This window comes from Apteryx mantelli, chromosome 34 (genome assembly GCF_036417845.1).
Source record: "Apteryx mantelli isolate bAptMan1 chromosome 34, bAptMan1.hap1, whole genome shotgun sequence".
Taxonomy (NCBI): Eukaryota; Metazoa; Chordata; class Aves; order Apterygiformes; family Apterygidae; genus Apteryx; species Apteryx mantelli.
In genome coordinates, this window is record NC_090011.1 from 1,124,108 (window position 1) to 1,193,960 (window position 69,853).

Consider the following 69,853-nt stretch of genomic DNA (forward strand, 5'->3'; position numbering starts at 1 on the left):
GAAAGAGCAGATGGAAGTGAGAAAACCTAGGAATGAGAGAACGGAGGAAAGGAGGACGATAGGAATATGGACATTTCTGTGAAGAAAAGTCAGCCCGTGTGAGCTCTCTTAGGCTCGGGTGGGTCTTTTGTTTCTCCGTGTGACCCAAACTGCCAAAGGCTTTCCCAAGGCAGGGCTTGGTGTCAGCACAGACTTCTTAGATGGAGGCTGTTGTCTTCTCAGGGGATACAAAAGCTTGGCAGAGCGCTCCCTTCAGTGCTTCACACAATCCACACACCAGCACTTTGTAACCGCCCTTCTGCTTTCTTTTGCAGGGCAAATTCAAGGACAGCTAGGTGAGTGCTCACTGGCGTGTGAGAGAGGTTCTTGTTGCTAGAGGGAAAAATGGGGAATGAGGCGCACTCTGCGTCTGTGGCTCTAGCCTTTGGCTCTGCCATGCAGGAAGAGAGCCGGCTGCTTGCCTCCAAACACGTCTCTTGCCCTCCTGCCCTCTGCTGCCATGGCAGCCCTGGCAAGGTGGACGGAGCAGGCAGCAGTGGCTGGAAGCCATAAGAGCTGCCATTCTTCAGAAGGCTCTCTCACCAAAACACTGACACCTCTCTCTCTCTCTCCTTTTCATTCCCTTTGCCTTTTACAGACCGATTGCAGAAAGAACATGGTAAGTGACCTTTGCTTTCTGGTACTTCTTTGGCAACCGTGACCTGCTGAGACCTCCTTGGGGCACCTGCTCATCTCAGGAAAGCCGCCTGGCCTCCTCCAGTTGTGCAGGGACACATGGTGTTGTGATAATCAAGGCCCTGTAGAAAGGGAAGGCCAGGACGTCAAAGGATCTCTTTGGGCCCAAGGCTGAGAGGTTGCTCCTGGAGTCCCCGGGGTGCAGAACGCGGACTGGGAAGAGAGCTGCAATGAGGGGAAGGGAGAAGTCAGCAAAGGCCTGTGTGGGGAGCCGTGGCGGGCTCTGAGGCGCAGTGGCCTGTCTTTGCTAAGTGCCTTTTCCCTTCCTTTTGTAGCTCAGGTGAAAGAAGAAAAAGGTAAGTGGTCTGCGCCGCCTGGGACATGGGCCTTGGGGAGAGGTCGCATGGCGAGAGGGAGGTGCTGGCGTCCAAAGCCGCGGGGCTTCTTGGGGCAGGCAAGGAGCCCCTTGTTGTGAGCAGGAGTGGAGCTGCTGCCCCTGTGCAGGCTGCCCAGTGGAGGTCTTCCTCTTTAGCTGGGTCCTGCCTGGCAGGCTTGCCTGAGGAACAGGAGCATGTGGGAGGGAGGCAGAGAGGGACGGAAGGCAGACCTGGAATGAGGGGTGAGTGAAGGAAGGAGCAGTTTGAGGAGAGGAGGAAGCTATTAGCTGGGAGGAGGGATGAAGTCACGAAGGAAGAAATGAAGAATAGGAAAGAGAGGGAAGGTTATGGAGTTTTGAAGGAGGGAAGAGAAGATGGAAGGCAGAAACATAGAATTGAGAGAATGTGGGAAGTGAGGAATATGTCAATATTCACTTTCCTGTCAGGAAAAGTCAGCTCGTGTGAGCTCTCTTTGGCTCAGGTGGGTCTCTGCATTGGTGTCCTTTGCTTGGCTGCGTGACGCCAGCTGACAAGAGGTTTCACAGTGTAGGGCTTTGTGTCAGCACAGTCCTGGACTAGTTGATGGAGGCTGTCATCTTTCTAGACGAATAAAAAGCTCTGCCAGTGCTTCATGCGATCCGTCTAGAAACAGTTTGTTTCCACACTTCTTTGCTTTGCAGGGCAACTTCATGGATGGATAGATGAGTGGGAACCAAGAGTGGGAATGTGGAGAAACAGGAGTGCTAAAAAGGCTTTGTAGTTAATTAGATGCAAGGATCTCTTTGAGTGTTTGGATGAGTGGTCAATACTGAGTCCTCAAGACTCATCAAAATGGGAGTGGGAACTTGATTTGCTACAATGTGGTTATTGGTCTGGAAGGCCATTTTGATTGCACCGTTTTTGACAGCCTGAGAGTCTCTCTCCAGAAACAGTCTTTTCTCCCCTTTTCTCTGGCTGCTCTCTGTCCTGCCAGGGACAACATCCTCTCTCCTCCTCCTCCTCCTTTTCAGGGGTCATGTGTGTGTGAAAGGTTTCTCAAAGAGCAATCTCCCAAGTGACCCAAAGGATTTCCCTCTCTGGAGGATGACAGGGGCTTTTGAGGTGTTGTCTGATCTGCAGAACCAAAACGTTTCTGCAGAAGAGCCTGCTCTTCTGATCGGCAGCATGGGTTATGCATTAGGTCGCTGGAGACAAGGCCTCCTTCTCACATCCACTTATTGCCTCCTTTATTCATTTTCCTACAGAGTTTTTGAAAATACAGCGTCACAAAGGTAAGAGAGAAACAAAGAGGCTGATTCCCAGCTCTCAGGGCCTGGACGTATATTTGGAAGTGTATTTGTCCTACACAGAGAACAATTCAGAGGACAACATCTTTGCAGAAAGAACTGTTTCTTGAGCTTTCCCTTCTTCACGTGCTGCCCAAGACCCTCCACAAGCCTGGCATTTCAAGCAGCTGGCATTTCAAGCAGCATTATGTCTTCTCAGAAGAAAAGGGCAGGTTTTAGGAAGAATGAGAGGCTCATTTCAGGGAGGTCAGCTGGAACATTTCTACTGGATCTGCTGCTGAAGCATTCCTTGCTGAGCAGTGCACAGCTGAGGATGGGCAGGGATCAGCAGCTGGCACTCTGCTGTCTGCAAAGGCTGATTCAAGAAGTATCCCAGCAGCCCCCCTGGCCTGCTTAGGCCATGCAGGGTTGGCCAGCCTGACTTATCCCCAAACTCAGGCAAACAGCTGATGTGATTCTGGTTTTGCCCAAAGAGGTTATGTGTGCAGAGGCACGGTTCTTTTGCTCAGCTCACCTCTGCAGAGTCTCAGTGATGAAGGAAAAGTTTGGTAATCCCCTTACATTCCTTCTTGGTACTACTTGCATTTCCAACAGAGTGTCTCTGAGTTGACGTGCGTTTGATGCCTGCTGGCTGCTCTCTCAGCACAACATAGATGAGAGCAAGGCACATGAGAGATCTGGGAGGGCAATGGTTGGAGGTATCCTGTGACAGGAGGCCAACTAGGGAGCATGGAAGAGGAGGCAGAGGGAGGGCAAGGGAAGAGGCATATGGGGACACAGGGTCGAAAGTTTCAGAAAAGCAGCCCTCATGGTTTTTGATACTGAAGGAATGAGTTGGTCTTTGCAGTGGATGTCTCCCTGGACGCTGACACAGCTCATCCAAGGCTGGAGGTGTCTCAAGATGGGAAGAGTGTGAAAGATACTGGCACTGCCAGAAGTGTGCCCAGGACAGAGAAGAGATTTGACTCCCACACTTTCCTTTTGGCAAAGGAAGGCTACACATCTGGGAAATGCTATTGGGAAGTGGATGTTGGAAAGAGAAGAAACTGGGATGTGGGCATTGCGCGGGAGCCTGTGACTCGCAAAGGGACACTGACTCTGTCCCCAGAGAAGGGCTTCTGGGTCATAGGGTTAGCAGATGGGAAAGATTATTGGGCCCGCACAGAGCCTTGGACCCGTTTGGTTGTGAGTGGGAAACCCAGAAAGATTGGGATCTTCCTGGATGTCTCAGCCAAGAAGCTGTCATTCTTTAATGTCAGCAAGAAAACAGCCGTGTACACTTTCACCCTTGGTGGAGACAGCAGCCAGGGAGGGAAGTTCTTTCCCTTCTTCTCAACAGGGTCCACTTCTGCAAAGCCTGACACTGAGCCACTGAAAATAGTCCTGGGGTTTGAGGAGGACCATGATGATGAGTAAATGGATTACTGATAGGGAGATGCAGGAGGAGACTGCACTCCTGTCAAACAGCCCCAAAGTTTGTGCCACTTGTCTAATGCTCTCCTTTTTGATTCAGCACTCAGCACTGAACCTGGACACTGACTCTACAAAGTGAACCACTTAGTGGGCTGTGAGGGGGAAACCAAGCAAGACTGCAGGGCATTTGTGCACATCCACAAGAACACTGTCATTTGGCAAAGGCCACGCAAAGTCTCCCTCACACAGTTTTCCAAAGAGTCTCTGGCAGAATGAGATTGTCTTTCCCTCCCTCTCCATTGGGGGTGACTGCTGCCAGAACACCAGGTCCCAGTGTGCTGGCAGTATGGCAATCATCAGAGGAGGCACCGGACACATGGTCAAACTCCTGGCAGAAAAAGCTGGCAGAGTGAGATCCATTTCATTAACCTCTTATTTTATAGTGAAAGGCAGCTGTAGCCCAACATGCTCTCTAGTAAGCTCTGGTTGGCATGATAAAGCAACAGAGACATCAGACCAAGTATGAAACTCTGTTCTCCTTTCTGATTTTGCTAATGCTGATTGTCAAAAATCCAGCTGTAATAATTATACTAAGTGCATTCCATGTAACCAGGATTATAAACAGCAATGGATGTGGGAATTTTGTTGTTGTTTTTCTTTGACAACTTCTCAGTGTCCTTTAATTCTGAAGCAACTGAAGCACTCGGAATCAGCCGTAGCTGTCATACAGATGAGGAAGCCAAGCAGGGGCCAGCTGCTCTCATCCCCGTGATCCAGAGTGCAGGATGTAGTGGAGCTGGGTTCCCATCCACTTACCACATCCAGCCGAGGAAAACTTTATGGGTTGTATTTACAAGCCTTACAGAGACATCTGCAAGACCAGATCAGCAGTCTTTTTCTGGAGTCATCTTCCCAAGAGAGCATCAAGGGGATGTTAAGGGATAGAAGCCTTTCTCCTTGAAAACTCCATGACTAAATCAACAAAGGCAGATCATGAAGCTGAGTTTTGAAGGAAATAGCAAATTGCAGAGCGTTAAGTCATGTAACCTGCTGAATTTTAGAAGGCTGGGCATATATTTTTTAATCCATTTCCCTTCCTTGGCTTTCCAGGACACAGGCATGCAGGGCATGGCAGCCTCTGCAGGGCATTCAGCAGCTTCCACACCCTCCCTGGTAACACCCCTGAAGGTCTTGGCAGCAGGGCTTCACCCTCTCTTGACCCTTGCATATAAGAGTGGTAGTCAGGGCCCTATCCAAGGTGTCCCTGAGGCTGCGGGGTACAGGGTCAAGAATATCTTGGGGCGTTCCCTCTGCACTGGTGTGGAAGCCAACTGTCCCATACACACTGCTCTGCTGGTGGTCCCTGCAGAACTGTCTCCTCCCTTTCCTGCCTCAGTCATGCTTTGTCCCTACAGAGGAGCACAGAGCATATGGCAGGACGCCCTGCCCACTACACCGCCTCTACCCCCTAAACGTGAGCAGCATGCCCTGGAGTTTACTCACTACCTGTCCCCACCTCTACCACTGGAAACTCCTGTCCCTCAGGCTTGCTCCCAGGGTGGGTGAAATTTCAGTGTCAACCTTGGTCTTTTTTTTAAAGGCAACATGAATCTTGGAAGGAAAAGAACGCCACTTTGCGCACATGATTTCCTTCAGTGCTGCACCTTGGTCTCTCCGTAAGTCCACAAAAGTTTTCTTTGCTCTACTGGAGATATTGTTAAGGAAGTACTGAAGGTGCGGATGCTGCAAAGGAGTCTCTTGTTGCTCCAACCTCTGGAAGAGCTAGGCTTTTAAGTGGCCTTTCCCCATCTTTCGTCCTTTCTCTCCTACAGCCTTTGTCTGCCCTTTGGAGGTGGGCACCCCCCATGGAGTGGGAAGCAGAGAGGAGGCACGTACCTATGTCAGGGTTCCTGCTAGCAGCAGGCTTTCTGCCTCCTTTCCTGGGTCCAGTGGGTTACTCCCTGTAGGTCTGGGAAGGAGAGACCCCTGATTGTAAAAGGACACACCATCGCTTCTGCTTCCTTCCCCCAAAGAAGACAAAGTGAGACAGAATCCCACCAGCACATTACCTGGTATTGTTCTTCGTCCTTCCATTTTCTCCCAAGTTGGAAACCTGGTTAAATTTCCTTTTACACCAGCAGACAACTCCCCTCTTACATGTTTCCTCTCTTATCACCCACCTGCCTGGGAGGCAGTTGGTTGAGGTTTACAACACCTGCTTTCACACCCAGCCTCAGCTCCCCTCATCTCTAGAATGGACTGAGGACTCTGTGATCTTTGTGCAGGAAGCAGCCTGCCCGCAGTGTATTAACACTGTGTATTAGTCTCATTAACTAGAAAGTGCTGTAAAACTGAAGAACATTTTGCACTCTGAAGGGATGAAGGTTACCTAAATCTGAAGCTCACCATCAACTCCTGAAGATCCAGCCTCCAAAAGTGAGTCTAAATGGCACTTGTTTCAATTATTGTTCCTTGCATTTTTTTTGCTTGGGAATAGCAAAGAAAGAAAGAAACAAACAAACAATATTGCTGTGGTGCCACTTGCAGTAGTAGTCCACCTGGAGCACACTGGGGACATGTCTATGTATTACATCAGGTTTCTGTGTACACTTATTGTATCGAATTGAGGTATTTCTCATGGGGATTAAGCATTGTCCAGGTTCATTCACTGTAACTCTTATGAAGCATTTTCAGTAGGACTGCTAGTTAATTCTCCCCCACACACATCTTGTGTACTCTAGAACTACCTCCTTTCTTCTGCAAGATTCAAAATTGTTCTGCCTGTACAAGAAGCTTCGATACATGAATGTCTCTCCGCATACTGTAACATGTTTCTGCAGTTGTAAAATGTGCTTTGGGAGTTAAGAATTTGCATTCCTACCTGCTTTCTTTTTTCTTTTTTCTTTTGTAAGTGTGACGTTAGACACCTATGTTCAAATACATTACCTTTGTCCATGCTAGTGCCTTTAGCTGAAAGGTCCTCTCAAATCGCCTCTGAGATAAATTCACTTTGTTAAAATTGTCAGGTACAACCCTGAGGACTTCAGAAGGCTTCTAAACTGTTTGAAATACATTCCCCTATAGTGTTGCTGCAGCTGACGGGCTAAAATCTGAAATATCAAACTCTTCTTGTCAGTGGTGAATGCTTAAAGCAGGAGAGGCAAAAAAACCAAATAGGTTCAGCCACCAAAATCAAAGCACAGGTGCTGTGCCAATGATCAGTTGGTTGTGGGGTTCTATAGCATTTTGGGGGAAATAAGGTTTATATGAGGGCAGTCTTTTCCCCCGCAGCACCATACATCTGCATGCATGGCCACATGTCCCCTCATAGCTCTATGTGATCTTAAGCCACTGTAAGCCTTAAGCATTTAAAGCTATATCCTAACAAGAGTTCAGTGCGACTTAGGGTCTAAGTCCACATTTACAGACCATGAGCAATCCTTCATGCAGATCCTAAGGAAGCCTGTGGGCACTCAAACACTTTAGGCACATTATTTTTTAAATGTTAGAGCTCCCAGATCACTCAAAGATATGTCTCTGGATGCACGCAGAGTCAGAACTACAAGCTCCTTGGAATTTTAAGGTTAAAAAAAAAAAAAAGCCATGTGTCTCCGTGAGCTATTGGTGTAGGTAGGTTCATGCAGTGCTTTATAGGCTTTCAGCATGAAATGTTCCCAGTACCTCAGGCACACGTTGTTTATCATGCAATGCCCTAATTCCCTGTGTATTCAGCAAGCAGATAGAAACACATACATTCCTCCTATTCATATTTCTCTTTTCCTTTTTCAGCCTCACAGAAGAGCATGGCTTTCAAACGTAAGTCTATGACCATTTCACAAGGAGGGGGAAGAGGATGGGGAGGAAGAAGAAAAGCAGAGGTAATAGCCAGAAAAGCCATTGCAGTGACAGAAAAAGGGATGACTCAGAACCCATTCACCAGCTGAAAAGAAACAAATGCTTTAGCATGATTTCACTGCAAACAGAGAGAGAGTGATTTTTAGCCTGGGTCCTTTCATATGGGATGCCACAATGAGACTTGTAGAAGCATGCTGTCTGCTAGAATGCTTCTCTGCCTCTCTGTATGCCTGCCTCTCTACCCTTCCAAGTGTTCCTTGTAAAACTGATGGGAGTAGTCACCTGGAAGGAAGAGGAGGACTGTATTCGTGCCTGGATGTGGGAAAAGGCTGAAGTGTGACCTTGGCTTTGCGTCTTCTGGCATCAGACCGTTCCAGAGACATTCAGGCTTTATTAATTCTGCTGCTAAGGGACACATGCTTTTGGCTAACTGTCTGTTTCACTTGTGCTGCCTCTCCTTCATCTCCTTTTCTTTCTCGTCCTGCTTTCTTTGCATCAGCTTAACAACAGCTCTTTGCCTCTTCCTGTTGATTGCTTGAGGGTCAGCTCTTCAGGTTCTTCTAACTTTTAATGTCAGCAAGCCACCAGTGTTAGCTCATGTCCAGAGGGATATGAGAGTGTCAGGGAAGATGGGAGACAACAGCATGCAAAACACCTCACAGAATCACAGAATCACAGAATGGTTGAGGTTGGAAGGGATCTCTGCAGATCATCTAGTCCGACCCCCCTGCTCAAGCAGGCTCACCTAGAGCACATTGCACAGGATCGCGTCCAGGAGGGTTTTGAAAATCTCCAGAGAAGGAGACTCCACAACCACTCTGGGCAACCTGTGCCAGTGCTCTGTCACCCTCACAGTGAAGAAGTTTTTTCGCATATTCGGGTGGAACTGTCTGTGTTACAGTTTGTGCCCATTGCCTCGTGTCCTGTCACTGGGCACCACTCAAAAGAGTCTGGTCCCATCCTCTTTACACCCTTCCTTCTGATATTTGTATACATTGATAAGATCTCCTCTCAGCCTTCTCTTCTCTAGGCTAAACAGGCCCAGCTCTCTCAGTCTTTCTTCATAAGAGAGATGCTCCAGTCCCCTCATCATCTTTGGAGCCCTCCGCTGGACTTTCTCCAGTAGTGCCACATCCTTCTTGTACTGGGGAGCCCAGAACTGGGTCCAGTACTCCAGATGCAGCCTCACCTGGGCTGAGGGTAGGGGCACAATCACCTCCCTTGACCTGCTGGCAACACTCTTCCTCATGCACCCCAGGCCTCCATTGGCCTTCTTGGCCACAAGGGCACATTGCTGGCTCATGGTTAACTTGGTGTCCACCAGCTTTCCCAGGTCCTTCTCCGCAGAGTTGCTTTCCAGCAGGTCAGCCCCTGTAAGGGAAAATGCGGAAGAATGTCGAGGAGATAGGCGATGGAAGCTAGCCAGACTGTTCCGTGGGAAAAGGAGCATCAACAGGGCATGTTGACCCATAGCCATGTAGCTGGGCCTATGCCAGTGTGATGCTGCACCTGGGCTTTGACTTGAGATTAGTGATGAGCTCAATGTGCTTACTGTGCATGTGTATAGTACACAAAAACCACGTATAGTGCCCCCCCCCCGCCATTTCTCGCCATGGACCGATGCTTAGCCGTGCCAGGGACTCTCCCGCTCCTTTATTGCCTCGATCGGGAAATCGCTGGGGAACTCCCACTCAGATGCAGAGGTAATAAACGCTCAGTATCGACCTTAGTATGCCTTGTGTTTGTGTATCTGTTCCTGCCAGGAGTCCAGGCGTCGCCCCTGCCAGACCCTTGCAGCCCCCAACCTGTACTGATGCATGGGGTTATTCCTCCCTAGGTGCAGGACCCTGCACTTGCCTTTGTTGAACTTCAGGAGGTTCCTCTCCGCCCACCACTCCAGCCTGTCCAGGTCTCTCTGAATGGCAGCACAGCCTTCTAGCGTATCAGCCACTCCTCCCAGTTTGGTATCATCAGCAACCTTGCTGAGAGTGTGCTCTGTCCCTTCATCCAGGACATTGATGAAGAAGTTGAACAAGACTGGACCCAGGACTGACCCCTGGGGGACACTGCTAGCTACAGGCCTCTAACTAGACTCTGCACCGATGATCACAACCCTCTGAGCTCTGCCATTCAGCCAGTTCTCAATCCACCTCACTGTCCACTCATCTAACCCACACTTCCTGAGCTTCCCTATGAGGATGTTATGGGAGGCAGCGTCAAAAGCTTTGCTGAAGTCAAGGTAGACAACATCCACTGCTCTCCCCTCATCTACCCAGCCAGGCATTCCATCATAGGAGGCTATCAGGTTGGTTAGGCATGATTTCCCAACGATGAAGCCATGCTGACTACTCCTGATCACTTTCTTGTCCTCCACATGCTTGGAGAAGCTCCATCACCTTTGCAGGGATGGAGGGGAGGCTGACTGGCCTGTAGTTCCCTGGGTCCTCCTTCTTGCCCTTTTTGAAGACTGGCGTGACATTGGCTTTCTTCCAGTCTTCAGGCACCTCTCCTGTTCTCCATGACCTTTCAAAGATGATGGAGAGTGGCCCAGCAAGAACATCTGCCAGCTCCCTCAGCACTCGTGGGTGCATCCCATTGGGGCCCATGGATTTGTGGGTGTCAAGTTTGCTTAAATGATCTCTAACCCGATCCTCCTCAACCAAGGGAAAGTCTTTCTTTCTCCAGACTCTCTCTCTTGCCTCCAGCATCTGGGATTCCTGAGGACTGGCCTGAGCAGTAAAGACTGAAGCAAAGAAGGCATTCAGTAACTCTGCCTTCTCTGCATCCTTCGTCACCAGGGCACCCACCCCATTCAGCAAAGGGCCCACATTCTCTCTAGTCTTCCTTTTGCTACTGATGGATTTGAAAAACACCTTCTTGTTGTCCTTGACATCTCTCGCCAGATTTAATTCCAAACGGGCCTTAGCCTTCCTTCTCGCATCCCTGCATACTCTCACAATGTTCCTATATTCCTCCCAAGTGAAGGAAGAAGGTGAGGAGAGGAGGAAGCGATAAGCAGGGCAAGAAGGAGGGAAGGAAGCCATTAAGGCTGAGTGGAAGAGAAGGGAAGGGTGGATGTGTGGCAGGGCATGAGGGCATGAGGAAGGACTTGCAGAAGGCAGTCTAGAGGGAGGGAGGGACGGAAGGGTGAAAGGAAGGAAGGCAGGAAGGAAGGGCTGCCAAAAGGCTTTGGGTGGCTTGAGGGAAGGCAGGAGCAGAGGCTAGAAGGGGTGAAGAGGGGAACGGGAGAAGGGAGACATGTAGTGTGGGAGGAGGAAGGAAGGAAGGAAGGAAGGAAGGAAGGAAGGATTTAAAGAAGGTTTTGGCTGGATTGAGGGAAGGCAGGAGAAGAGGATAGATGGGGTCATGACGGGAATGACAGAGAGGAGAAACTGAGAGCAGGAGCACTCTGAATCCTGCTCCTGTGAGCACCACTGAGCTTGTGTGGGCTCTCTGCCTCAGGTAGGGCATGCACAGCGATGGCCTTTGTTTCGGTGTGTGAGCCCAGGTGCCAGGGGTCTTCCCAGGGCAGGGCTGCACAGCAGCACAGTGCTGGACTCGTTGCCAAAGGCTGCCGCCTTCTCCCGAGAAACGTAACCCTCGCAGGGTACTCGCCCAGCACTTTGTGCAATCCCTCCCCCAGCAGGTTGTAACAGTCCTTCTGCTTTCTTTTGCAGGGCGACTGCATGGAAAGCTAGGTGAGTGCTTCCTGGCGTGTGAGAGAGGATCCTTGTTGCTGGAGGGGAAGGTGGGAATGGGGAGCGCTGTGTGTCTGTGGGGCCAGCCATTTGGCCTGCCAGCCACGAAGGAAGCCTGTCCCTTGCCCTCCTGTCCTCCGCTGCTGCGATGGCCCTTGTGGGCTGGAGTGAGCAGGAAGCAGGGAAGGAGGAGGGAAGGAAGTGTATGAGGTGGACTCGCAGGGCAAGGAAGGTCTGAAGGTTGGAAGTGCAGAAGGGTGGGATGCAAGGAAGTTGATAAGGTGATGGTTGAATGGAAGGGAGGATGGCAGGAAGGTAGGAAGGGAGGAAGGAAGGAAGGATGCCAGATGGAGGGGTGGGGGGGACACCCTGGAGGCCCTATGGGGGGCAGGTATGGAGGGAGCAAGGGGCAGAAGAGGCCACTTTCCCTTTCATTTTGCTTCCATGGTTTTGTCTGTGGCGGGGGGCCCTGATGCCGGGGTCCGCCATCCGTCGGGTGGGGGTGGGGGTCCAGGGCGAGGGCACTCTGCCAGGATGTGGGGCTGCTGAGGGGGTTCCTGGCTTGGCCCCTGCTCCCTCCCCCTTTGTGTCCCCCCCAGGAGCTGAGAGCATCTCCAGCATCATGCAGATTGGGGGCCGCCCTGCTGCGGGGGTGAGTGCAGACTGGGCCCCCCGCCCTGCCCCCTGAGCCTGGGAGCTGAGAACGGATTGGCCACCCCCCTGCTCCAGGGGGGTGAGGGCGGATCGGGGCCTCCCTCAACCTGCTCCGTGGGGCGGGTGTAGATTGGCCCCCCCGACCCCTCGCCGGCACCCGCAGGTTCATCCGTTCCCTGCTGGAGGGGGCCCCTGGGGCTTGGCGCTGGAGGCGGTGGAGGCGGCCCTGCAGCCGGAGAAGTCAGTGAACCAGGCGCTGCTGGACTTGCACTGCCTGGCGGTGGAGAAGGGGGACCCCCATGTGAGTGACCCCAGGCCCCAGTGGACCTGCCCCGGGCTCCCAGCCCTCCCAGTCCCTGTCCCATCATGGTATCTCCTCCCTCTTCTGAGGTCCCCATCCCACCATGAGGTCCCTGTCTTGTCCCACAGGTCCCTATCGTGTTGTGTTGTCTCCTCCCTGTCCTGTTGTGAGGTCCCTGTCCTGCCGTGGGGGCTCTTCTGGGGAGGCTGCTCGGGCTCCCCCGCCCTGTCCCCATCCCTTCCTGCCTCCCCGGCTCGCTGACCCCCACCCCGGTGTCCTGCAGCTCTGCGACTTCCTCGAGTCCCACTACCTGGACTAGCAGGTCAAGGCCATCAAGGCGCTGGGAGACCATGCCACCAACCTGCGGCGCCTGGTGGTGGGCACTGGGGGGCCAGCAGGAGCCGCAGGAGGGCTCAGTGAGCACCTCTTTGACCTCCTGAGACTGAAGGAGCGCAGCTGAGCCCCGGCCGCAGACCCGCAACCCCCTGCCCTGTCCAAGAGGGCCAGCCTGCCGTGGCCGCGCGCCCCGGCATGACTGCAATAAAGGGTCCGTTCTGCCCCTCGCCATCTGCCTGCTGCTGCGCAGGGCCGGGGCTGGGTGCTGCCGCCAGGGAGGGCCCAGGTATCTGGCATGGGGCAGGGGCAGCGTGGGAGGTCTGGGGCTGGGGTGGGGTGTCCGGGGAGGCCTGGCCCCCCCATGCAGTGACTCAGCACAAGGCTGTGTGTGTGGGGGGGACTGTGACTCAGCAATCCACAACCCTGACACAGCAAAAATGCGCCTGAGGTGGGGGGGGCAGGCTGAGGGGGTCCCAGGTGGACTGAGACCTGCAGCCACCGGGGGGGCGGGGGGCAGCGCCGGCTGGGGCGGCTGCGAGGGCGACCTAGCACAGATGTCTGCGTGTCTGTGTGTCTGTCTGCCGTGTGTTCGTGTGGGGGTGTCGGTGTCCCTCCATCATGTGGGGGGGGGGGGGCTGTCTGCTTGTGCCCACTGCTGCCCTCACTCGATTGACTGCCCGTACTGCAACCCCCGGATCACGCATGCGCACGGCTGCCTGCCACCATCCAGGCATACACCAGCACAACAGCCGGCGGATCGCGCATGCGCACTGAAGCCCGTCCGGTCACCGCCGCCCTCACCTGATTAGCTATGAGTACTGCAGTCGCTGCTATCACGCATGCGCACTACTGTCCGCACGGCTCATTGCTGCCCTCACCTGATCACGCAACGGTACTGCAGACTGTCGCTTAACGCATGGGCACAGCGGGCGGCTGTGCTCAGTACCGCCTCCATCGGCTCACTCACCCAAACTGCAGCCGGCCGGCTCACGCATGCGCAAATCACTCTGTGGTGCTCACTTCTGCCCTCCTCTGCGCACACGCCGGTACTGCAGCTGCCCGACACGCATGCACAGTGCTGGCAGCCGATGAGCTCACCACGGCCGGCGCGCGCATGCGCACTACTGTGTCTGAGGAGGGTGGCGGGCTGTGCTCGGCAGCTCTCTCCGCTGCTCAGACTGCAGGTGCAGCCCGTGTTTGCGCAGTGCTGCTGGGTGATGTTGCGGGGATGAGGCCGTGGTGCTCGCACGAAGTCGCCCTGCTCACTGATTCCCTGCTGGGCATGGACAGAGCAGCCCCGGTGCGCTTGCCGCGGCGAGCATGGTGGGCTGCAGCACCGGGCGGCGGCAGCGATCCCGGCTGCAGTACCGGGATCTGAGCCCTGCCAGACCTGGGGAGCCATTTCCGGCCCCCTCCGTCACCCCCCAGCTCCTCGGAACCCCAGCGCATGCGTGGTGCTAGGGCTCCATCCCCTGCTCCCCCACCCATTCCTTTGGCAGACAGCACATGCGCGCTGCCGACACAGCCCCGCCCCTTGGCGTCCGGCGCATGCGCTGTGCCCAGAGCAGCATGGTGGCGGCTGGGCGTGGTCCCGCGCAGGGTGGCAGCTAGGCCCAGAGACACGGTTGTGCATGTCAGGCTTCTTCCTGGGGGTAAGCGTCCCAATACAGAAGGAGCCTAGGCGAAGTATCAAAAAGGTGATAGGTTTGAAACAGAGGGAGCAAATGAAGTGCTCTCACTCTTCTGTGTAGTTGAAGATTGACAGAACTGTGGCTTAAGCGCGTGTGTATGAAGGTTTGAGGGAGAATACTGAACAACAGAAATAATTGTTTTATGGAAGATGGTATAGGTAAGTGTCAGGGGATGCTCCCACCTGTCTAATAACGAAAGTTTAACCACTGCATTTAATTTTTCCATAAGTTTACCCTGTAGTGCATGATGGTAAGTGATATATTAGGATCTTTCCTTTAAGGAAAATAAACAAACAAATAGAACATGGTAAAGAGAGAAATATGACGCATAAATTTAACAGCTTCTCATTTCAAACAACATGCAAAATTCTTCTGTTTGTTATAGAGATGGAACCAATGACAGCAAATGCTGACAGATAACAGAAGATCAGTAAACAGATTTTTTTGTGAATAGTACCTAAGGGACAGGATGAAACATGGAAGCAAAACTGCAATTTAGTGGGCTCTTGATATCACCAGAAACCAGAGGAGGAGGTGTTCCGGCCTGGATAACTAAGGTAACTGTTGCTAACAGATGTTTGTTAATTCTGTCTCCTAGCGGCAGTGCTGAGGACTAAGTAACCCATTCCTGCCCTGTGGATATCGTTAACTATATGTGGCTTAGCTTTGCTTTGTTTGTTTCTGGTTTTTTGTTATCATATATGCATACGTGAAAAGGGAACGATGTAATACTTACCAAATTAATTGCCATGGCTGAAGTACAAAAGGCCAGAAAAATGTGAAGAAGCTGAAGTAGTAAAACCAAATGAACACAACTGAAAGCCGTTTCTATATCCAAACAAGAGAAACCTCATTTTTCCTTGTGAGGAAGGATCGCTCTTAACAGTGATCAGGATAATAGATCACCAACATATAACATGTGTAACGTATACCATATGTGTAACAAAAAGTACATTGCATACATATATTTGTACATATATGATTGTATATATGAAGCAGTATATTATATGAGCTACAAGACACCAAGTTATTGTCTTAAGTGAATGATTGTCAAGTGACGAGAGTTACAGAAGACAAAATGAGGGAGAGAAGTAGCTGAAATGTAAAATTAAGAGCTCAGTTTCAGTAAAGCTCAATTAGTGCAGAACAAAAGTTCTCCAGCTATGAGAAAAACTGTTTAGCAGTGATCTGGGCTGTAACAGTGTTTGAGGCTTTCATCTTTGATTGCGTGGTTGCAATCCAATCTGCTCAAACCCCTCTAAAGTTTGGGGGTTGACCTGCTGGAAAGCAGCTCTGCGGAGAAGGACCTGGGAGTGCTGGTGGACACCAAGTTAAGCCTGAGGCAGCAATGTGCCCTTGTGGCTAAGAAGGCCAATGGTATGCTGGGGTGCATCAGGAAGAGTGTTGCCAGCAGGTCGAGGGAGGTGATCCTCCCCCTCTACTCAGCCCTGGTGAGGCCACATCTGGAGTAGTGTGTCCAGTTCTGGGCTTCCCAGTAGAAGAGAGACATGGAGCTGCTGGAGCAAGTCCAGCGAAGGGCTCCAAAGATGATTAGGGTACTGGAGCATCTCTCTTATGAGGAAAGACTGAGAGAGCTGGGCCTGTTTAGCCTAGAGAAGAGAAGGCTGAGAGGAGATCTTAATGTGTACAAGTATCTGAAGGGAGAGTGTCAAGAGGATGGGACCAGACTCTTTTCAGTGGTGCCGAGCGACAGGACGCGAGGCAACGGGCACAAACTGAAACACAGGAAGTTCCATGTGAACATGAGAAAAAGCTTCTTCACTGTGAGGGTGACAGAGCACTGGCACAGGTTGCCCAGAGAGGTTGTGGAGTCTCCTTCTCTGGAGATTTTCAAAACCCTCCTGGACGCGATCCTGTGCAACATGCTCTAGGTGACCCTGCTTGATCAGGGGGGTTGGACTAGATGATCTGCAGAGGTCCTTTCCAACCTCAACCATTCTGTGATTCTGTAAAGTAGCTAATTTCAGGGAAATGAGTAGGCAGCAGTCACCTATCCAGGTGGCACAGTGAGCACTAATATTAATGAACAGCGGGCCAATAACGTGGATGCTAAAAGCTCCATAAAGATAAATCTCCAGCAACTACTTAGTCTAACGTCCCTCTCACAGCAAGCCTGAATGTCATTATAGCCTGCAGAATGGGAGGAGGGGTGCTTGTGGCTTGCGTGTTCTCACTTACCTTGCTTGTGTTATTAGGTCAGCTTTTATGTTGATTACTGACTTTGGTTTCTTATGCTTTTCTGCAGAGCTTTGATTTTTGCTTTGCTTTGTGTTTTTGCAGGGTGATGGATTTTCACTATGCCTCCATCAACAAGTGCTGGCTGACAAAGTTATAATGTCACAACGGAGACTCCTGAGCTGGGACCGTGGAGCTGAGATACGCGGCCTGCCAGAAGCACGTCACTTGGGAGCAGTTGCGGCCCTGCACAGCATGCTTTTGTTTCCCCATTCTTTTAACAAGATTATCTCTGTTCTTCAGCTGTTTCTTCTGAGGGGGGAGTTGCTGCAGGAATTGCTGGGGAGGCCCTGACAGTGGGACGTGAAAAAGACACCTTTGACTATGTCCAGCAGAAGAGATGTAAGGCTAAGGATTAGAGTAAATAACTGCTTGTCTAGGTTTGTTACCTAGCGACACATTGTCAAAATTTTTTATGACCAATCATACCTGATCAAGTGCCTATTCTATCCGTGAATATTAGTGCAAAAATGTGTACATTACCGATCCTTTAAAGCAAGTCCATGGCACTCGCGTAGCATGTGTTGTGAAGACTAAATCCCATAATAACGCATTTTGACGTTGTTCTCTTATATGAAAGCACTTAGAGCAGATTAAAACATTTATCGTACTCTTTTGTTTATTGAATGGACCAGTATAGTAAGAAAAACCTGCAGTGAAGGAGACATAGTAGCCAGCTTCCTTAGAGAAGGTGTCTTGTCCTGTACTTTAGGGCTTACTGTATATTTTGAGAGATAGTAGTGAATGACAGGTTTCCTTTTAACCCCTGGGGAGCAGAAAATTCTGACTTGAAGGCAAAATGTTTCTTGCAGTTGGGTTAGAAGAAGCTGGCTACCAGTCAAAAGTAATGACAATTCTGTGGAGTCACTGGAAGTTTTTAAAAGACAGTATTTAACTTTTATAGAAGGCTGTGCACTTTCATTACTAATACCTATAGTAATTAAGACAGGTAAGTGATACATAGGTGATCAAGCCATTAGTCTTTTTCACATAGTAATAGCCTTTAGGCTGTGATCACTGTTATAAAGTCCAGCTATTTTAAAAATGGAACAGCCTTTTTAGCTTGTTTCCTGTAGTACCACAAGAGGTGATCAGAATACTAATGTTTTCATGCTTTAACGTGGTAGACGTACTCTGTGCAAACATCTCTTAAAGTTTAATAATGAAAACTGAGCAGTCTGTCAAGAAAATAGTGCAGCTTTCTTTTGGCTAGTTATTTTGTTTAACAACCAATAAAGGCAAGAGGTTGAAAGTCCTGAAAAAGACCATTGCTTGTTTAATGGTTGCAAATTGTCCTATTAAGTAGTGTTTTTTTTTTTTTTTTTTTTAACGCAGCTTGTGCATATGTTTTGTCTGTAGAGTATTTTGCAATGTTCAAATGAAAGCTTTGGTACTAAAGCCTCTAGTAGAAACGGCTTGAGTGTGAAATAGAATCTGCAGCAGGCACTGTAAATGACGGTAGATCAGATTAGGCAGTGGCAGTGAAATACCTCCAAAGGCCAGTGCTGAAGCTCAGGTTCCTCTTTGTAGCACCACTTTAGAGTAGTAAAATGGAGGGGACAGTAAGTCAAAATAACAAGCATAAGTGCAGAGAGAAGTCAACATAATAGTGAAAAATGAGAATAAACTTAAGGATAAGGGGTTTGGTACTGTCAAAGGCAAAGAGGATTGCAAAGCATCTTTTCTTTCTACATCTTCCTACCAATTTTTTCTACATACAGTGTGTGGGGCAGAAGACATATACTTTGCCTGCTCTGTTCACCTGTCCATACTTACCTCTGTCTTCCATGAAATCTCCATTACCTTCGCTGGCAATTTTCTCCTTTCAGTGAAGAGTTAAAAGTATCTCATCTTCTCTATCAATATTACCAGGCTGCTGTTTCTTTTTTTCCTTTCTTAATGAAAAAAAAACCTCATGGATAAATTCCTAGGATGTTACTGTACTGATCTCCCTGTTGGCTTACATCAGTGATTTAAAGAGAAACTTGTAGCTTAACAAATGTGAAGCTTTCAAACTTCCACCCAAGATCTTGGCTCTCAAAATCACTATTGAGCTAGTCCTAGAGCATACTCCCAGTAAAGGTTTGTAACTTGAACTAACCAGTGAGTTGAAATGGCATAACATAACTAAATTAAGGACTGCACTTTCAAAATTATTATTACCAGGGCTTTCTTTCTGTAAAAGGTGTTGCTGATTTTTTTCCCATGCTAATACTTACCAGTGAGCCTGTAAAAATGACACAGTATGAAATGTAAGCACCTTTTTCCATTTTCTACTGAACAATACTGTTTCAGTTAAAAATCTATGCTGATACAATATTTAAACACAGCTTCTTCTATCCCAGGACATGCATTCTCTGGAGTCTGGCAGCTATAGAAGCGTAGAAATTTTGGCTGCTAGGGATTTGAACTACAATTTTCCTGATAGTTTTTAACAGGCTCTTAAAAGCCTCTGTTAATAGAGTTTCTGTAGGCATACATCTGTTCCAGGATTTAAGTATCATTATGCTGAGAAAATTCCCCTATGGCCATGACTTCTCACATTCATTTAAACATGGAGAACAGCATATTCACTTTCCTTTCTGAAGATGACTTTTCTGTACTTACTTTTATCAAAAGTATTCCTCAGTCCTCTCTAACCTCCCCCCCCCACCAAAAAAAAAACAAAAAACAACCCACCCTCATGATTTCCTCAGCCTTTCTGTTCAGGGTTTTTTGTTTGTTTGTTTTTGTTTTTTCCCCCTCATATCTCCAATTACTGGATAAGTTCAAGGGCTCTCAGAGAGAGGTATACCCATCTAAAAACAGCAATAATGCAACTCCAGCAGGCAGGTTCATTTCCGTCAGTGCAACCCATTAAATCCATATGAATTAATTGAAATTTCATAGTAAATGCACTGTTTTTTATTTATGGATTTAGCAAAAGTATGATTTCTTACCTGAATAGTAAGAACCATAAGACTTCTATATGGAATATGGTTGTGGTGAACCTTTGTCCTCATATCTTTATTGCCACTGAAGTTTGTGACTGTATATTCAGGATCTAATAGGGCTAGAGAGGCTTGAACAATCTGATCAGGGGAAAAAGTACGTGTCAAGGTCTATGCTGCAAGACCAAAATAACTGCTCATTTCCCACTTCATCTCTCTCTATATTCCTCGGTAGAACAATGTAGGGATATTCCTCCTTATCCTCTTGTGCAAAGTGTTTCTCTGTTCAACCAGTATTCAGCCAGCAAACACAAAGATAAGACTTAAAAGCATGTAATGAACAACTTGATAGGGTATTTTTCGTCTATCACACACATGAGTGTTCCCCTCTATTTGCAAGCATATCTGGATATTGATAACATTTTTTTCATATTTTTCTTTTTATGTTCAGTTGAAGACCAGCAAAAAAATTCAGTCAAGCTTTCCTCTAAGTTCTGCACTTCAGCTCGTCTGACTCCTGGCTGTTCTGTCAGCAAGCATTTAGTGCACTCGGGAAACTGCGGCCTCTCTTTCCCACATCCTGATTTTACCGAAGTTTCTTGAAATAGAGATGCCCCAGATCCTCTTTGTTTGCCCTTACAATACAATGCTTTGTGTCTTTTGTTCTTTTGTCCAGCTTCCCTTTTTTCAATCATGGCACTACAAAAGCTATTGTTGACTGAAAATCACAGCCCAAGTGTCCATTAGGAGCTTTGCCAGATTTGTTCATATTCCTTTAAACAAAGGTGCCATTCTGGAAATGAAGATGATGAAGACACATCCCATCCTGTGCCCATCCCTCCCATCCTACTAACTTTTGGGGCCAATTCTGTCAATTTTATCCAAATGTGGTGGAGCAGTGGAGTTTCTCAAAGCTATCAAGTTTCTGTAAGGTCTGTGAGAACAGTTACTTTGTTGTCTAGGGAAATTCAAGGATTTGTGCTGTACCAAGGGAATTAGACTCAGTGGGTAAGACTACAGTCATAATCTATTCCTCTGTAGTAACTACGTAGCTGGAGCTCTTGAGCTAGCTGGAAATGCTGTCTGGGAAAACAAAAACAAGAACAGAAAGGAAAGACTAGAAACCTCCATTGGCACATTTCATAGGAAGATAAGGGACAAAAGAGCGTCCTTTCATTCAAGGCTGGGTTTTTCTCAACACCCAGTCCAAGAAAAGTAAGACCCACAGAGCCAAGGGTAAGACAAACTATAGCATGATCAGGCTCAGATTTGGACCCGCTCTCAAACTTCCTCCAAGAATAACTTATAAAAAATTATCTTTACTGCAGATATGCAGTAAATCTCAAAGAAGATTTCTGAGGGAGCATGAGACAATTTTGCATATGTTGATTTAGGCATTCTTTCCAGAGGCAGAACTGGAGAATGCACAGAGGCACTTGCCTGAAAATGATCCTGATGAGTGATGGAGCCCAAAATGAGATCAAGAAAGCAAAATGAGATCAAGACAGCTTATGAAAAAAGGTGTGGGTCTGGGAAGGTGGGAAGGGTCACTTGTGGAAACAAGTGTTCTATGTGTGAAGTACTAGATGAAAGGAAACAGTGGATATGTGTTTTGGGAAGAGGGTATCCTAAGCATCATAGGAAACATTGGAAGGAGATGACCCTTGTGCATTTGTATAGATGTTCTGCACGTAGCACTCCTGGTAGAAAGGCTTCTGGAGAAGTCTTTTAAGAGAAACTCCTTTCTGGAGAAAGGAAGACTTTCTCTTGGTTGAGGAGGATCGGGTTAGAGATCGTTTAGGCAAACTTAACACCCACAAATCCATGGGCCCTGATGGGATGCACCCAGGAGTGCTGAGGGAGCTGGCGGATGTCATTGCTAAGCCACTCTCCATCATCTTTGAGAGGTCATGGAGAACAGGAGAGGTGCCTGAAGACTGGAAGAAAGCCAATGTCACGCCAGTCTTCAAAAAGGGCAAGAAGGAGGCCCCAGGGAACTACAGGCCAGTCAGCCTCACCTGCATCCCTGGAAAGGTGATGGAGCAGCTCATCCTGGAGGCCATCTCCAAGCATGTGGAGGAAAAGAAGGTGATCAGGAGTAGTCAGCATGGCTTCAGCAAGGGGAAATCATGCTGAACCAGTCTGATAGCCTCCTATGATGGAATGACTGGCTGGGTAGATGAGGGGAGAGCAGTGGATGTTGTCTCCCTTAACTTCAGCAAGGCTTTCGACACTGTCTCCCATAACATCCTCATAGGGAAGTGCAGGAAATTTGGACTTGATGAGTGAGGTGGATTGAGAACTGGCTGAATGGCAGAGCTCAGAGAGTTGTGATCTGTGGCACAGAGTCTAGTTGGAGGCCTGTAGCTAGCAGTGTCCCCCAGGGGTCAGGACTGAGTCCAGTCTTGTTCAACTTCTTCATCAATGACCTGGATGAAGGGACAGAGTGCACCCTCAGCAAGTCTGCTGCTGAGACAAAACTGGGAGGAGTGGCGGATACCCCAGAGGGCTGTGCTGCCATTGAGAGAGACCTGGACAGGCTGGAGAGGTGGGCAGACAGGAACCTCACGAAGTTCAACAAAGGCAAGTGCAGGGTCCTGCACCTGGGGAGGAATAACCCCATGCACCAGGACAGGTTGGGGGTTGAGCTGCTGGAAAGCAGCTCTGTGGAGAAGGACCTGGGAGTGTTGGTGGACACCAAGTTAAGCCTGAGGCAGCAATGTGCCCTTGTGGCCAAGAAGGCCAATGGTATCCTGGGGTGCATCAGGAAGAGTGTTGCCAGCAGGTCGAGGGAGGGGTTCCCCCCCACCTCCTCAGCCCTGCTGAGGTCACATCTGGAGTACTGTGTCCAGTTCTGGGCTCCCCAGTAGAAGAGAGACATGGAGCTGCTGGAGCAAGTCCAGCGAAGGGCTCCAAAGATGATTAGGGTACTGGAGCATCTCTCTTATGAAGAAAGACTGAGAGAGCTGGGCCTGTTTAGCCTGGAGGAGAGAAGACTGAGAGGAGATCTTATTAATGTGTACAAGTATCTTAAGGGAGGGTATCAAGAAGATGGAGCCAGAGTCTTTTCAGCAGTGCCCAGCAACAGGACATGAGGCAACAGGCACAAACTGAAATACAGACAGTTCCATCTGAACATGAGGAAAAACTTCTTCACTGTGAGGGTGACAGAGCACTGGCACAGGTTGCCCAGAGAGGTTGTGGAGTCTCCTCTGGAGGTTTTCAAAACCCTCCTGGACGCGATCCTGTGCAATGTGCTCTAGGTGACCCTGCTTGAGCAGGGGGGTTGGACTAGATGATCTCCAGAGCTCCCTTCCAACCTCAACCATTCTGTGATTGGGTGAGATTCTGCTCACCAAGATCTACTTCCCTTAATGTTGCACATCACTGTATCTCTCTGGCTTTTTTTAGTTGCCAGAAAAGTCACTTCATCTTACCTATTTCTCTGCAAGGATCCTAATGTGGTTCATTAACTCATGTAGGGAAGATGAATACCACTCATCGCTGTTTCCACTGAGCATATGGGCCTGAAATAACCCCTTGAAAGCGAACGTGGGATACTTATGTCAGTAATATCCTAAGTTAAATGGCTGGTTTCAAAGAATGTGAGACCTTGCATCTTCTAATTTTATAAATGTGTAACCATTTTATTAAAAACAGATATGAAGTGTAAAGGTCTTTTTTGTCTTCTGGTGCTTTTAAAGACCCTTTCTAGAGATGTTAATTCCTTCCTCCATGAGGAAACTAAAAAAAAGACAGTAGAAGTTTTTACCAAGTAAGAAAAAATACATATAGCGCTTCAGTGCAGAATAGATTCTTTCTAGGGGGACTTGGAAATGAAGATGCCGTTCAAAGATCTCAGCCTGCCTCATGATCTCACCTGCCTAAGCTTAGGTATTTTAAATGTCCTGTTGGATTTTGATATAACCTTACATCATGCAGAGAACTTTTGGCATCCAAGCTGAAAGGTTCCCATACACAGAGTGTCTTGTGGACACTTGGGGACCAGGTCTGTGAAATGCCCTGAAGAGCACAGAATACTCACAGCTATCTAAATATAATGTCCTTCTAGGGTTCTCAGAAATACCTCTCTCTTTCTCTCTTTCTGACGGATAAGCATGAATCTTAGAATCCCAGCTCAGTTGCTTGACTTCCATTAAAAACACCTTGTTTAGTCACTTTCTTGATTTCACTCAAAGGCAGGTACCTAAATACTTCTGAAGAGTTGTCATTGTATCACTTCATATGCTATGATATATAGAGAAACATGTGGCTTTAGTTCCTGATTCAGTCTTCTCATTTTTTGTTCTGTACTTGAAAAGGTTACAGGAGTCTGATAAGATTTGCCTTGGAAGTTTTGCATATTGATGTCCTCCAAACCTGCACACTGATGGGTTCCACATTTCAGTGGGTGATGAATCCTCACATCATTGTTTTCTTACAGATAATTCATTTGGTCACAGGTAAATCTAGGTTCTATTCTAACCATATATATATTTTTTTTAAAGAACATATAATTTCTGAGGTCTGTGGAGAGGTCTAGGAATAAAAAAAATAGTATATTTTGGGGGGATTTGGGCAATATATATTTTATTTTGCAATATATGAAAAATTAAATATTGATACAAATATTATATACATATATATACATACTATATATATATACTTATATAGTATTTGTAGTAATGTTCTTGTTTTAGAAACACTCTATCATCCTAAGCAGACATCCTCCATTCTCTCCACTTGCTGTCTCAAGCCAGAATCAAGCAGTAGCATTATATGAAATATTAATACACTTCATTAATGCAGATTACAGTGTGCACCTGGTTGTTGAAGTAATTGAGTCATCTGCACAGAGAAAGCACTAGGCCTAAGCAATACTAAAGACTCGCTTAAAGCTTCAATACAGGATTATAAATAGAGTCACAGACCTCCCATGACTGCTTTTCAGTGAGCTTCCTTTCTCTGTTTTGGAGCCTCTTGTCATCTCAGCTGGCCCTATCATGTTATCACGCTGAGAAAGCTCAGGTTCCTCTTTGTACTTCCCACTTCAGAGTAGTAAAATGGAGGAGATAGTAAGCTTTGCAAAGGACCATTAATATTCTTGCAGTTAAAACTCAATGTAAAGGTTGTCTTTTTCACAACTGAACCTTTTTTTTTTTTCTTAAAAAGTGGACTATATTCGAAAAGAAATCGACTTACCATGCGTGATTCATCACCAATGTAGCTATCCCAGTGAAAATATCATGGACATCTGAAGTTAAACAGGCTGAATCCTGCCTTTGTGGGTTCCAGCTTTACAAAAGGGGCTAGCTTATGTGCCAGTCTGGGCTTACAGAGATGTGATTGGATTATTGTCACAGGATGTCTTCCTCTTCAGTGCTCTGGCCTCCTCAGTCTCTCATCGGTGAATTTGCCTTTACAGTGGGAAGATGATGTAACTTGCTCTAACATAACTTCCTGGTCCAGAGCATTTTCTGATGTATTGATATTACCAGAGCAGAACAGCTAGCTTCCTTTTTTTGCAATCACAGATCTGACATTCCGGTTGCCTATTGGATGTGCTAATGAGAACATCTGTTACGGATAAGATTTGCATCTATATTTCCTTGCAGGCCAGTTTAAAATCATTCCTCCTGACAATCCTGCCATTGGAGTCATTGGAAAAGGAGTCATCTTGCCCTGTCAACTGAAAGCTAAGACAATCTCTGAGAGACTTTCTGTCCAGTGGATATTTACTACAAACTCTGAAAAAATTGACGTGAGCATCTATGATGGAAAAAATACACAAAATCCAGTTACTGAAGACAAGAGATACCAGGGCAGAACAAATTTCTTCCACACTGAATTTAATAAGGGAAATGTGTCTCTTTACCTGAAAGATGTCATGGTCTCTGACAAAGGGAAGTACACCTGCAGCGTCTTTTTTGAGAACTGGTATGATGAAGTGGTTGTTGAGCTGCAAGTGGCAGGTGAGTGGAATGGCAGAAATGTTCTACTTCTTTCTCAGTCCAGTTGCAAAAGGCCAGTAAAGACTATGGGGTACTGCTGTATTGCATTCATCTGACCTATCCTTAGTCATGTGAAAGACCAGCATCTGTTATAAGCTGGGCTACCTGCATTGCCAGTGGACACTGGAGCGTCACTGTCTTTCTACCATCTCTTAAAGAGAACAGTGTTGTCCAGCTTTGCTTTACCAGCAGGTTTCCAGTCAGGGCAATGTTACTTTTCATTTGTTGTTGTTGTTCAAGTTGTTCATGGAAATATTAAGGATCAGCCCCCAAATCTGCCTCTATCAGGACTGTAGTAGTAACTTCCCTCAAACCTGGAAGTCTCTTTTTATCAAAGGCCATTATTTGTTCCCCCACTAGAGTATGCCATCAGTAACCATCTGCCAGAATCTGTAGTACCATGGCAAAGAGGAGCTGATTCAATACATATATGGCATATAAATGCCTCAGTTTTAATGTAGCACTGTAGGAAGAACTATTTAATCAGTGTTAAAGTTCCAATTTTGTTGAATTTATTGGTGGTGTTTACACATAAATCTGGGGAACACCTTCCCTTCACGTATTGTTTGGTCAGAGAATATCTATTGTTTTCTGGGGGGTTTTGAGTATGTTTGCTTGTCTTTCTATAGCTATAGGCGATGAGTCTTCTGTTTCCCTGGATGGTCATGTGGGTCAGAGCATTGGCCTCACCTGCAAGTCCCAAGGATGGTTTCCAGAGCCCATAGTGGTATGGCTGGACAGCAAAAGAGAGATACGGAAGGAGAAAGCGACCACCCAAAACGTGAAGACATCTTCAGGCATTTTTGACGTCATAAGTTCCATGAACCTAGAACCCAGATCAGACATGGAAGTATCCTGCAGAGTAGTCAATGACCTACTCAACACAGCACGTGAGTCCCGAGTCCTGATTTCAGGTGAGTGACTTCCAGGCTCAACTGCTGTCAAGACTAGTTGGCAGGCTGCTGTCCGTTGTCTCTCCATTCACCCTGGAGTAATCATGGACACCAAGCCCAAGCATAAATGACTAATGTTTAGATGGTGAACATGATAAGAAGTCCACCTTTGTGCTGTAGATTACTTGCTATATTCAACACGCATCTTAGCCACAAAGATTAATGCAGAGCTCTCATATGCTGTCACCTGAAAGTGCTATGCCAGTATAGAGAGGGAAGGATTTAGAAGTGCTGATGGGGATAGCAAAGCCCCTACATTGCTTCCAAGTTACCCAGCACAGTGACTTAAGAGATAGCAAGAGCATACTAATGGGAAATGCTGAATGTCTGCTTCCTTCCCTGTTTCTCTCCCCAATACCACCATGAATATGCTGAGCTTCAGGATGTGCCTCCCTCCAGTTTGGACTCCTTGTCTAGAAAGTAGACAACTTCACTTTAAAAGTGAAGGAGGGGTAGTTATCTTTTTCTTCTGAAGCACAAATGAATATTGTTCTGCTTTGCCAAAAACTTTTTCTAGTGGTTCAGTAGTTAAAATACTGGCTCCAGAGACGGGCTGTTCAGTATCTGTCCCTATAGGGAGGCAGTTTCTCCACCATGACTCTATCCATAGGGACCGAGTCTTAGTGAATGTGGGTATATGAAATGTAGGAGCACAATCTGATTGTTGGCAGATAGGCATCTAGCAGTAGCTCTTATGCCCTGGAGTATCTGACAGATCAGCACACAGATGGTTTGAGATTGAGGGGAGACCTGCAACCTTCAGGACTGACAGCTGGAGGCCATGAAGGTTACCCTACAGCAACTAAAATGGCACTAGGCAACTAAGTTTTGGCCACTGGAGCCTGTCTTAACTGTCTCACAACCAGTAAGTGAAAATATCATTGTCTATATTTTACAGATGCCTTCTTTCCTTCCACTTCACCTTGGATGACTGCCTTCCTTGTAATTTTATTTCTAACTGTAGCTGTTATTGCTGCTATAGCTTATAAACTGAAGAGTAAGTATTTCCATTTACAACAGCTATATGGAAGTTTTCATCTCTAATGCAAAACACAGTTAACGAAAACTTAAATAAACCTGTTAAAATCAGATTCAGAAAGAAGCATATAGGAATAAGAGGCAAGGAGGAGAAAAAGGATAGACGTACGGTAAAAAATGGAGTGTGGGTGGAGGCTGCATGTGTGTGAATGCACATAGCATCCTCAATTGGGAGATCACGTCTATGAGAAGCCATTTTGTATGACCACAGATATTCAAAAGCACAGGAAATGATTTTAGTTTTTAGAACAGTGGATTCTTGAAAACCTTCTCATTTTGAAATTATACTGCAATATTCTAAATAGGCCCCTTTTCTTAAAATAAATAAATAAATAAATGCTTCTTTGCTTGTTTTTCCAGGTAATTCTAAAAGAACACTGGATGCAAGTGAGTAATGAGGGAGCTAAATATAAACACAGATGAAAATATTTTAGAAGAAAAGTTTATGCTCCTTGTTGCTGACTCAGACGCAGTTTCTTGAATTATAGGAGTGATAATAATGAAAGCATGACCAGTATTTAGGTATTTCAATTCTATTATGCACTCAGGTGAAGTGGGGATATTAAGACACCGATCAGCACTGAGTACTGCCATCCCTACTTTAGCAACGAGATTTGTTTCCTTCAGTCATGGGCAGATCTAGTTGCCAGCGTAGATAATACTTGGAGTAGTGTCCTGCTATATGGACTCCAATATAGTCATCTCTTTCTGCTGCTCCAGAGCCAAGAGCAAACTGTGAGTTCACTCAACTGTTCCTTGAGACAAAAACAAATAATAAAAAAAAAAAATTGATTATAGTGCTATGTCAACATCAGTTAACAAATCCAATACAAAACTTTTTTTATCTGCCTTGAAGACAGGAGATGTTGCCTGCCTGCAAGTGAAAATTCTCCTTGTCTCTAGCATTTGTCCAGATTAGAGGTTATAGCAGGGTTTATTCAATATACACAGTGCTAGTGTTGCTGTTCCAGTAGAGCATTTTTCTTCAGGCACTTCTAATGTCTTCTGGTACTGAAATATTACTCCATTAAAACAAATTACCTTCTCTACAGAAATCAGGTGTTCAGTTTTCTACTGGCATTTGAGATCCTTTGATTAGTTTCACATATTATTATTACTGTTTTATTGCATTGTTAGTGGAAGTTTAAGGGAATAAATAATATTGCAACACGATTCTTTTTATTTTCAGAAAAAATGAAGGAGAACAAGGAAGAAGGTAAATACTCTTTGAAAACTGTGAGGATACCTTGAAAACATAAATTCAAAGATACTATTTTAGGGCACTTTGATTTCTTTGACATGAATTTCAAAAGTATCAGTCCTTTAAGCATTAAGTCACAATGGGCCACATTGTTCTTAGTAATTAAAAGGTATTAACCTCTCCATAGGTAGCCAAAAGGAGAGCTGTTCACTTAGGGTAATCCTCTGATACTTTCAAGATAAGAAACACAGCAAAAAAAGACAGGAAAGGACTATGGGGTAATCAAGTTTAGGGAAAGATCTTCTTGTTTTCTCCCATATGAAAGCTCCTGTTCTTCTCATGGCCCTTTGAGTTCTGCTCTCAGTTCATCTTTCTTGAGCAAAGGTAAACAGACAGAGTGATTGCACTAATAGATTGAGATATAACCTCACTGATAACTTCTGTGCACTGAAAATGCCATTGACCTATCCCAGGTTCATGTTCATTTTTTTCATAGCTGGATCACGGTCATTCATATATTCCTTCCTTTTGCCTCTTCTGTCTTAACCTGCTAATAATTCCCCAGGTGACGAGAGAAATAAACTTTTAAACAATAAACCTTGTACTGTTTAGTGCTAAATTGCACCCCAAAGCTTTGACTAATCCTCTAGTCCATGCAGTCTAGCCTGAATAAAGAAGTAACAATTTCTGCTGCGGTTTCTGCCATTTCTTTGCATCATCAGCAGATGTATTTCTTGCCTAAGCCAAATAATGATAATTGTAAACCAGATAGGTCTCAGATGTTTCTTAAGTGTGTAAAATAATAGAGCTCTCAGGGTCTTCCTGTGCTCCCTTATAGTCACCTATGAGAAACAGGCATGTTCAGAGAGAGGTTAATTCAAACTGTTTTAGACAGCTATTACTGGAGGAAATGCTCTTTTTGGGGTGGATTTCCTACACTGACTTTAAGGGACATATAAAGCAATTAGATGAGATTGATGCATTCATCTCTAAGATACCTGAAAGAAGTCAGATGAATGTCATCTCATCTCTGTAGCCAGATGCTAACTCTCCTCAGAATTTGTGTGCTACTTGACATGTTTTCCATTTGACAACATAATTCTCCATTTGACTCAACCTTCTGTACCTTACCAAAGTCCCAACGGATTATCAGGTCAATCATAGCTGGTCCTACAGTAACATATTACTGAAGAAAAAGAAAGCAAAGAGACTCAGGAAAAAACACTGTAATTCATATTTTAAAATCCCCCCTTGTTAAGTTTACCCTAAATATTTGAAATTCTTCACTCACCAAGTCTTTGGCCACCCTGTACCATCCTCAGATGGATAAATTTACCAGCCATCCTCACTAATGGATTAGCATGTCCTAGTCCTTGCATCGTTCTGGAATGAAAATCATATATACCTCAATACGTTGTTGAATCTTTACTTCTACCTTGGATATAGCAACGTGTCTGGATACCTCATTTTCCCTCTCTGTCCTGCCTTCAGAATCATGTTCAGCATCATCTTATGTAACAAACACATTAAAAAAAAACTTCTTTAGTGTTGTGACCATATGGAGATTGGCTTTAATCTTTACCCCATTCTCACTCAACAGCACAACAACTTATTTTTCTGTTATATCCTTCTATATGACAGAAACATCTCTTAGTCTGTCAAAATGCCCTTTTCAAAGAATAAATCATCTTGATTTTCAGCAGTCTTCACTTTACTGCTATAGCTCCTGGTTTTCAAGATAATGATTTCTGTAGAAATTAGTTTTTGTTTGTTTTTTAATCCATTTTTTTCCCAGTCCCATGTTTATCTATGCTTCATCAGCTTCTTTACATCACCAAAACCTACCAAAGGAAAAACATAGAAGTTGACTAAAAAAGTAATTCTTAATCTTCTGTCAAAATGAGGAAATATAAATGTCTCTTCACATCCTCAACACCGGTTCTGGTAAAAAATTAAATATAAAAATAATTTTTAGCAGTGTTTATCTTCAGATGTCTGTGACTCCATAAAAACAGATATATAATATAAGCAAATGTTTGGTTTAAAAGTTACTACTGCGTTTTGCTTCATAAGTGGTAGGGAAGTTTTACCCTATACTAGATGGTTATGTGATTTTACTGAGTCATAGAAAGATAGGCCAAAAATGCCAAGTAATTCAGCCCAGTCAAATATTTGACATCCACAGAATGTGTTTATTAAGAAAAATTGAGTTGACTAGAATAAATTATTCAAAGTAAGAGATTATTTCCTCCAAAGTAAGACTACATTTTCAAGGGAAAAATAAATATCCCCAAAAGAAAATCTGGAATTTTGAGTGGTCAGGGTTTTTTAAGAGAACTGCCCTGTTCATAAGGGGCAGGATTCTACTTAACTGCAAAAATAAGTCAAGCCTTCATCTCCTCCTTACCTATTCATATTATCTACATGCCAGTTAGCTAATAGTACAGAAATTGTCTCATTAACAAGAAAACAAATTTTAAGTATAAGTATCATGTGAAACTGTTACAGTGATAGCTATGTACTGTTTCTTTCAGAAAAAGAAAATCTGAAGGCAACATTAGGTAAGAATACAGTTGTTCACGTTCATTTTAGTATTTTTGTGTGTGTTATTTACATCCCTGAAAACTGTCATATTTCTGGTCTGATCAACTTCATACGTGGTAGTAAATCTTCACAATCATACACAAAAGCAAATGATCTGTAGAACATTTCTAGAAGAAATACTTCTGTATGTGTCTATTCCTTTTAACAGAAGTTTTTATTATCAGTTTGACTGCAAATTAAAAGATTCAGAACATCCATATCATCTATTTTCCATGCACTTAGTTCAGGTTTAATAACTGAGGACAATGGAATAATTCAAAAGCTCATTTTATCATTTTAAACTTCTAAATTAAGCTAATTGTTCACTCTCCACCACGGTAATATTTGTTCTTTTTCTTCTTTGTTGTTGTTGTTTTTGATCAATTTAGAGACACAGAAGATGACAAATGAAGCAGGTAAATACAATTCTACAACTGAAAATTTTAATCAAAACTTACAGGCAGAGTTATGTGACAATGAAAATAAGCTACTTCTTTAAAAACGATGGCAGCTTATTTTTATATGAATGGTTGTTATTTCTATTTCATTTTCATCACTGCTCAAAATTATTATTTAGTGTGGTTCTGCTGTTAAGAGGCTGGTGATACTTTTCTACCCATACAGAAATACATAATCTTTGCGCCTCGGTTGCTGACTCTACTGTTATCCATACTGAGATTTCTTAAAGCTCTAACTTATAGCTCCTGCTCTGGCTAGTAACTAGCTAAGTGTTCAGCTGTAACTAGCATCACAGAGCCCAAAATGTGCAGATCAGTCTCTGTATCCTGAGATGTATTGGCTACAAAATACAACTACAAAATAAGTACTAAAGAAAATGCAGTCTTATGCTTCTTATGCTTTTGCTCTTCCTTCTACATCACTTACTTACTATCCCTCAGCTCACCCACTGAGATATCCACCCTGAAAGGACACATACAGTCAAGACCCTCATGGTCACCCTCACCTTTTGGATGAGCAGGCCTTATGAAGGCCTGTCAGAAGACTCTAGGCATCCCAGATGTCATTAGACAACCTGTGCCTATGAATCCCCCAAAAAGGAGGATACTATCAATGCTTTCAGTACGGATGGCCAATATTGCTAATTGCACCTAGGGAACAGTCACACCCCAAAACAGACACCTGCACTGGGTCACCTGAACCTGCACACCAACTCTTTTGATTATATTCATTCAGACAGCAATTCAGTTGGTTGTGCATGGATATCCAGATTCTACTGAGGTGCCGTAAGGATTCCTGCCAAGGGTCCACCTCACACTCCAACAGGACACAAATCTCCTGTTTGTCCTGAGTGGCATTTGCCAGTTCTTTATAGATGTCTTAAATAATATCAGACAGCACTGGAGACTTATATTGGGAGCAGTGTGGGGCAGAGTTCAATAGCTCTAGAACATAGAAATTCTGCTGTATAGATGTGTTAATTTATACCTGAATCTTATTAATATCACATGCTTTTAAGAATTAAAGCTGACATATTTTCACACTGCAAATTTTAGAGTTAAAATCTTTCCACTATCTGCACAGCATTCTTCATATGGTGTAGCTGTTTATTTCAGTTCTTGCCTCTTAATGATTACCTTCATTTAACTCATTTAAGCTATTCTTTTACAGCAAAGACCGAAAACAGACAACGTCTTGGTAAGAAAATATGTCTTGAATAAATCTTGCATTCTTAAGAACCTTAGAAACAGCAAAGCTAGTGGGCATAGAGCCGGCCTATGTCTTCCCTGAGCGTGAAGCCCAGTGTAAATATTGCATCACAATGAGATTCTGTTTCTTCCTTCAAGAAATATGGCACATAGCTGCCTCCCAGGATTCTGAAATCTTCCTTGTTGGGAATTTTTTCATGCCTAATACTGCAAGAAAGCTACGGACACCTATATTGTGTCATGAGTCATTACATTATAAATCAGGTCTACCAGAACCATTGTGATGACAACCAAGAAGGAAATCATCTCCTCCTGGTCACATAGCCCAACCCACTGACTTGATGTCCTCTAGAAGCCTTACAAAATGCAAGCAAAGGCAGGCCAAGGCTGCAGGGCCAGTTTGTGCCCTTCCCCTTGGAATGCAATCTCAAAATTTTAAATGGCTTCAACAAAAAGTCCCCACACTGAGTTTTGGAGCTGTCTAATCTTCTTTGGCTTGGAGTTTTCCTGTTTAGAAAAAGGGGAATACAAAACAGAGAAAAAATAGTGTTAATAATGCAAACATCTTTCCCTTACAGATCGATACAATGTTGAATTGGGTAAGTGGTTTAAAAAAACTTATTTTACTGCCAGATGCACTGGTGCATGAAGTAGAGTAAAGCCAGCACTGCTACAGAATCACAGTGATGGCAATAATTGTACATGAGTAGACTGAATAGTTTAGTCTGAGAAGTATTTCACGACCCCATGGATTCGTAAAACATTAATGTCCATTGGATTAATGCCCATAGATTCATAAATTATTGATATCTTTTTCTTTTTTCTAGATTTTTGGGAAGCTCAGAGCCACGCAGGTAAGCTGACAGGAAGAAGGGTGGGGAAGTGGTGTGGCCAGCTGTCCGAGTTACCCTGAAATGACATCACCAGGTTTCTAGAGATGTACCAACTAAAATGGAGTCAAAGGCATGTGCCCTCACTGGGCTTCTTCTAAAGGAAATGAGGCTAGGATGTGTGTGTGTTGGGAAGTGTGAGAAAAGGAGTTGTTGAAAGGTGTCAAAGCATGAATGCAATGTCAAAGTATGAGGGGGCAATTCTGGAGAAGATGGATAGGCATGTGGAAAGGGCAAGAGAGAGACTTATTCTAGAGCGTGTGGGGGAAGAGCCACGTGGACTTGTGCCCTGAGAGAGGAGATGGCTGTTACAGCTGGAAGGTGCCTCTTTGCCCATCAGCAGCTGGATGCACTGCTTTGAGGAGTGTTTAAAGTCTTTGCTGCATCAAGGCAGCACTGCTCAGTTCCTGGAACCTTTCACCCCCTCGCACCTTGCAGACAGAGGTCCCCAAGTCACCCTGCTAATTGGATTATCCTGCTTTTCCCTTCCAGTACCCATTACTGTGAATGCAAACAGCCGAGACTTAGAGCTCCAAGTGTCTGGAGTGCTGGACACCAAGAGCAACACCACCTCTGAATCTGCTGCTCTGAGCGCTGCCTCCACAGTCCCCATCCTGGTGGGGCAGGAAGGGTTTGCAGCTGGGAAACACTACTGGGAGGTGGAGGTGGAGCAGCATCAGGACTGGGTGCTGGGGGTAGTGAGGGAGAACGGGAAACAAGAGGAGGGAGGTATACTCCCCAGGGAGGACTACTGGGCTCTGCACAGATCCCAGGCAGAGCTCTTCTCTAGTGAAGGAGACTTTAGGATTGAGAAGAAGCAGCTGAATCATTCAGTGATTGGTGTACTTCTGGACTTGGAGGAAAGGCAAGTCAAATTTTATGAAGCCGTGCAGATGATCCTCCTGGTAGCAATCCCTATAAGCCTTGGAAAGGAAGCTGCAAAAACATTTTACCCATTTGTGCCCAAAAGGGAAGGGACACTCAAACCTTTGTTCTGCGGCCAGTCAGAATTCCTGTCCCATTAAAAGCTCTATGAACAGGAGTGTGAGATCAAACGGATTAGAGAAAGCCAGTTCAGTGAGAGGGAGAGGGGGAAATTTAAGATCTCAGACATCAGTAATGTAAAATTAATCCAGAGGAAACATGCGGTTGAAACAAAAACAAAACCAGGAGAAAACAAGAAAGGAAAAAAAAAATCAGATAATGTACATAATTATGGGACCAAAGTCACAAAACCCTAAATAGATATCTGAGTTCCCATTATGGGTCAAGAAAGTCTTGCCGTTACAGCAGTGGGTTTAGTTAACTGAAGAAAGACTTGCAATTTAGGCAGTGCTATATAGCCTGCCTTGTCTTCTGCTCTACTCCAGAAGGGTTTGCGTCATCTTTAGGTCCTGTGTCAAAACTGCTAGCCAATGTCTTAGGTAGCCTAGTGCATGTCAAACAGCACCTGTCTTTAGGCAACATAAGTTTTTCACAGTGTTTCACCTTCATGTTCAGTTGAATGCCCTCTCTAAAGTTAGGCAAGCAGAATTCTACTCTCCCTCTATCAAGAAAACAAATAAATTTGTTTTGAAGTAAAAGAGGTTGTCTTCAAAAATTTTTCTTTTAATCTTTTTTCCTTTTTTTTAACAAATGGTATGCAGTTTGTTAGCATAATTGTTGTAGCAAAAAGAGTTAATGGCAGGTCATGACTGCCAAGAATGTGCTAAAATTTAAAATGTTACAGGAAAAGACTCAGAAACTAAAGGCAGTGGGAACCCTTCTTTGTAGATATTTTTCAGTAATAATTTTAAGGTCAAACAGGAAAGGTTATGAATAAAAAATTCTTTTTAAATAAAAGTCTTCCATTCCACTAAAAAAATACTTCTCTACTGTAGTAGTAGAGTCTGTCCAAACCAATTGAATTCAGATTCTGCTGTTTCTCACACTGAAGCATTATAACCATGAAGAGACTCTAACTTTATGGTTTCCTGCATCATTAATCACTGCACAGCATGCTTTCCTGCTCCTTGTACTGTACTCCAACCCAAACTTTTTATACTGGCAAGACTGAGTGTATTTATAACACTAATCAGCTTTTATCAGCAATGTGATCTTTCTCAAATCAATGTTCCAATGTTCAATGATATGTTTTGTGATCCAGCACATGGAAAAGGAAGAGTTTCCACAGATGCAGATGTTCAATGGGCACTCCTTATAGAGCCTGCAGTATGCCTCTGGTATGCCAGACTGTAGTCCTGTCTTGACCCCTGCAAGATCAGGGATGTCTAACAGATGAGACTGAACAAGTGGTTTAAGAGAAATGTCCACATTCTTTTGCATAAGGTAGCAAACACCCGGTGAATCTAAGCCCTCCCGATTTTTTAGAAGTCAATGGATTTGGGTTGATGTACACTAACCAGTGTTCTCACCTGTTTTAAAATAGTTTATTGTATTAAAATCATTAAAGGAATTCTGCAGACTACACGCTCAGTATTTTACCAGAAGATTGACACGACATAGACAAGCCTAAAGGCTTTCTAAAGTGAGACTGCAGATGGAGAGAGCAGGCAGACTGGTGGCATTTTAAGCTGTATAACTTTTCCTCTAAGCAGGTTCAGGGTTCAATGCTCTTCCTTTGAATATGGGGCAGATATTTGTTTCATTTTGTGCTGAAGCTCACAGTGTAAGTTCATCATATAATGCAAGGACCATTTCTGAAAGCATGTGTTGGGGCTAGCATGCACTGCATTATTCCCATTCAGTGCTTTAACATATTTCTTTGACTGTGGGGCAGGACTGAATACGGATCTTTTCTTTTATACTTAGCTTTTTTCTGCCCATGAATGAAGATGAAACCCTTTCAATTTTTATAGTATGAATAAGGTGCATTTGCCACCTCCACTCTTCATGCACAGAATAAAAGGTGGTAATTTTTTAGAACCTGTCCAGCCCGAATTCACATGAATGGGAAAGTCTGTCAAAATTTTTCCCCACCAGGAAGTTCACAAGTAAACATCCTTCTCAACTGTCTCTGTAGCCTCTAATAAGATTTAGAAGAGTCTGAAATAAGATTTAGAAGAGTCTATTGGAGCCTTTTCTACATCATGAATGTGACAACTTTACTCATTCCCTGGTAAGACTTTAATTGCTGTCAAGATATTTTGCATGAGCACAGAGTGAAAATCTGTATTTCAATTTGTAACACACAAAATGTTCCTCCACACAATTTCCTGCATGTTATGGGCTAGGGACAGCTATTCCTTTAAAAGTCTTGCACATCCTCTGAATCTTTTTCATTTCTCTTTTTCAAAATTGTTCTCTCTCTTTCCCCTAGTCTTTCACACCAGCACTTATCTGTATATTTTCTGGCACCTCCAGGGAAGCAAGGTTCTAAGTGCTCCTTCTCTCTTCCCCATTCAGTGACAGCAAGGGATCATTCATCTCTTTCTGCATCTCTGCACATAAGATGATCCTTAAAATTAGAATTCCTGACCTGTGACATGGTTTGGGCAGAAAGCAAGTCTGAACCGAAAGGAACTGTTTTGCAAAACAGGTTTCTGAGGCTACGGATAGCACTTGCCTGCAAATGGTGTGCAGAAGTGCCACTGATCAAAAAAGATCAGAGCTGAGCATTATTTCAAAGGACAATAAGTAAGAGTGTGGAAAGAGTTTGTTTTGTCAGAAGAAAACACTCAGAGAGACAGGTACAAAAATTCCAAGGGCTATGCTTGGAGGAAAATAAAAGATGTGGGAGAAGATGAACTCACACACCGGATTCTTCTAGCTGCCAGTGTGCACTTCCGAGCATCATAAATTATATATGTAAATTATCATCTCATCTTCCTCCAGTCTTCTCCTCTTCTAACTAAACCAGGCAAAAATCTGCAAGGTTCAGTACCTGTCTCGGACTGTTGTAACCCCTGTCCCACCACAGGGGAGACGAAGGGAGGAGATCCAGACAAATCCGTGCACACATTGCCACCCCTAGTTATACCACAAGATTTGAGGAAAGATTTCCTGCAGTTACCAGTAATCATTTCTCCTTTAGGTTATTTTCTGAGTGATAGTCCTGAAATAGAGAGTGAGAGGACATGGATGCTTGTCTGCATGGGAATACACAAGAGAATTAATCTGAATTCACTCTTAAAATACAGGCATTAACTGCTTTCAACCCATGTTCTTATTCAGAATACAAGAGCCAAAAAACAAAGGGAAATCAAACTGACAGTTGCTCATGCAGAAGAGTAATAGAGAGTGGAATATGGTTTCTCTGATGGAATACTGTCTATTTCTGTAGAGCATACAGAAATTCAGCTTTCCCAAAATCAAACAGGAGGGTCACAGCTCCCTGAGAAAGCTCTCAATAACTATGTCAGACCAAATAGAGATGAGTTTATACCCAAATCCCAGATACTGCAGGAGTTTAAAAGTGAGTTAGAAACAACAGCTGAAAATGTGAAACTAGGTAAAACGCCTGGCAACTCTTCCCCCCAGCATGGATCTGGAAAAATAACTCCATGTTTCAGGCATTCCAACAAAACTCCATGTTTCAGAATGCCAACAAAGATGCCAACAAAGATGGAAAAAAGATAGATTTTATGAAATGAAAGAGAGGAACAGAGTTGCTGGGAGACAGTCACTGTTCATAACATTAAGGTCCAGACTGAGATGCCTGAACAGAATGTGCAATTCAATTCAGAAACCTCCATTTACAGTCCCTGGAGTCTAGACTCCAATGACTGAGCTGTTTTGAAGCTATTTGAGAGAGAGCTGTCTGAGAAGCCTCAGCAGAGGCTCCCCGCTTCTCTTGGGAGCTCTATTCAAGCTCAAGCTCTCACCCTTGGGCCCTTCCTGAGCTACTCTGCAGCCATGCCCATGCCTGGTCACATACCTCATTGATCTGGACCAGGACCCTGACCTGCAGCTTGACATTGGACCTGCTTCATCCCAGCAGATCTGTTTGGTGATCACTGTTGTCTGACTCTGGTTACCATCACCAGACCTGCTAGACACACTTTATTCAGGTAAAGTGAGGTTGTGATCTTTGTTGGTGAGCAGACATGCCCATGCCTGCTTGGCAATCAATCACTTTCAGCTACTGGTTTCTCTTCCTTTTACCCTCCCTTCTGGAGCAGCCTGACCTTGATACTCCCTGACAGGGGTGACCTAAAGGCTCAGTCCCATAAAGTGACCTCAGGTTGCAGTTGGGTAAGCATAACATTTGCTGAGATGGAGTACTGAGGGTTTTTGGTTTGGGGGATTTTTAAATAGTATTTGAGGGCTATTGCCATGAAGGAGAGAGCTATATTCTATTGTGTCAAAAGGTTTGATTGTAGTAACATGCAGAATCTAACAGAGAGAGGCTAGTGCTTCGAGGAGTGGCTCGGAGCAAGTCCACACCATACAAACAGCAGTAGCTAGAACCAAGTCTTTCTCTGCAGCCACATTTAACTCTAGACTGTAAGTTATGAACTATTGCATAGGAGAGAAGCAGTTGACTGGTCTCACAGTTGTCTCACTGAACGAGAGAACACTGTTAAACCATTGTAGCTATCTGTTCATTAGGATTTAGATATTTCATATTCATCTCTCCCTTTACCTTTCTGAAGTGTTCTTTCTTTAATGAGCCTAGTGAATCAATGCATCAATGCAGCAGTTCACGCAGAAGGGACCTTTGTTTCTGTTCCCTGTGGTGTACACTTCCTCAAGTATGGTCGTGACACGCCGCAGGGCGCGTTCCCCAGCGGCTGTTGGAGTTGCTGTGTCAGAGGCTTGGACCCAGACCGACCCTCTGACAGTAGATGCAGCTCTACAGGTCTCAGGCTGCAGGGAGTGCTTGGGGCCTCTCCGGGAGGCCTGGGCTGGCAGCCAGCTCTCCTGCAGGAGGTGTGCTGCTGTTGGCGAGTTGTGTCGTCAGGTAAGGGAGTTATGGGAGGAGGTCAGTAGGCTGCGCAGCATCCGAGAAGCAGAGCAGGAGATAGACAGGGTATTCTCGGAGACTGTACAGCTCCAGGAGTCCCAACCCCCTGCAGCAGTGGAGTTGCCAGAGGGCTCTGTGCCGTGTGAAACGGTACATCATAACATCGTAGAAGAAGGCTGGAAACTGGTCACTGCTCGTGGGAAGAGAAAGGCTCCTACTCCTCCTGAAGACCTGAAGCTGAAGAACAGGTTTAGTGCCCTCCAGGATGAGGAGGAGATGGGCATGGCTGCCAGGGAAGTACCTGGGACAACAGACCCTGTGCCCTGCTGGAACACCCGGAAGAAGCGGCGGGTGATTGTTGTGGGGGACTCCCTGCTACAGGGGACGGAGGCATCTATCTGCCGACCTGACCTCTTGTCTAGAGAGGTTTGTTGCCTGCCGGGGGCTCGTGTGAGAGATGTTATGCAAAGACTGCCAAGGCTTGTCCACGCTTCGGACTATTACCCACTGCTGCTCTTTCATGTGGGCGCCAATGACACCAAGGGCAAACTGGAGACCATCAAGCAGGATTTCAGAGCTCTGGGGATGGTGGTCAAGGGCCTGGGAGCCCAGGTCATCTTCTCCTCAGTCCTGCCAGTGAGGGGGATGGATGAGAGGAGGAGGAGATGGACTTTCCAGGTTAACGACTGGCTGCGCCGCTGGTGTTGGCAACAGGGTTTTGGTTTCTACGACCATGGGACCCTGTTTGAAGATCGACAACTGATGGCAAGAGATGGGATCCACCTCACGAGGCGGGGCACGCGGGTCTTTGCCAACAGGTTGGCCAACCTGATAAGGAGGGCTTTAAACTAGGAAAGATGGGGGAAGGGGAGAGTTATAGTGCCAGGGTAGCTGGCAAAAGACTGCTCAAGTCAGGATGCCTCCAGCAGGTGAATGCAGCCAGGGAAGTGTGCATGGGATGTGGCTATGGAGGACCCTCTTTTACCCCTCCTGGGAAACCTGCATGCTCGATCACCTCTCTGAAATGCCTGTACACCAATGCATGCAGCATGGGGAACAAACAGGAAGAACTAGAGATATATGTGCGGTCGCAGGGCCATGATCTCATTGCCCTTACAGAGACATGGTGGGATAGCTTGCATGACTGGAGTGCTGTCATGGATGGCTACGTGCTTTTTAGGAAAGACAGGCCAGGAAAGCGAGGTGGTGGAGTTGCTCTTTATGTGAGAGAGCAACTGGAATGTATTGAGCTGTGCCTAGGGGTGGATGAAGAGCGAATCGAGAGCTTATGGGTAAGGATCAAAGGGCAGGCTAACAGAGGTGACACTGTTGTGGGTGTTTACTACAGGCCACCTGATCAGGAAGAGGAAGTCGATGAGGCCTTCTACAGACAGCTGGAAGTAGCCTCACGATCCCAGGCCCTGGTTCTCATGGGGGACTTCAACCACCCCGATATCTGCTGGAAAGACAACACAACTAGGCGCAAACAGTCCTGGAGGTTCCTGCAGAGCATTGGTGACAACTTCTTGACACAGGTGGTGGAGGAGCCAACAAGGAGAGGTGTGCTGCTGGACCTCGTACTAACAAACAAAGAAGGACTGGTGGAAGATGTGAAGGTCGGGGGCTGCCTTGGCTGCAGTGACCATGAGATGGTGGAGTTCAGTATCCTGCGAGGAGGCAGCAGGGCACCAAGTAGGATCGCAACCCTGGACTTGAGGAGAGCAAACTTTGTCCTCTTCAGGGACCTACTTGGAGGAATCCCATGGGTGAGGGCCCTAGAAGGAAGGAAGGGGGGTCCGAGAGAGCTGGTTAGTATTCAAACATCACTTCCTCCAGGCTCAAGAGCGGTGCATCCCTATGAGTAGGAAGTCAAGCAAAGGAGGCAGGAGAGCTGCATGGATGAGCAAGGAGCTCCTGGCAAAACTCAACCAGAAGAAGGAAGTCTACAGAAAGTGGAAAGGGGGACAGGCCACTTGGGAGGAATATAGGAACTTTGTCAGAGTATGCAGGGATGCAAGGAGGAAGGCTAAGGCCCGTTTGGAATTAAATCTGGCTAGAGATGTCAAGGACAACAAGAAGGGCTTCTTCAAATACATCAGCAGCAAGAGGAAGACTAGGGAAAATGTGGGCCCTTTGCTGAATGGGGTGGGTGCCCTGGTGACGAAGGATGCAGAGAAGGCAGAGTTACTGAATGCCTTCTTTGCTTCAGTCTTTACTGCTCAGACCAGCCCTCAGGAACCCCAGATCCTGGAGGCAAGAGAGAAAGTCTGGAGAGAGGAAGACTTTCCCTTGGTGGAGGAGGAGTGGGTTAGAGATCATTTAAGCAAACTTGACACCCACAAATCCATGGGCCCTGATGGGATGCACCCACGAGTGCTGAGGGAGCTAAGCCACTCTCCATCATCTTTGAAAGGTCATGGAGAACAGGAGAGGTGCCCGAGGACTGGAAGAAAGCCAATGTCACACCAGTCTTCAAAAAGGGCAAGAAGGAGGACCCAGGGAACTACAGGCCAGTCAGCCTCACCTCCATCCCTGCAAAGGTGATGGAGCAGCTCATCCTGGAAGCCATCTCCAAGCATGTGGAGGAAAAGAAGGTGATCAGGAGTAGTCAGCATGGCTTCACCATCGGGAAATCATGCTTAACCAATCTGATAGTCTCCTATGATGGAATGACTGGCTGGGTAGATGAAGGGAGAGCAGTGGATGTTGTCTACCTAGACTTCAGCAAGGCTTTTGACACTGTCTCCCATAGCATCCTCATAGACAAGCTCAGGAAGTGTGGGTTAGATGAGTGGACAGTGAATTGGTGGCTTGAGAACTGGCTGAATGGCAGAGCTCAGAGAGTTGTGATCAGTGGCACAGAGTCTAGGTGGAGGCCTGTAGCTAGCGGTGTCCCCCAGGGGTCAGTACTGGGTCCAGTCTTGTTCAACTTCTTCATCAATGATCTGGATGAAGGGACAGAGTGCACCCTCAGCAAGTTTGCTGACGATACCAAACTGGGAGGAGTGGCTGATACACCAGAGGGCTGTGCTGCCATTCAAAGAGACTTGGACAGGCTGGAGAGGTGGGCGGAGAGGAACCTCATGAAGTTCAACAAAGGCAAGTGCAGGGTCCTGCACCTGGGGAGGAATCACGCCAGTCACCAGTACAGGTTGGGGGTTGACCTGCTGGAAAGCAGCTCTGCTGAGAAGGACCTGGGAGTGCTGGTGGACACCAAGTTGAGCATGAGGCAGCAATGTGCCCTTGTGGCCAAGAAGGCCAATGGTATCCTGGGCTGCATCAGGAAGAGTGTTGCCAGCAGGTCGAGGGAGGTGATTCTCCCCCTCTACTCAGCCCTGGTGAGGCCACATCTGGAGTACTGCGTCCAGTTCTGGGCTCCCCAGTACAAGAGGGATGTGGCACTACTGGAGCAAGTCCAGCGAAGGGCCACAAAGATGATGAGGGGACTGGAGTATCTCTCTTATGAGGAAAGGCTGAGAGAGCTGGGCCTGTTTAGCTTGGAGAAGAGAAGAGTGAGGGGGGATCTTATCAACGTGTACAAGTATCTGAAGGGAGGGTGTCGAGAGGATGGAGCCAGACTCTTTTGAGTGGTGCCGAGCGACAGGACGCGAGGCAATGGGCACAAACTGAAACACAGACACTTCCATCTGAACATGAGGAAAAACTTTTTCACTGTGAGGGTGACAGAGCACTGGAACAGGTTGCCCCGAGAGGTGGTGGAGTCTCCTTCTCTGGAGATATTCAAAACGCGCCTGGATGCAATCCTGTGCAATGTGCTCTAGGTGACCCTGCTTGAGCAGGGGGGTTGGACTAGATGATCTCCAGAGGTCCCTTCCAACCTCAGCGATTCTGTGATTCTGTGAATGCATACTTGAGGGATGGGAAAATCCGCTCATGGTGAAGCAGGGAGTTTAGAATAACTGTCTCAGATTTCACAAGTTCTCTTTAAGCTGTTGTTTTACTAGTGGCCCCTGGGCATCTGAACCTGCCCTTTCTTGCTGCTGGTTGAGTCCTGGCTGAGGGTACCTCCTGCTTCCCCAAAGGCCAAGCACTGTGGCTCTGTAGCATGTTGAGCTACTATTCAGCTGGCTACAATTGCCTATATCTGTTTTCCAAATGAACCATGGTTAAATGGTGGCTGTGAGAGAGAGGAGAAGGGAAATCTTATTTCCCTGTGATACCAGCCTGGCAAGCAGGGACAGAGAGGTATACCACTCCTAGTTCCTTCCCAGAAAGAACACATGGTTTCTGAATATCAGCAAAGCATGAGAAGAGATTGTCTCTATCATTAGAAACTGATAAGCCAATATGGCTGTCCAACAAACAATTCCAGTCAGCATAACATGTCTTCAGTGTGGAAAAAAAAAGTCTTTCCCTTCACTGCCTGTCGTCCCTGCCCTGCTTGTCCTTTCATCTTTGCCCCTCCCTGGCCTCAGCAACAATAAAGGAACTGAGTGGTTCAAAAATTAACCATTATGACCAGGGGAGCAAAGATCTTTCTTACACCTGTACTCCTTCCTCCCTCCTCTTGGCACCCCTCCATGACTCCTTTGGCTCCCTGAGAGCAGGGAACAGCAGCTTCAGGGAGCACTGCCCATGACACTCCTTCCCCCTTCCTTCCTGGTTATGAATCAAAGATTGAAGCAAAGTCTGCAGCTGGTCCCTGCTTGCCCTCCACTCTTTTGCTGTAGCAGCAAAGTGAAACGTAGCACCCTCAGCAAGACGCAGGTGGAGAGACAGTATCTACCAAGGTAGGAGAGCTTCTCATGGCTACTTTTCTGCAGTTGTTTGTTAATTCATATAGCTCTGTGACTCTGTGGAGGTTTCCTGCAGTTTTGTTTTCCATACCGGCACAAAGTTGCTTCTGAACCATGCGATCACTGTGGCTATGCACTATAATGGAAGTGTGCAGGCTGAGAAAGCAACCGAATGAAGTCTGATTACTTTAAGCCATCTACTAGAGTATTAGACAAATGGTGGACCCATGTAATCCACTTGGTCTAGAGAGAATGCAACACAAAACACAAGGTTTCAGCTTGGGAAAAGAGTTTACAGGGAAAAGAAGAGAAATAAATCGAACAGCTCCAGCATCTGCCAGCCAGACGTGTTCTCTATGGTTAGCATTGAAAGCATTCACCGTTCCTTCCACTTTTCTCTGAGATACGCTTTCCTATGATAAGTTAGTGGCAAATAATCCTTTGTGGAAAGTTTGAAGACTTTTCACAAGGGTGTTTTCAGTTCCATTAGGCTGCTCTGCAAAGACTGGTAGAAATTCTGAAACCGCCTGGTTTCTAGTTTCAGCAAAAGGCAGAAATCCTGGCCCCTTCCACAGAGGTGCTAAACTGGACCCTGAGACAGAAGGCTGAAACCACTATGAAGCTTTCAGCCAGGCTCTTCTCTTTCAGCTTTCCTTTCTGCCAGCTGCAATGTGCCAGCACTCAGTGACCAGCAAGGCAGGAAGCTCAGTGAGGGCATCTGCTTCTTCCCCCTCCAATATGTGGGAAAGGCAGGTGTTGTGCTTAGCAGTGCAAATCTCCCTCACAGCTGTTAGATGGTGAGTGTGGCCACACCAAACAGTCCCTTCATGCCAGCTTTCATCAGGACACATCCTGCCCCTTCACTACACCAGTCCAACCCCTAGCATGAGGTAGCTAGCACTGGTAACCTTCAGCAATCATGCAGTCTTGCCATTAGCTGGTTCAGGGAGCTGCTGTGATTGAGATGAAACTGATCTTGGTTGGGTTAGTTATCAGCTGGATGCAGCTGCCTGAAATGGCTGCCCGCAAAGTCCTCTGGGCACCTGTGATGGGGTAAAGGAGAGGGATGGAGTCAGGACACCCACCTGCCCAGTCTGCTGTATTGCTCTGTACCACCACTCCAGGTCCCTCTCATAGGCGCAGCTGTGAAGGCTTGGAAGGACAGGGGCCAACACCAAGCTGTTATCCCTTGTAATTGCTGCTGTGTTAATTGTGAGAAAGCACTGGAAAGTCACTGAAGGGCATTTGATTTGATAGTTTCAGCGAACCTGCGAGGAAAGTCAGAATGTCTACTTTGGTCCAATTATTCCATTCAGTATTGTCAAAGGCGTGTTTACTGTGGTGAAGTGGAGGACACTGATGGCAAATCGCTAGTGCATGGACTTTTCCTCACATGGATTTTTTTTTTTTTTTAAGGGGTGTGTGGTATTCCAAACTGGCTGTGGTTACACATATCAGCTCTGAGTCTCCTCTTCAGAACCACTGGAGACCTGCTGGGGTTGATTAGCCACATGTTCTGGCAAGAGGTTTTTGTACCTCGGCACTGGCTGCTTGATACTATGATCTACCAGATAATCCCAAAGTTTGACTGATTAATCCCAGAGCAAAGAAGTGTAGCGTGATGGCCTCTCCAGGCTGGACACAAAGCAAGTCCTTCAAGAGGAGAAATCAGTGACAAAAGGGTGGACATGTGTTAACAGCTGTCTTCCAATGCTCTTAATTCCTCATCTTTCTGTGCCTTCATTGAATGGTTCATACTTTTATTAGGAACAAAGGAATGTACAAGCAGACAGAAACCTCAAAGCGAAATAAGGCCCTAACAATGGCCATTTTAACAAAAAATTGGAAGTACCATTCTGAGAAGTGCGTATGAACACAAAAGGAGGAAGGTGGGAATTACCTTTACCATTATTTACATATCATCCTTTGGAAGTAGCAAAGGATGAGCTCTTGGTTGTTGGACCACTCTGTTAGTGCTGAGATTTATATTCGTTATGCTACTAAGAATAATAATATGAATTGTGAATAATGGGAATAATATTATTATGAACATTTAAGAAAAATAACTAAGAAGAGTGCTATTAATAGGAACTTTATTCTTCATCTTTATGCCAAGCCCCAAGGGTATATACACAGAACGAGATGAGGGAAACTTCCTTTGGTGCACAGCTGCAGAGCTGGGCTTCCCTTTAACGTGACAAGGGATGAAGTGAAAAACAATATTTAAAGGAAAGAAAGGAGAGATGTGGTACTCGGGCTAATGGAGGATTTTGTTATGTTATTTTTCACTCTTTCTTCCATTGCAGCACATCAGAAATGATGAATTTCTGGGCTCAGAAAGGAAGAAGCAAAGGAACAGTCTGTTTCCTCTTCTGTTTTCTACTTCTAATATGTCTTCATTCATCAGGTAAGTAATCCTCCTTCAAATGTTCCCTTCCTATTCTTCATAGTCATGCCTAAGGGGCTTATCTCTATAGGCAGTTGCTGTAGTTATCTGCATTGTATTCTATGCAAGACTATATTCCTGCCCAGCTGCAGAGACTGGTGACATGTAGAGGGCTTTCTCAACAAAGAGGAAAAGAATCCACAAACCAACCAAAGACATAGAAACAAGCAACCCTGTTCACACACATACCCATCCAAGCCCCTCACATCTTCCAGACTAAAGAAATGGGCTTTGCCATACCCCCTCTACCTACCCTCCATCTTTTGAACCCACTGGTGCTTGACGATCAGGAAGTCCTGGGTTTCCTCTGGGTGGACGGACTGGAGCTCTTGCAGTCCTTTCCCAAACCAGGTGAGATGGTGACGTCATAAATTCTGCCATTTCCACTGAGTATTAAGTCAGTGTGACAGATGAGACACAAGGAAAGTCTAGGCTTTCAGTTAAGCATAGCTAAACTGACTCAAAGTGTAGCCTTCTCAACGGTAGTAGGTTTTCACTGAAACTCCCTTAAGCCACAGCTTTTTCTCCTCTGGCTTGTGATGGAAGAACATCAGAAAGGATTCAGAGGTGACACACTCTGAGAAAGGCTGTAAAGGCAACTTCAGTTTGGGACATTTTACTCACTAGCAGGGCTCCTAAGGGTGTGTTTGAATGCTGATGAGGCAAAAGAGGGTCAAAGCTGGAAAACCATCCCCCCTTGCTGCGCTGCATATATTGCCACAGGTGGCCTGTAGAGCGCAGCAGTGAACATGATCCACTGCAGTAGGACACCCTGGGGCTCAGCTCATCAAAAAACAGTCTTAACGCTGCAGTATCATAATAGTAGTCCCTCTGCAGCACAGCATTCCTGGACTGCATGTGACTTGTCTTCTAAGTCTTTTGCATGCAACACCAGTCAGATGCATTCCCATCAGGTGGAGCCAAGGATTCCACAAGCAAATGTTAGCACAAGGCCTGGTTTGTTTGATGGGCATTTGTAAGGATTAGTAACAGGAAGAAGCAGCTGATGGTCTGACAGAACCATCTGATCAGTGCTTGGGCACTTCTGGAACAAACCTAATGTGACTCCACAGAGCCCGGTAGGAATGGGTGGGCAATGCAACCTGGAAGCAGTCTGGCCGTGTTTGCACAGACCTAAGTGCAGTCTGAATTACTTTTCCTCTCTGTGAGGCTGTCTGTCTGAGGAAGGAGAGAAACACCTTTTAGGAGATACCCATTCTTTGGGAGTCAGGAACAATACTGTCCACACTGTACAGAACAGAAGGACGACCGGGGCTTTGCTGTTTCCCTGGTTGCGCAAACCAGCCTGTGCCTGCCTAGCTCCTTCCTCAAGCATTTCCCCTTGGTGATGTGGTGGGATAGGGAGGATGGGAATGGGGAAGGGTGGGAAGGCCATTCATACACACGAACTCCTTGCATTGGGATATGACTGTCAGCAGGAAAGATGAGGTTTTAGTCAAAAGGGGTCACTGTGAGAGGAACAATACTGGCTCTGAAGCCAGAAGCTGGAGGTATGAAACTCAGCTTTCTGGTACTTGTGAACTTGTTTTGCCTACATGCATGCAGTAAAGAATGACAAAGGCCTAACAAACTCTACTTCCATTAAAGGTGTGAAAGGACAGATCAACAACGTGGATAAACAAGGTAAGAGACAACACCCAATTTTAAGAGCAGCTGTGATGATTCTCCAGGTGTCCAACCTCTGGTGAGGTGACTGCTATCACCTGTTACTTCTCCCCCCCCCACATCCCTCTATTACACCTGCCTCACAGTCTGGGATGGTTTCATCTGTTGGGGTACCAAGGCTTCATCTGTGATGAACTCAACTCTCAGCTACCCCTCTCTGCCACTGTGTATCCACCCCAGCAGCCCTGCCTCCCTTGCCTTTCTGCACCCCTACCTGCTCTTTCTCACTACCAGAACTTCTGTGATGAGAGCCCCTGGCTGGAATGGTCATGGCACGGAGAAAGGAGACATCCCTGCAGCAAAATGAGAGCCTTGCATACAGCTTCTCCCCCCTGCCAGCATTCTCATTCAGTGTCCCAGCCATCTCCCACCCCATGCTCTCACCTTTGCTGGGCTGTTGTTACACTACCGGCTCAGCTCCGGAAAGCTTCCTGGCCCTACTCCTTGTGCAGGGCAAAGTACTCCTGGTGCCTTCTTGAAGAGGCCGAATACATATCCCTTATTTCCTCAGTTCCTAACTCCTTGTTCTCCTTTAGAAAGCTTCACATGACATATGCTTTCAACTGCTAAGCTTGCAACCTAAAAGTTAGAGGTTAAAAAAAAGCTTCTAATATTGTTCTTGCTTTGATCTGTGCCATTCTCTGAATCAGAAATATTGAATATGCTCGTAGCCTCCTCAAACTCCGCATCCTTTCAGACACACTCAGGAATTAATTAAGAAATCAAAAGAAGGCTATTATGTCAAGACACCAAGATACTAGACGATGGAACTTGTTCTACTGACATGAAATACTCAATATCATCTTTCAGAAAATGCAGGTTGGTCTCCACAGTTCATTGTGCTAACAACTCTGGCAAGCCTAAACCTCCTCATTCTTACCTGTGGAAAAACACCGAGAGGTAAGATTTTAAAGGAGCCCTCTGTTATCTGTTATTCCCACCATAATGTGAAATTAAACCCAAGAATTCAGTGATAAACCATAGTCACCAAGTGCCATGCCCTCAGGCATCCAAGTCATCCATGGCAGATGTGACAAAAGACAGACAGGAGACTTGTGTTCTTCTGGAGCAGGAGCTGGAGGCAAAGTGAGATCCATAGTAGAGAGAGGATCCCACCATAGGAGTCGGAAGACTATGGGCTCTCACTCCTCTGCCGTGTAATGCATGGTCCATTCCACTGTCATGTCCATTCCTTCATTTTGCTTCTGATATGGGTCTCCATTTCCACCAATATTCTCGCCACTGTTTGGAAAACTTCAAGTTTACTTTGATTAGTTACATTACAAGAAGCCTAACCTTTCTGTTTTCTGCCAGACAAGACAGAGTCCTGGCCAAAATGTTCCTGTCAGTACAGGTCAAATCCCAGACCTATGCCATGAGCTGCAAATTTTTCAGTTCAGTTTAAAGGATTTCCCACTTTGACCTGCCTATTGCCTTGGAGTTATTTAGTCCTTAAGCTAGAGCAATAACCATGCAATTCTTGGTTCGCTAGCACTTCTGCTTTTCCAAGTACAGCCTCAGAAAAGGAAATCCTTGGGAGGAATTGCAAGGAGAAAGCTTCCCTGTGTTTTCACCCACTACTGCGTTCTTCCAGTGCCTGCAGACAATGCCTTTGTGTGGTGTGTTTTTAATGTGTCTTTCCTCTTCTTTGATATGTGAAGAACTGAAAACTAAATGGGATGACTCCAATCTAGCAAGTGGTGATTTATCTCCCACCCAGATAACTCCTGTTTAGACATTTCACCTTACGTGTCTTGATTTCACACTGAGTGCTGTCCTTGGAGGTAGATTAGATGAATTTTGAAGCTTTGAAGCTCCAATTTCTTATTGGAGGAGAAGCTACTCTCTGCTTGACTCCTCATCTGAGGTTTGGAAATACGAGTGTGCAATGTGTGAAATGTCTATCTTCTATGTCAGAAATAGCAGTCACAAAGATCCTTTTGTAATCTAATTTCTTCCTTCTTTTTTTTCTATTTTTTTCTCCTTCCCCTTCAAGGTCCCTTCAGGAATACGGAAGAAGGTAATATATACTAAACAAATCTTTCAAGCAAATGTTAAAAGAAGTAAAGGAAAAGTTTACATGTAAAATACATTTTTCTTTTGCAGGTCGAAGTTCTGCTGGAGGTAGAAAGGAAAAAGAGTTTGGAATATTTAACCTTATACATCTCTGAGCTTTAGTTGGCAAAGAGTCCACTCTTCTGTTGCTTCTAACCATGCTATTAGATGTTTTTGCATGGCCAGGGTTGGTGTGAGGCAACTTGGCTCTACACCAGTTCTTCTTCAGGGATGAGGCTGCTATTGCATTGGAATTAGTGTAGTCGAGCTCCATGAGTTGACAGCTTCTATATCTATGTCCTGGGAGTTCTTCCATCATTCTGGCATTGGCTTTGTTGATGTGAGCAGGAGATCCATGAGGCAGCAGGGTGGCAGGCCAGGCAGCGCACACAGGGGTAATCTGTAGGCATCAGGCAGAAACGGCCAGAAATGGCAACACAGACAGTTGTGGGTGAGGGAGGTGTTTGGGTGCTCAGGGCATGTTGGGAAGGGTTTGCCCTGCCACAGAAGTTGGCAGGGTTCTTCCCAGAGAGAAGCTCTGTTTCCTTTTTTCCAATTCAAAGTAGCAACAACCATATCTTAAAAACCATCTTATTATTTTGCAGTGGCACTCTTGGCAGAGGATGGTAAGTGTTCCTTCTCTTTGCAAATAAGCCCTTGAAAATTGTGTTTAAATATGTGGGCTAATGTTCACAAGGTGCTGACACCCTGCACTCAGTTGGAGTGGGTTGTTTCTCCTCCACTGTGGGACTACAGAGTATTTGTTTATACCAATGTGTCATTTCAAGAACATTGATAGTTACTGAAACTGGTAAATAGGTCAGATAAAATTCCTAGAAGACAGGGTGAACAAGAATCCATGGGCAGAGGAAGGAGAATGTCACTAGATGCAGTCCCATTGTATGAGCTGCTGAACAGAGTCCACAAATGGAGACTGTAGAGTGATGGCAGAAATGCCACAGATGTTGGAATAGGAGAGAAGGGGAAAGAGTGAAAGAGGCAGGAAAAAAGGAAGAGACAATGAATGATGGAAGGCAAGAAGGAAGCAAGTAAAAATGAAATGGAAAAGGAAGGGAGAGAGGGAAAAAAGGAAATCATCAACAACTCTTTCAGGAAAAAGTCATCTCATGTGAGCAGTCTTTGGCTCAGTGGGTATGCAAAGCACTTGCCTTTATTTGGCTGGCTCATAAAAGCTGCCAAGATATTTCCAAAGGCAAAGCTTGGTGTCAGCACAGTCCGTAATGAGTTGATGAGGCTTGTTGACTTCTCAGGTGGATCACAGCATTAAAAAGGTGTTCCCTTCAGTGTTATCTCCAATGCGTCCACAACCTCAAGCTTGCTGAGAGGGGCCCCCTCTGCCTTCTCCTGACCAAAGCAATATACCCCAGGTCACGCGGCATTCCCTGGGAAGTCAGGCTTGAAAAACCCTTAGAAAAGTCAATGGAGACTGTCATTTTCTCGACAGGATCAAAACCTTAGTAGCACGCTCCCCCAGGGCTTCATGCAATCCCTCCCCCAGCAGTTTGTAACGGCCCTTCTGCTTTCTTTTGCAGGGCGACTGCAAGCACAGTTAGGTGAGTGCTCTCTGGTGTGTGAGAGAGGCTCCTTGTTGCTGGAGGGGAAGGTGGGAATGGCAGGGCAGGGCAGGGGTGAAGGGTGGAAGTGCGGAAGGGTAGGATGGAAGGAAGCCAGTAAGGTGATGGATTAATGGAAGGGAGGAAGGAATGGAGCGGGGAAGGAAAGAAGTAAGGAAAGAAGAGCAGAGTGAAGGAAGGGAGGTATGAAGGGAAAGGAGGAGGGGAGAGGTCAAGGAGGTGTGAAGGAAGGGAGGGTGATGGAAATGAGGAATCTGGGAAGGAGAGAATGGAGAAAAGGAGGGCAGTGGGAATATGAACTTTCCTGCTAAGAAAAGTCAGCCCGTGTGAGCTGTCTTAAGCTCGGGAGGTCTACACAGTGGCATCCTTTGCTTGGCTGTGTGACCCCAGCCGCCATGGCGTTTCCCAGGGCAGGTCTTAGTGTCAGCACAGTCCTAGACTAGTCAATGGAGGCAGTTCTCTTCTCAGGGCAATCAAAACCTTACCACCATGCCTGTTGCAGAGCTTCATGCAATCCATCTGCAGGCTGGCTGTGAGCACACTTCTCCTTTGCTTTACAGGGCGTGTTGAAGAGAAGCTAGGTGAGTGCTTGTGAGGCGCTCCTTGTGCTTAGAAGAAAAAAAGACAGGAATGGGGCACGCTCTGTGTCCGTGGCTCTAGCCCTTGGCTCTGAAACGCAGGAAGAATGCCTGCTAATTGCCTCCAAACACGTCCCTTCCCCTCCTGCCCTCTGCTGCCATGGCAGCCCTGGCAAGGTGGATTGAGCAGACAGCAGGGGCTGGAAGTCAAAAGAGCTGCCATTCTTCTGAAGGCTCTCTCTCCAAAAGACTGACACCCCTCTCTCTCCTTTCCACTTCCCTTTGCCTTTTACAGACCAACTGCTGAAAGAACACGGTAAGTGACCTTTGCTTTCTGGTACTTCTTTGGCAACTGTGACATGCTGAGACCTCCTGGGGGTACCTGCTCAGCACGGGATTGCTCTCAGGGCAATCCAAACCTTTCCCCAGTGCCCATTTCAGTGCTTTCCTCACAGTGCCTGTGCTTCAGGCTGGGCACTGTTGGCTCATGGCGAGGGTCTGCAAAGGGCAAGAGGAGCCCTTGGGGGCCCCAGACTGGGTGGGCAGAGGAGGTGCTGTTCTACTGAAGGGCATCCCTCATGGAGCCAGGCTGTACTCTTCCCAGCACGGGGAGAACAAAGCAACAGCTCTCCCCAAGAACATCACAGCCGCTGAGGAGCACTTCTTTGCTAACTGCCTCTGCCTTTGTGTTGTAGAACGGACGCAGGAGGAAAAGGGTAAGTTCCCTCTGATACCTGAGAAAATTCCCCTTGCAGAGAGACAGCGAGTGTCCTTGCAAGAGGGCCCTGCCGCTGTCCATGGGCGTCTCAAGCAGGAGAGCAGAAAAACTGCCGTTCTTCAGAAGGCGCTCTCGCCAAAAGACTGACACCCCTCTCTCTCTCTCTCGCTCCTTTCCACTTCCCTTTGCCTTTTACAGACCAACTGCTGAAAGAACACAGTAAGTGACCTTTCCTTTCTGGTACTTCTTTGGCAACCGTGACCTGCTGAGACCTCCTTGGGGTACCTGCTCAGCTCAGGAAAGCCTCCTGGCCACAAACAGTTCTGTAGGGACACAACATGCTATGTTAATCCAGGCCCTGTAGAATGGGAAGGCCATTACGTCAAAGGATCTCCTTGGGCCCAAGGCTGAGAAGTTGCTGCTGGGGTCCCCTTGGTGCAGAGCCCGGACCGGGAAGAGAGCTGCAACAAGGGGAAGGGAGAAGTCACCAAACACCTGGGTGGGGAGCCGTGGTGGGCTCTGAGCGCAGTGGCCTGTCTTTGCTAAGTGCCTTTTGCCTTCCTTTTGTAGCTCAGGTGAAAGAAGAAAAAGGTAAGTGGTCTGCGCTGCCTGGGACATGGCCCTTGTGGAGAGGTCGCGTGGTGGGAGGGAGTTGCTGGCATCCAAAGTCGCGGGGCTTCTTGGGGCAGGCAAGGAGCCCCTTGTTGTGAGCAGGAGCGGAGCTGCTGGCCCTGTGCAGGCTGCCCAGCGGAGGTCTTCCTCTTTAGCTGCAGCCTGCCCGGCGGGCTTGCCTGAGGAACAGGAGCATGTGGGAGGCAGGCAGGCAGAGAGGGACGGAAGGCAGACCCGGAATGAGGGGTGAGTGAAGGAAGGAAGAAGGTGAGGAGAGCAGGAAGTGATAAGCAGGGCCAAAAGGAGGGAAGGAAGCCATTAAGGCTGAGTGGAAGGGAAGGGAAGGGTGGAGGTGTGGCAGGGCATCAGGGCATGAGGAAGGGCTTGCAGAAGGCAGGCTGGAGGGAGGGAAGGATGGGTGATAGGACGGAAGGAAGGGTGGAAAGAAGAACAGAATGAAGAATGGAAGGAAGGAGGGAAGCAAGCAAGCAAGGAAGCTAGGAAAAAGCATGAAGGAAGGAAGGTTTTAAAAAGGTTTTGTATGGATTGAGGGAAGGCGGGAGAAGGGGATTAGACGGGCTAAAGACGGGAATGACAGAGAGGAGAAACTGAGAGCAGGAGTACTCTGAATGCTCCTGTGAGCACCCCTGAGCTCGTGTGGGCTCTCTGCCTCAGCTAGGGCATGCACAGCGGTGGCCTTTGTTTAGGTGTGTGAGCCCAGGTGCCAGGGGTCTTCCCCGGCCAGGGCTGCACAGCAGCACAGTGCTGGACTAGTTGCCGAAGGCTGCCGCCTTCTCCCGAGAATCATAACCCTACCAGGGCACTCCTGAGCGCTTTGTGCAATCCCTCCCCCGGCAGTTTGTAATGGCCCTTCTGCTTTCTTTTGCAGGGCAACTGCAAGGACAGCTAGGTGAGTGCTTCCTGGCGTGTGAGAGAGGCTCCTTGTTGCTGGAGGGGAAGGTGGGAATGGGGAGCACTGTGTGTCCGTGGGGCCAGCCCTTGGCCCTGCCAGCCACGAAGGAAGCCTGCTGCTTGCCTCCCAAGCTGTCCCTTGCCCGCCTGCCCTCCGCTGCCGCGATGGTCCTTGCGGGCTGGCGTGAGCAGGCAGCAGGAAAGGAGGAGGGAAGGAAGTGTATGAGGTGGACTGTCAGGGCAGGGCAGGGCAGGGCTGAAGGGTGGAAATGAGGAAGGTAGGATGGAGGGAAGCCATTAAGGTGGTGGATGAATGGAAGGGAGGAAGGAAAGAAGAAATAAAGGATGCAGGAATGAAAGGGGGAGGGAGTTAAGAAAGGAGGGGAAAGGTCAAAGCGGCTTGAAGGAAGGGAGAAAGAGAAGATGGAAGTGAGAAAGCCTAGGAATGAAAGAAGGGAGGCAAGGAGGACGACAGGAATATAAACATTCCTGTGAAGAAAAGTCAGCCCGTGTGAACTCTCTTTGGCTCGGGTGGGGATCCACACACTGTTGTTTGTGTCTCTGTGTGACCCCAACTGCCAAAGGCTTTTCCGAGGCAGGTCTTGGTATCAGCACAGACTTGGCTTATAAGACGGAGGCTGTTGTCTTCTCAGGGGATACAAATGCTTGGCAGAATGCTCCCTTCAGTGCTTCACACGATCCACACACCAGCACTTTGTAACCGCCCGTCTGCTTTCTTTTGCAGGGCAAACTAAAGGACAGCTAGGTGAGTGCTCACTGGCGTGTGAGAGAGGTTCCTTGTTGCTAAAGGGAAATATGGGAATGGGGCGCGCTCTGTGTCCGTGGCTCTAGCCCTTGGCTCTGAAACGCAGGAAGAGAGATGGCTGCTTGCCTCCAAACACGTCCCTTGCCCTCCTGCCCTCCGCTGCCACGGCAGCCCTGGCAAGGTGGACTGAGCAGGCAGCAGTGGCTGGAAGCCATAAGAGCTGCCGTTCTTCAGAAGGCTCTCTCACCAAAACACTGACACCTCTCTCTCTCTCTCTCTCTCTCTCTCTCTCTCTCTCTCTCCTTTCCACTTCCCTTTGCCTTTTACAGACCAACTGCTGAAAGAAAACAGTAAGTGACCTTTGCTTTCTGGTACTTCTTTGGCAACCGTGACCTGCTGAGACCTCCTTGGGGCACCTGCTCATCTCAGGAAAGCCGCCTGGCCTCCTCCAGTTGTGCAGGGACACATGGTGTTGTGATAATCAAGGCCCTGTAGAAAGGGAAGGCCAGGACGTCAAAGGATCTGCTTGGGCCCAAGGCTGAGAGGTTGCTCCTGGAGTCCCCGGGGTGCAGAACGCGGACTGGGAAGAGAGCTGCAATGAGGGGAAGGGAGAAGTCAGCAAAGGCCTGGGTGGGGAGCCGTGGCGGGCTCTGAGCGCAGTGGCCTGTCTTTGCTAAGTGCCTTTTGCCTTCCTTTTGTAGCTCAGGTGAAAGAAGAAAAAGGTAAGTGGTCTGCGCTGCCTGGGACATGGGCCTTGTGGAGAGGTCCCGTGGCGAGAGGGAGTTGCTGGTGTCCAAAGCCGCGGGGCTTCTTGGGGCAGGCAAGGAGCCCCTTGTTGTGAGCAGGAGTGGAGCTGCTGCCCCTGTGCAGGCTGCCCAGCGGAGGTCTTCCTCTTTAGCTGCAGCCTGCCCGGCGGGCTTGCCTGAGGAACAGGAGCATGTGGGAGGCAGGCAGAGAGGGCCAGAAGGCAGACCTGGAATGAGGCGTGAGCAAAGGAAGCAAGGAAGAAGGTGAGGAGAGCAGGAAGCGATAAGCAGGGCCAGAAGGAGGGAAGGAAGCCACTAAGGCTGAGTGGAAGAGAAGGGAATGGTGGAGGTGTGGCAGGGCATCAGGGCATGAGGAAGGGCTTGCAGAAGGCAGGCTGGAGGGAGGGAAGGATGGGTGATAGGACGGAAGGAAGGGTGGAAAGAAGAACAGAATGAAGAATGGAAGGAAGGAGGGAAGCAAGCAAGCAAGGAAGCTAGGAAAAAGCATGAAGGAAGGAAGGTTTTAAAAAGGTTTTGTATGGATTGAGGGAAGGCGGGAGAAGGGGATTAGACGGGCTAAAGACGGGAATGACAGAGAGGAGAAACTGAGAGCAGGAGTACTCTGAATGCTCCTGTGAGCACCCCTGAGCTCGTGTGGGCTCTCTGCCTCAGCTAGGGCATGCACAGCGGTGGCCTTTGTTTAGGTGTGTGAGCCCAGGTGCCAGGGGTCTTCCCCGGCCAGGGCTGCACAGCAGCACAGTGCTGGACTAGTTGCCGAAGGCTGCCGCCTTCTCCCGAGAATCATAACCCTACCAGGGCACTCCTGAGCGCTTTGTGCAATCCCTCCCCCGGCAGTTTGTAATGGCCCTTCTGCTTTCTTTTGCAGGGCAACTGCAAGGACAGCTAGGTGAGTGCTTCCTGGCGTGTGAGAGAGGCTCCTTGTTGCTGGAGGGGAAGGTGGGAATGGGGAGCACTGTGTGTCCGTGGGGCCAGCCCTTGGCCCTGCCAGCCACGAAGGAAGCCTGCTGCTTGCCTCCCAAGCTGTCCCTTGCCCGCCTGCCCTCCGCTGCCGCGATGGTCCTTGCGGGCTGGCGTGAGCAGGCAGCAGGAAAGGAGGAGGGAAGGAAGTGTATGAGGTGGACTGTCAGGGCAGGGCAGGGCAGGGCTGAAGGGTGGAAATGAGGAAGGTAGGATGGAGGGAAGCCATTAAGGTGGTGGATGAATGGAAGGGAGGAAGGAAAGAAGAAATAAAGGATGCAGGAATGAAAGGGGGAGGGAGTTAAGAAAGGAGGGGAAAGGTCAAAGCGGCTTGAAGGAAGGGAGAAAGAGAAGATGGAAGTGAGAAAGCCTAGGAATGAAAGAAGGGAGGCAAGGAGGACGACAGGAATATAAACATTCCTGTGAAGAAAAGTCAGCCCGTGTGAACTCTCTTTGGCTCGGGTGGGGATCCACACACTGTTGTTTGTGTCTCTGTGTGACCCCAACTGCCAAAGGCTTTTCCGAGGCAGGTCTTGGTATCAGCACAGACTTGGCTTATAAGACGGAGGCTGTTGTCTTCTCAGGGGATACAAATGCTTGGCAGAATGCTCCCTTCAGTGCTTCACACGATCCACACACCAGCACTTTGTAACCGCCCGTCTGCTTTCTTTTGCAGGGCAAACTAAAGGACAGCTAGGTGAGTGCTCACTGGCGTGTGAGAGAGGTTCCTTGTTGCTAAAGGGAAATATGGGAATGGGGCGCGCTCTGTGTCCGTGGCTCTAGCCCTTGGCTCTGAAACGCAGGAAGAGAGATGGCTGCTTGCCTCCAAACACGTCCCTTGCCCTCCTGCCCTCCGCTGCCACGGCAGCCCTGGCAAGGTGGACTGAGCAGGCAGCAGTGGCTGGAAGCCATAAGAGCTGCCGTTCTTCAGAAGGCTCTCTCACCAAAACACTGACACCTCTCTCTCTCTCTCTCTCTCTCTCTCTCTCTCTCTCCTTTCCACTTCCCTTTGCCTTTTACAGACCAACTGCTGAAAGAACACGGTAAGTGACCTTTGCTTTCTGGTACTTCTTTGGCAACCGTGACCTGCTGAGACCTCCTTGCGGCACCTGCACAGCTCAGGAAAGCCTCCTGGCCTCCTCCAATTGTGCAGGGACACATGGTGTTGTGATAATCAAGGCCCTGTAGAAAGGGAAGGCCAGGACGTCAAAGGATCTGCTTGGGCCCAAGGCTGAGAGGTTGCTCCTGGAGTCCCCGGGGTGCAGAACGCGGACTGGGAAGAGAGCTGCAATGAGGGGAAGGGAGAAGTCAGCAAAGGCCTGGGTGGGGAGCCGTGGCGGGCTCTGAGCGCAGTGGCCTGTCTTTGCTAAGTGCCTTTTGCCTTCCTTTTGTAGCTCAGGTGAAAGAAGAAAAAGGTAAGTGGTCTGCGCTGCCTGGGACATGGGCCTTGTGGAGAGGTCCCGTGGCGAGAGGGAGTTGCTGGTGTCTGAAGCCGCGGGGCTTCTTGGGGCAGGCAAGGAGCCCCTTGTTGTGAGCAGGAGTGGAGCTGCTGCCCCTGTGCAGGCTGCCCAGCGGAGGTCTTCCTCTTTAGCTGCAGCCTGCCCGGCGGGCTTGCCTGAGGAACAGGAGCATGTGGGAGGCAGGCAGAGAGGGCCAGAAGGCAGACCTGGAATGAGGCGTGAGCAAAGGAAGCAAGGAAGAAGGTGAGGAGAGCAGGAAGCGATAAGCAGGGCCAGAAGGAGGGAAGGAAGCCACTAAGGCTGAGTGGAAGAGAAGGGAATGGTGGAGGTGTGGCAGGGCATCAGGGCATGAGGAAGGGCTTGCAGAAGGCAGGCTGGAGGGAGGGAAGGATGGGTGATAGGACGGAAGGAAGGGTGGAAAGAAGAACAGAATGAAGAATGGAAGGAAGGAGGGAAGCAAGCAAGCAAGGAAGCTAGGAAAAAGCATGAAGGAAGGAAGGTTTTAAAAAGGTTTTGTATGGATTGAGGGAAGGCGGGAGAAGGGGATTAGACGGGCTAAAGACGGGAATGACAGAGAGGAGAAACTGAGAGCAGGAGTACTCTGAATGCTCCTGTGAGCACCCCTGAGCTCGTGTGGGCTCTCTGCCTCAGCTAGGGCATGCACAGCGGTGGCCTTTGTTTAGGTGTGTGAGCCCAGGTGCCAGGGGTCTTCCCCGGCCAGGGCTGCACAGCAGCACAGTGCTGGACTAGTTGCCGAAGGCTGCCGCCTTCTCCCGAGAATCATAACCCTACCAGGGCACTCCTGAGCGCTTTGTGCAATCCCTCCCCCGGCAGTTTGTAATGGCCCTTCTGCTTTCTTTTGCAGGGCAACTGCAAGGACAGCTAGGTGAGTGCTTCCTGGCGTGTGAGAGAGGCTCCTTGTTGCTGGAGGGGAAGGTGGGAATGGGGAGCACTGTGTGTCCGTGGGGCCAGCCCTTGGCCCTGCCAGCCACGAAGGAAGCCTGCTGCTTGCCTCCCAAGCTGTCCCTTGCCCGCCTGCCCTCCGCTGCCGCGATGGTCCTTGCGGGCTGGCGTGAGCAGGCAGCAGGAAAGGAGGAGGGAAGGAAGTGTATGAGGTGGACCGTCAGGGCAGGGCAGGGCAGGGCTGAAGGGTGGAAATGAGGAAGGTAGGATGGAGGGAAGCCATTAAGGTGGTGGATGAATGGAAGGGAGGAAGGAAAGAAGAAATAAAGGATGCAGGAATGAAAGGGGGAGGGAGTTAAGAAAGGAGGGGAAAGGTCAAAGCGGCTTGAAGGAAGGGAGAAAGAGAAGATGGAAGTGAGAAAGCCTAGGAATGAAAGAAGGGAGGCAAGGAGGACGACAGGAATATAAACATTCCTGTGAAGAAAAGTCAGCCCGTGTGAACTCTCTTTGGCTCGGGTGGGGATCCACACACTGTTGTTTGTGTCTCTGTGTGACCCCAACTGCCAAAGGCTTTTCCGAGGCAGGTCTTGGTATCAGCACAGACTTGGCTTATAAGACGGAGGCTGTTGTCTTCTCAGGGGATACAAATGCTTGGCAGAATGCTCCCTTCAGTGCTTCACACGATCCACACACCAGCACTTTGTAACCGCCCGTCTGCTCTCTTTTGCAGGGCAAACTAAAGGACAGCTAGGTGAGTGCTCACTGGCGTGTGAGAGAGGTTCCTTGTTGCTAAAGGGAAATATGGGAATGGGGCGCGCTCTGTGTCCGTGGCTCTAGCCCTTGGCTCTGAAACGCAGGAAGAGAGATGGCTGCTTGCCTCCAAACACGTCCCTTGCCCTCCTGCCCTCCGCTGCCACGGCAGCCCTGGCAAGGTGGACTGAGCAGGCAGCAGTGGCTGGAAGCCATAAGAGCTGCCGTTCTTCAGAAGGCTCTCTCACCAAAACACTGACACCTCTCTCTCTCTCTCTCTCTCTCTCTCTCTCTCTCTCTCTCCTTTCCACTTCCCTTTGCCTTTTACAGACCAACTGCTGAAAGAAAACAGTAAGTGACCTTTGCTTTCTGGTACTTCTTTGGCAACCGTGACCTGCTGAGACCTCCTTGGGGCACCTGCTCATCTCAGGAAAGCCGCCTGGCCTCCTCCAGTTGTGCAGGGACACATGGTGTTGTGATAATCAAGGCCCTGTAGAAAGGGAAGGCCAGGACGTCAAAGGATCTGCTTGGGCCCAAGGCTGAGAGGTTGCTCCTGGAGTCCCCGGGGTGCAGAACGCGGACTGGGAAGAGAGCTGCAATGAGGGGAAGGGAGAAGTCAGCAAAGGCCTGGGTGGGGAGCCGTGGCGGGCTCTGAGCGCAGTGGCCTGTCTTTGCTAAGTGCCTTTTGCCTTCCTTTTGTAGCTCAGGTGAAAGAAGAAAAAGGTAAGTGGTCTGCGCTGCCTGGGACATGGGCCTTGTGGAGAGGTCCCGTGGCGAGAGGGAGTTGCTGGTGTCCAAAGCCGCGGGGCTTCTTGGGGCAGGCAAGGAGCCCCTTGTTGTGAGCAGGAGTGGAGCTGCTGCCCCTGTGCAGGCTGCCCAGCGGAGGTCTTCCTCTTTAGCTGCAGCCTGCCCGGCGGGCTTGCCTGAGGAACAGGAGCATGTGGGAGGCAGGCAGAGAGGGCCAGAAGGCAGACCTGGAATGAGGCGTGAGCAAAGGAAGCAAGGAAGAAGGTGAGGAGAGCAGGAAGCGATAAGCAGGGCCAGAAGGAGGGAAGGAAGCCACTAAGGCTGAGTGGAAGAGAAGGGAATGGTGGAGGTGTGGCAGGGCATCAGGGCATGAGGAAGGGCTTGCAGAAGGCAGGCTGGAGGGAGGGAAGGATGGGTGATAGGACGGAAGGAAGGGTGGAAAGAAGAACAGAATGAAGAATGGAAGGAAGGAGGGAAGCAAGCAAGCAAGGAAGCTAGGAAAAAGCATGAAGGAAGGAAGGTTTTAAAAAGGTTTTGTATGGATTGAGGGAAGGCGGGAGAAGGGGATTAGACGGGCTAAAGACGGGAATGACAGAGAGGAGAAACTGAGAGCAGGAGTACTCTGAATGCTCCTGTGAGCACCCCTGAGCTCGTGTGGGCTCTCTGCCTCAGCTAGGGCATGCACAGCGGTGGCCTTTGTTTAGGTGTGTGAGCCCAGGTGCCAGGGGTCTTCCCCGGCCAGGGCTGCACAGCAGCACAGTGCTGGACTAGTTGCCGAAGGCTGCCGCCTTCTCCCGAGAATCATAACCCTACCAGGGCACTCCTGAGCGCTTTGTGCAATCCCTCCCCCGGCAGTTTGTAATGGCCCTTCTGCTTTCTTTTGCAGGGCAACTGCAAGGACAGCTAGGTGAGTGCTTCCTGGCGTGTGAGAGAGGCTCCTTGTTGCTGGAGGGGAAGGTGGGAATGGGGAGCACTGTGTGTCCGTGGGGCCAGCCCTTGGCCCTGCCAGCCACGAAGGAAGCCTGCTGCTTGCCTCCCAAGCTGTCCCTTGCCCGCCTGCCCTCCGCTGCCGCGATGGTCCTTGCGGGCTGGCGTGAGCAGGCAGCAGGAAAGGAGGAGGGAAGGAAGTGTATGAGGTGGACTGTCAGGGCAGGGCAGGGCAGGGCTGAAGGGTGGAAATGAGGAAGGTAGGATGGAGGGAAGCCATTAAGGTGGTGGATGAATGGAAGGGAGGAAGGAAAGAAGAAATAAAGGATGCAGGAATGAAAGGGGGAGGGAGTTAAGAAAGGAGGGGAAAGGTCAAAGCGGCTTGAAGGAAGGGAGAAAGAGAAGATGGAAGTGAGAAAGCCTAGGAATGAAAGAAGGGAGGCAAGGAGGACGACAGGAATATAAACATTCCTGTGAAGAAAAGTCAGCCCGTGTGAACTCTCTTTGGCTCGGGTGGGGATCCACACACTGTTGTTTGTGTCTCTGTGTGACCCCAACTGCCAAAGGCTTTTCCGAGGCAGGTCTTGGTATCAGCACAGACTTGGCTTATAAGACGGAGGCTGTTGTCTTCTCAGGGGATACAAATGCTTGGCAGAATGCTCCCTTCAGTGCTTCACACGATCCACACACCAGCACTTTGTAACCGCCCGTCTGCTCTCTTTTGCAGGGCAAACTAAAGGACAGCTAGGTGAGTGCTCACTGGCGTGTGAGAGAGGTTCCTTGTTGCTAAAGGGAAATATGGGAATGGGGCGCGCTCTGTGTCCGTGGCTCTAGCCCTTGGCTCTGAAACGCAGGAAGAGAGATGGCTGCTTGCCTCCAAACACGTCCCTTGCCCTCCTGCCCTCCGCTGCCACGGCAGCCCTGGCAAGGTGGACTGAGCAGGCAGCAGTGGCTGGAAGCCATAAGAGCTGCCGTTCTTCAGAAGGCTCTCTCACCAAAACACTGACACCTCTCTCTCTCTCTCTCTCTCTCTCTCTCTCTCTCTCCTTTCCACTTCCCTTTGCCTTTTACAGACCAACTGCTGAAAGAAAACAGTAAGTGACCTTTGCTTTCTGGTACTTCTTTGGCAACCGTGACCTGCTGAGACCTCCTTGGGGCACCTGCTCATCTCAGGAAAGCCGCCTGGCCTCCTCCAGTTGTGCAGGGACACATGGTGTTGTGATAATCAAGGCCCTGTAGAAAGGGAAGGCCAGGACGTCAAAGGATCTGCTTGGGCCCAAGGCTGAGAGGTTGCTCCTGGAGTCCCCGGGGTGCAGAACGCGGACTGGGAAGAGAGCTGCAATGAGGGGAAGGGAGAAGTCAGCAAAGGCCTGGGTGGGGAGCCGTGGCGGGCTCTGAGCGCAGTGGCCTGTCTTTGCTAAGTGCCTTTTGCCTTCCTTTTGTAGCTCAGGTGAAAGAAGAAAAAGGTAAGTGGTCTGCGCTGCCTGGGACATGGGCCTTGTGGAGAGGTCCCGTGGCGAGAGGGAGTTGCTGGTGTCCAAAGCCGCGGGGCTTCTTGGGGCAGGCAAGGAGCCCCTTGTTGTGAGCAGGAGTGGAGCTGCTGCCCCTGTGCAGGCTGCCCAGCGGAGGTCTTCCTCTTTAGCTGCAGCCTGCCCGGCGGGCTTGCCTGAGGAACAGGAGCATGTGGGAGGCAGGCAGAGAGGGCCAGAAGGCAGACCTGGAATGAGGCGTGAGCAAAGGAAGCAAGGAAGAAGGTGAGGAGAGCAGGAAGCGATAAGCAGGGCCAGAAGGAGGGAAGGAAGCCACTAAGGCTGAGTGGAAGAGAAGGGAATGGTGGAGGTGTGGCAGGGCATCAGGGCATGAGGAAGGGCTTGCAGAAGGCAGGCTGGAGGGAGGGAAGGATGGGTGATAGGACGGAAGGAAGGGTGGAAAGAAGAACAGAATGAAGAATGGAAGGAAGGAGGGAAGCAAGCAAGCAAGGAAGCTAGGAAAAAGCATGAAGGAAGGAAGGTTTTAAAAAGGTTTTGTATGGATTGAGGGAAGGCGGGAGAAGGGGATTAGACGGGCTAAAGACGGGAATGACAGAGAGGAGAAACTGAGAGCAGGAGTACTCTGAATGCTCCTGTGAGCACCCCTGAGCTCGTGTGGGCTCTCTGCCTCAGCTAGGGCATGCACAGCGGTGGCCTTTGTTTAGGTGTGTGAGCCCAGGTGCCAGGGGTCTTCCCCGGCCAGGGCTGCACAGCAGCACAGTGCTGGACTAGTTGCCGAAGGCTGCCGCCTTCTCCCGAGAATCATAACCCTACCAGGGCACTCCTGAGCGCTTTGTGCAATCCCTCCCCCGGCAGTTTGTAATGGCCCTTCTGCTTTCTTTTGCAGGGCAACTGCAAGGACAGCTAGGTGAGTGCTTCCTGGCGTGTGAGAGAGGCTCCTTGTTGCTGGAGGGGAAGGTGGGAATGGGGAGCACTGTGTGTCCGTGGGGCCAGCCCTTGGCCCTGCCAGCCACGAAGGAAGCCTGCTGCTTGCCTCCCAAGCTGTCCCTTGCCCGCCTGCCCTCCGCTGCCGCGATGGTCCTTGCGGGCTGGCGTGAGCAGGCAGCAGGAAAGGAGGAGGGAAGGAAGTGTATGAGGTGGACTGTCAGGGCAGGGCAGGGCAGGGCTGAAGGGTGGAAATGAGGAAGGTAGGATGGAGGGAAGCCATTAAGGTGGTGGATGAATGGAAGGGAGGAAGGAAAGAAGAAATAAAGGATGCAGGAATGAAAGGGGGAGGGAGTTAAGAAAGGAGGGGAAAGGTCAAAGCGGCTTGAAGGAAGGGAGAAAGAGAAGATGGAAGTGAGAAAGCCTAGGAATGAAAGAAGGGAGGCAAGGAGGACGACAGGAATATAAACATTCCTGTGAAGAAAAGTCAGCCCGTGTGAACTCTCTTTGGCTCGGGTGGGGATCCACACACTGTTGTTTGTGTCTCTGTGTGACCCCAACTGCCAAAGGCTTTTCCGAGGCAGGTCTTGGTATCAGCACAGACTTGGCTTATAAGACGGAGGCTGTTGTCTTCTCAGGGGATACAAATGCTTGGCAGAATGCTCCCTTCAGTGCTTCACACGATCCACACACCAGCACTTTGTAACCGCCCGTCTGCTTTCTTTTGCAGGGCAAACTAAAGGACAGCTAGGTGAGTGCTCACTGGCGTGTGAGAGAGGTTCCTTGTTGCTAAAGGGAAATATGGGAATGGGGCGCGCTCTGTGTCCGTGGCTCTAGCCCTTGGCTCTGAAACGCAGGAAGAGAGATGGCTGCTTGCCTCCAAACACGTCCCTTGCCCTCCTGCCCTCCGCTGCCACGGCAGCCCTGGCAAGGTGGACTGAGCAGGCAGCAGTGGCTGGAAGCCATAAGAGCTGCCGTTCTTCAGAAGGCTCTCTCACCAAAACACTGACACCTCTCTCTCTCTCTCTCTCTCTCTCTCTCTCTCTCCTTTCCACTTCCCTTTGCCTTTTACAGACCAACTGCTGAAAGAACACGGTAAGTGACCTTTGCTTTCTGGTACTTCTTTGGCAACCGTGACCTGCTGAGACCTCCTTGCGGCACCTGCACAGCTCAGGAAAGCCTCCTGGCCTCCTCCAATTGTGCAGGGACACATGGTGTTGTGATAATCAAGGCCCTGTAGAAAGGGAAGGCCAGGACGTCAAAGGATCTGCTTGGGCCCAAGGCTGAGAGGTTGCTCCTGGAGTCCCCGGGGTGCAGAACGCGGACTGGGAAGAGAGCTGCAATGAGGGGAAGGGAGAAGTCAGCAAAGGCCTGGGTGGGGAGCCGTGGCGGGCTCTGAGCGCAGTGGCCTGTCTTTGCTAAGTGCCTTTTGCCTTCCTTTTGTAGCTCAGGTGAAAGAAGAAAAAGGTAAGTGGTCTGCGCTGCCTGGGACATGGGCCTTGTGGAGAGGTCCCGTGGCGAGAGGGAGTTGCTGGTGTCTGAAGCCGCGGGGCTTCTTGGGGCAGGCAAGGAGCCCCTTGTTGTGAGCAGGAGTGGAGCTGCTGCCCCTGTGCAGGCTGCCCAGCGGAGGTCTTCCTCTTTAGCTGCAGCCTGCCCGGCGGGCTTGCCTGAGGAACAGGAGCATGTGGGAGGCAGGCAGAGAGGGCCAGAAGGCAGACCTGGAATGAGGCGTGAGCAAAGGAAGCAAGGAAGAAGGTGAGGAGAGCAGGAAGCAATAAGCAGGGCCAGAAGGAGGGAAGGAAGCCACTAAGGCTGAGTGGAAGAGAAGGGAATGGTGGAGGTGTGGCAGGGCATCAGGGCATGAGGAAGGGCTTGCAGAAGGCAGGCTGGAGGGAGGGAAGGATGGGTGATAGGACGGAAGGAAGGGTGGAAAGAAGAACAGAATGAAGAATGGAAGGAAGGAGGGAAGCAAGCAAGCAAGGAAGCTAGGAAAAAGCATGAAGGAAGGAAGGTTTTAAAAAGGTTTTGTATGGATTGAGGGAAGGCGGGAGAAGGGGATTAGACGGGCTAAAGACGGGAATGACAGAGAGGAGAAACTGAGAGCAGGAGTACTCTGAATGCTCCTGTGAGCACCCCTGAGCTCGTGTGGGCTCTCTGCCTCAGCTAGGGCATGCACAGCGGTGGCCTTTGTTTAGGTGTGTGAGCCCAGGTGCCAGGGGTCTTCCCCGGCCAGGGCTGCACAGCAGCACAGTGCTGGACTAGTTGCCGAAGGCTGCCGCCTTCTCCCGAGAATCATAACCCTACCAGGGCACTCCTGAGCGCTTTGTGCAATCCCTCCCCCGGCAGTTTGTAATGGCCCTTCTGCTTTCTTTTGCAGGGCAACTGCAAGGACAGCTAGGTGAGTGCTTCCTGGCGTGTGAGAGAGGCTCCTTGTTGCTGGAGGGGAAGGTGGGAATGGGGAGCACTGTGTGTCCGTGGGGCCAGCCCTTGGCCCTGCCAGCCACGAAGGAAGCCTGCTGCTTGCCTCCCAAGCTGTCCCTTGCCCGCCTGCCCTCCGCTGCCGCGATGGTCCTTGCGGGCTGGCGTGAGCAGGCAGCAGGAAAGGAGGAGGGAAGGAAGTGTATGAGGTGGACTGTCAGGGCAGGGCAGGGCAGGGCTGAAGGGTGGAAATGAGGAAGGTAGGATGGAGGGAAGCCATTAAGGTGGTGGATGAATGGAAGGGAGGAAGGAAAGAAGAAATAAAGGATGCAGGAATGAAAGGGGGAGGGAGTTAAGAAAGGAGGGGAAAGGTCAAAGCGGCTTGAAGGAAGGGAGAAAGAGAAGATGGAAGTGAGAAAGCCTAGGAATGAAAGAAGGGAGGCAAGGAGGACGACAGGAATATAAACATTCCTGTGAAGAAAAGTCAGCCCGTGTGAACTCTCTTTGGCTCGGGTGGGGATCCACACACTGTTGTTTGTGTCTCTGTGTGACCCCAACTGCCAAAGGCTTTTCCGAGGCAGGTCTTGGTATCAGCACAGACTTGGCTTATAAGACGGAGGCTGTTGTCTTCTCAGGGGATACAAATGCTTGGCAGAATGCTCCCTTCAGTGCTTCACACGATCCACACACCAGCACTTTGTAACCGCCCGTCTGCTTTCTTTTGCAGGGCAAACTAAAGGACAGCTAGGTGAGTGCTCACTGGCGTGTGAGAGAGGTTCCTTGTTGCTAAAGGGAAATATGGGAATGGGGCGCGCTCTGTGTCCGTGGCTCTAGCCCTTGGCTCTGAAACGCAGGAAGAGAGATGGCTGCTTGCCTCCAAACACGTCCCTTGCCCTCCTGCCCTCCGCTGCCACGGCAGCCCTGGCAAGGTGGACTGAGCAGGCAGCAGTGGCTGGAAGCCATAAGAGCTGCCGTTCTTCAGAAGGCTCTCTCACCAAAACACTGACACCTCTCTCTCTCTCTCTCTCTCTCTCTCTCTCTCTCTCTCTCCTTTCCACTTCCCTTTGCCTTTTACAGACCAACTGCTGAAAGAACACGGTAAGTGACCTTTGCTTTCTGGTACTTCTTTGGCAACCGTGACCTGCTGAGACCTCCTTGCGGCACCTGCACAGCTCAGGAAAGCCTCCTGGCCTCCTCCAATTGTGCAGGGACACATGGTGTTGTGATAATCAAGGCCCTGTAGAAAGGGAAGGCCAGGACGTCAAAGGATCTGCTTGGGCCCAAGGCTGAGAGGTTGCTCCTGGAGTCCCCGGGGTGCAGAACGCGGACTGGGAAGAGAGCTGCAATGAGGGGAAGGGAGAAGTCAGCAAAGGCCTGGGTGGGGAGCCGTGGCGGGCTCTGAGCGCAGTGGCCTGTCTTTGCTAAGTGCCTTTTGCCTTCCTTTTGTAGCTCAGGTGAAAGAAGAAAAAGGTAAGTGGTCTGCGCTGCCTGGGACATGGGCCTTGTGGAGAGGTCCCGTGGCGAGAGGGAGTTGCTGGTGTCTGAAGCCGCGGGGCTTCTTGGGGCAGGCAAGGAGCCCCTTGTTGTGAGCAGGAGTGGAGCTGCTGCCCCTGTGCAGGCTGCCCAGCGGAGGTCTTCCTCTTTAGCTGCAGCCTGCCCGGCGGGCTTGCCTGAGGAACAGGAGCATGTGGGAGGCAGGCAGAGAGGGCCAGAAGGCAGACCTGGAATGAGGCGTGAGCAAAGGAAGCAAGGAAGAAGGTGAGGAGAGCAGGAAGCGATAAGCAGGGCCAGAAGGAGGGAAGGAAGCCACTAAGGCTGAGTGGAAGAGAAGGGAATGGTGGAGGTGTGGCAGGGCATCAGGGCATGAGGAAGGGCTTGCAGAAGGCAGGCTGGAGGGAGGGAAGGATGGGTGATAGGACGGAAGGAAGGGTGGAAAGAAGAACAGAATGAAGAATGGAAGGAAGGAGGGAAGCAAGCAAGCAAGGAAGCTAGGAAAAAGCATGAAGGAAGGAAGGTTTTAAAAAGGTTTTGTATGGATTGAGGGAAGGCGGGAGAAGGGGATTAGACGGGCTAAAGACGGGAATGACAGAGAGGAGAAACTGAGAGCAGGAGTACTCTGAATGCTCCTGTGAGCACCCCTGAGCTCGTGTGGGCTCTCTGCCTCAGCTAGGGCATGCACAGCGGTGGCCTTTGTTTAGGTGTGTGAGCCCAGGTGCCAGGGGTCTTCCCCGGCCAGGGCTGCACAGCAGCACAGTGCTGGACTAGTTGCCGAAGGCTGCCGCCTTCTCCCGAGAATCATAACCCTACCAGGGCACTCCTGAGCGCTTTGTGCAATCCCTCCCCCGGCAGTTTGTAATGGCCCTTCTGCTTTCTTTTGCAGGGCAACTGCAAGGACAGCTAGGTGAGTGCTTCCTGGCGTGTGAGAGAGGCTCCTTGTTGCTGGAGGGGAAGGTGGGAATGGGGAGCACTGTGTGTCCGTGGGGCCAGCCCTTGGCCCTGCCAGCCACGAAGGAAGCCTGCTGCTTGCCTCCCAAGCTGTCCCTTGCCCGCCTGCCCTCCGCTGCCGCGATGGTCCTTGCGGGCTGGCGTGAGCAGGCAGCAGGAAAGGAGGAGGGAAGGAAGTGTATGAGGTGGACTGTCAGGGCAGGGCTGAAGGGTGGAAATG

At 48.6% G+C, this 69,853-nt stretch overlaps 2 protein-coding genes across 2 annotated transcripts in view; both read left to right on the top strand.

Moving 5' to 3' along the window:
* The window catches only part of LOC136994872 (butyrophilin subfamily 2 member A2-like), a 20,295-nt gene extending 16,524 nt beyond the window's left edge, over positions 1–3,771 (top strand). Inside the window, exons 9-14 of the mRNA XM_067314267.1 lie at positions 315–335; positions 638–658; positions 1,011–1,031; positions 1,499–1,533; positions 2,233–2,323; positions 3,186–3,771. Of these exons, the coding sequence (XP_067170368.1) occupies positions 315–335; positions 638–658; positions 1,011–1,031; positions 1,499–1,533; positions 2,233–2,323; positions 3,186–3,754 (758 nt within the window). The 3' untranslated portion in view covers positions 3,755–3,771. The remainder of the gene's footprint in view (positions 1–314; positions 336–637; positions 659–1,010; positions 1,032–1,498; positions 1,534–2,232; positions 2,324–3,185) is intronic.
* A 20,091-nt stretch (positions 3,772–23,862) lies between these two features.
* On the top strand, positions 23,863–34,840 carry LOC106495870 (butyrophilin subfamily 3 member A2-like). Its single transcript, XM_067314268.1, has 9 exons — positions 23,863–23,935; positions 25,088–25,444; positions 26,113–26,397; positions 27,335–27,433; positions 27,835–27,861; positions 28,664–28,690; positions 33,504–33,524; positions 33,753–33,779; positions 34,110–34,840. Exons 1-9 carry the CDS (start codon positions 23,863–23,865, stop codon positions 34,838–34,840), a joined length of 1,647 nt encoding a protein of 548 aa, XP_067170369.1.
* The last annotated feature ends 35,013 nt before the right edge of the window (positions 34,841–69,853 follow it).

Coding starts and splice junctions, on each gene's coding strand:
- LOC106495870 (XM_067314268.1), top strand. CDS start 23,863: ATGGGTTCCACATTTCAGTGGGTGATGAATCCTCACATCATTGTTTTC. Junction 26,398..27,334: donor GTCCCGAGTCCTGATTTCAG/GTGAGTGACTTC, acceptor TATATTTTACAG/ATGCCTTCTTTCCTTCCACT. Junction 33,525..33,752: donor TCGATACAATGTTGAATTGG/GTAAGTGGTTTA, acceptor TCTTTTTTCTAG/ATTTTTGGGAAGCTCAGAGC.